The sequence below is a fragment of the Tachysurus vachellii genome, chromosome 5, assembly GCF_030014155.1.
Source record: "Tachysurus vachellii isolate PV-2020 chromosome 5, HZAU_Pvac_v1, whole genome shotgun sequence".
Lineage (NCBI taxonomy): Eukaryota > Metazoa > Chordata > Actinopteri > Siluriformes > Bagridae > Tachysurus > Tachysurus vachellii.
Window position 1 is genome coordinate 16,975,760 of NC_083464.1, and position 60,948 is coordinate 17,036,707.

Consider the following 60,948-nt stretch of genomic DNA (forward strand, 5'->3'; position numbering starts at 1 on the left):
ATTCCCAGAAACGTCTATAATCTCTTTCAGAGCTGCATCAGCTTTCTCTATATTTCTGCAGGCTATAATGACCCTCATACCTTTATACACAGACAGTAATGACTTTTAAAATCTATTTTTCACAACTTATTGGTTAAAACCTGTATATTTCAAATCGGTGATCAACCACAGGGTAAACTACACCTGCTGATAAGTTTGATAAGTTATTTATACAACTATTATACAACTAACCTTACCTCTTTTGGCCAAATCAATAGCAGTCTCTTTGCCAATCCCAGTATTAGCACCAGTAATCACTACAGTTTTGCCATCCAACTTTACAGCAGATGACCATGGTTTAAAATAGTTCCTAGTTGTGAAACAACATGGAATAACATGTACATGAAATAGATCATACGTGATAAAAATCTTTCATGGACATCTAAGATATATGCACTTTAGGAACCACTCCCTTCCTGTTTTAAGATTATTTATTGGGAAACAGGTTCCAACACTACAGCTGTTTACAGCACAGTTTATAACCATACCTTAAAGACTGCATTGATCGCGATGACGAGAACAGAGAGAAAAGTAAAACGAACAAACAGGAAAGTAACTACTTCAGACTTCACTGTAAACACGACGGATAATGAATGAACTGGACTTTAGGACGTAAACAGGAAACGATTCCGTCACTCTGATTGGTTACTAGGTTTCTCCGGAAATCACATCATATTGTGTATGTTTCACTCTCACGTGTTGATATTTCTCACGTTTATATTTTGTACCATAGAAATGTATGAGTTTGGGGCTTTTAACGATTAATGTAAATCGCCTGAAAATACCGGAAAAATATTTCGAAGTTGGAAAAGTTCTTATTAGCTTTCGGCTTCCAAAACGACTATTTTGGGCTTATAAACATCTCACTGCCATTTGTTTCTAACCCGGACACAGTTTACGACATTATGACCAGTGATTATTGTTCATTACTTAACTAAAGCTGCTTCATGCAGTTTTACTCATGTTAATGAACGGTCTCACATACAACTCAGCTCAGTCTTCACCAATCAGTTACTAAGACAGGAACCACACACCCGCAATGTGTCTTTTTTAATACATAAAAAAGGGAGAACTTTCAAATGATGTAGATTTATTTATTGTCAATTTTTTTTAATTCAGCAACTGTAAAACTGCTTATATATGCAGCCTGTCACAGCAGAGTGAAATACTTTTTCCCCTCATGTCCCAGTTTGTTAGGAACCTGATGCCAGAGTGCAGGATAAAGCCATGATACACAGCACCAGTGGAGCAGAGAAGGTTAATGCAATTGTCAAAGACCCAGCAGTGGCAACTTGAACCCAGACCTTCTGATCAGTAACCTAGTTAACTGTTAAGCCATGAGAGATAACTAAATAAAAAAAGGGAGGGGGGATAGGAGAGAATACATTTTAAGATTATTATTGTCATTGTGCAGCGCTTTTTGGACTCTGGCTATTTAAACACAAAAAAGGCTAAATTTTTCAGACAGCTTATGAGCATTGAATTTTGGTACTTCACCTGTTAGCTGTAAGAGACCAGCAGAGTATTCACTTTTCTTTTGTTCCCAGGAGGATACTGTTTAATTTTTTTAAAGCAGAATAACATTATTCTCCATTCACCTTAGCTATTCAACTGCCAAGAAGAGGCGTCTATTTCAGCACGAGTTATATGAGTTTACCAGCCCTTGCCAGCTGAAAGGAGAGAATGAAGTTATTTTGTATACGTAACTGAATAATAAATTATAACGCATAGCATTTGATCTTGCTTATAAACATCTATGTAAATATATACACAAGAAGACAGATTTGTTCACTGGACAAATATAAAAGTCCAAAATAAAAAGCAGTGTCCAGTGTTGCCAGAGAAATATACAATACAAACAATATATGGACTGTTGATAAACTCTACTGTATAGAGAATGCATGTATATTAATTTTACAATTCTGCATGGTTAATACAATTATATATTTTAATAAAATCTGTAAACAAATTTTCTTTGCCTGCATTTATACAGTCTCTATTTGTTAATTCCACTAAAATTTGATGTAGTGTAGTTGGAAGTAAATACAATGGAGTGCTATTTTTAAATAAAAAGGTCCATAACGTCAGATATGGGCAATTGGCATGACACTGCCTTGATATGTACCATACGCTTTCATCAAATTTTCCAAGTGAAGAAGCAGCAAGTGTATAATTTATACTACACTGACCTATAAAGCATGTATGAGGCAATCTGAGTGCCTTGAATCTTTGAAGTCAAGTGTAAATGTGTAATTAACATCTCTGTGTTGGAGATCACAATATTTATACAATATTAGACAGACAGACTGCTTTAGGTACATGAAGTACGTAAATTTTAGAAGAATTTCCACTAAGCAGTGAAAGAATAAACTGCATGAAAATATGGAAAATATGCTGGATACTTTATTTCTCTTCAAAGAAAATGAGACAATGTAGATGCTGGCACCGACATCTGGAACAAAAGGTTTGGACAGTCTCCCTTTTACATGTCAGTAAAAGCAGAACTTCTACTCACAATGCATCAAAGATGGAAATGACAAACACAAACAAGGAAAAGGAAAAGTTGGAATTGGCTCAGATTGGCATCAAACAGCTTTGAGAACTACACAAATGTGAGTGCTTTTTTTAACATGAGCACTTATCAGTTTGTATTACAACAAAAACATGAACACAAAAAAAAAAATCCCATTTGGTAAACTGGTAAAATACAACCTGGCTCAGACATACAATAAATTCTTCTAGGAATGCATGCCATTAAAAAAATCTAACCTGCAAATTTCAAAGAAACCTGATTAATTTTGTGCTTTTTAAAAATATATTCAGGCCACTTAATCCTGAACCTGGGGTCCCATTGAGTGTTCATAAAGCACTAAAGGCACTTAGGTTTATGCATAACTGTGTAAGCAAGTGCTCATATAAAGTTGCTGGGAACGATACAAAAATCACTTTCAACTATACTAGCACTTATTTATGGGGCAGGGCTGCTGAGGTAGGTTTTACACATGACCATACTGAACTGAAGTACCCTTTCATATTTGGTAACAAAGCAAAATGGTGATAGGCAAATGTAACATACTGGAGAAACGATTATTCCTAAAAATATCTTTCAGAGCAGTGCTAGTAACATTTGTATTGGGTGGTATTTAACAATTAGCAGTCTGATAGCTTTGCAGAGCCAGTGCAACAGAGGAAATGACAAAAAGGGTAAGAATGGTCAAATGAAGTAAAGGGGACTTCACCCTTGTGCCCATGTTCAACAGAAGATGTGCAAAATGCCAGAAATCATCCATCTATTCTCCAGCCAAGAATCTGTCAAAAAACAACATTTAAGCTGGATTAGTCAAGGTTTAATTCAATCAATATTTTTGCACTGATGTTTATTAATTAATTATTATTAAAAAAAATACAAATAAGAAAAATCTATTTATTATATTAGGTGTTTTAGCTCCAGTCAGATGATCCTGTGGAGTTACCAATTAAGATGCGCTGAGTGCAGCATCCTTCTCTTCCTCTTCCTCATGGTTGATTGAGTGGAACTCTGCCACATACAGGCTCTTGTCAATGCTCCCGGGAATGGGCTTAATGTCTGTCACTAGCTGGTCCTCAATGGCCTTCAGATTGAAACGATCATCTGAAGTAATCAGATTAATGGCCAGACCCAGGTGCCCAAAGCGACCTAGTAAAATATAAAGAACATTCTAAATGAATTAAATTTTTATTTCACTTTTAAAGTAACACACACATTATATGGTGTAATGGTGTGGCAAATGTTTTCTTTCCACACCTTGATGCCAATCACCGCTTGAATGCCACAGCCTATTAGCTGACCAGATCTTGGGTATTTACCTGATCTTCCAATGCGGTGTAGGTAGGTCTCTGCATTTTTGGGAAAGTCAAAGTTGATGACCACATTGACAGCCTGAATGTCAATTCCTCTTGTAAAAAGATCTGTAAAAAGTGATTACAATGCTAAATAAAGTATACGATTAAATCAAGCACCACTGTGGATAAGATTAGTCTAAAGAGCAAAACACAGACCTGTGCAAACCAGGTTTCTACAGAGGCCGTTTCTGAAGTCATGGAACACGCGATTTCTGTATTCCTGCAACGTTGCAATGCATGCACTTAATTAATAAAAACTTTAATTGACATACAAACTAAAATATGCTTCTGATAAAGAGAGACGAATGGCAATTTCTGGAGTAATAGCTAAAAAGGTCATTCTAATGATCATGTAATTAAAAATAATAATAAAATAAAAGTTAAAAAAAATCACCTGCATCATTTTTGCATGGATGTAAAAACAAGAGTAGCCCAATTGTGTGATCTTCTTAGCCAAAAGTTCCACCCTCTGGGTTGAGTTACAAAAGATTATAGACTGGTTGATCTGGAGCTAAATAAGAAAGCATACAAATAGATCTTATGAGATATGACAAATGAACAGTAACAACTTATTCTAAACTTCCACTGTGTTTTCATATATGAAGATTCTGTTTCCAAATAAAGTCAAATTCGCACTTGGTGTAACTGAATGCTTATGTGCGCACTACAAACATGTATTAATTATGGATGTTCACATTATAAGCAAGTGTTTTATAGTTGTGTGTTTTAGTGACAATAATGAAGGAAGAAATCTGAATGAGAGTAAAAGAAAATGTAACTAAACTCACTTTAGACAATCCTACTCAGGATAAAGTGCAAACAAACTCAACAATAAATTAAAACTTTTAAAATTCTCACAATTCTGTTGGTATATTTATAGCACTGATATTGTTGATTGCTGCACTACTGATGATTTCAGATGAATACTGTTATTTATTCATCATGCAAGATTATTTCCCCGTTTTTACATATTATTTAATCTTTAACCTAATCTTTATTTTTTTTATATATTACATTTTAGCAAATGAAAATTTGTCTGAAAACCAAAACTTTATTGTATATCTGTATGAATGAATGCATCATTATACATTACTATGCTTAAATCAATATCATGATACGCAAGACACAAAAATGCTAATATTGCGTTTTAAACTTTTAAACTAAAATTAATAAAAAATAAAAAGCACTGTTTACTTACCCTGGAGAAAAGTGTGTTGAGGCAGTGCACTTTCTGTCTCTCTGTTACATAAGCATAGTACTGAGTAATGCCCTTGAGTGTCAACTCATCCATCAGGTTAATCTCATAGGGCTTTTTTAGGTGTTTTGACTGTACCAAACAAGAGAACAAAAATATTAAGTTAAAAACAGATTTAGAAGAAACATGCATGGCTCAGATATACTCAATATAGACACAAATTCAATACTGATTAAAATAATATCATCATTTGCATGACAGGAGAACAAAAAAATAACTTGCATTAAGCACTCAGCTGGAAACTTAAATATATGGAAAAATTAAACACTATAAATTTGATTCTTAAATACATCAAATTCTTCAAAAACCCATGTATTTGACCCGCTGGTTGCTTCACTCACCATGAATTTTTGTACAGTAGTGGGGAAGGTGGCAGAATAAAGTAGAATCTGACGATTCTTGTCCGTAAATCCAATAATTTCTTCAATGAGGGTGACAAAGTCTTGAGAGAGCAATTTGTCTGCCTAAGGTATGAGGCATAATGACAAAAAGAGATGCATAACACAGCATTCATTTGGTGTATATAATAGATATAGACCTTGGTAAACCCATTACATAAGAGCCCTCTACATTTTCTGCTCTGTGTTTGTCAATAAGGCTGTCTGACATCACCATTCTTATAACTTATGACTTTATGTAGAGGTAAACAGACCTACCTCATCCATCACCATCATTTGGACTTTGCCAGCTTTGGCCACACCTTTCTTCATAAGATCCAGCAGCCTGCCTGGTGTGGCGATCACCACATGTACTAAAGAACGGCAGAAAAATAAAGGAAGGAAAAAGGAAAGGGGGAGAAAAGGAAAAAAAAATCAAAACTAAAGTCAATTGACAAATTTGGATTGTGTAGAAAATCGAATTTCAAGTTCATCAGCCTAGATACAGTATATTAAGAAAATGCAATTTCACTTTTCTGAATCTTATTGGGAGCCTTCTCAAACTGCTGGTTTATGTATGCAGGCTTACCCATCTCATCCAGGCGCATGATATCATCCTTTAGATTAGTTCCACCAGTAGTGGCCATGACCTTCACTCCCCCCATGTGCCTACTCATGTTGATACAGATTTGGCTCACCTGCAGAGCCAGTTCACGAGTTGGCACCATTACTATGGCTAGGGAGCAAGAGAGCATGAGAAAGCATTATTCTATATCTGGTGCATAATAACCCAATAGCAAACTGCTTTACTAGTGACATGCTGGGAAGCTCTTTCTAATCTACAGACAACTGTCAAAGGAAGAGGACACACAATAAACTAATGTATTTATTCTATTATTGTGTCATCTCTACCAACAGACAAAAGACAGTGAATCTAATTAAAGATAGCATGAAACTCTTTGTGTTGTTACTTCAAGCCATTGTACCTTGAATATGATCCTTTTTTAGGTCAATCCTCTCCAGGAGAGGGATGAGGTAGGCTCCGCTCTTCCCTGTGCCATTTTTGGCCCTTGCAAGAATGTCCCTTCCTGACAGGGCAATGGGAATGCTCTCCTCCTTTAAAATAAAAGCAAAATAACAAGAAAAAAATATATATATTTTTTATTAATTTAATACACATTATTTACACAAATGTTAATTGAAAAACAAACACAAATAAGATTTGCTGCTTAATTCAGAGAGATTCACAATACCTGAATAGGAGATGGCTTCTCCCAACCCATTTCAAAAATGCCCATTAACAATTCACGTTTAAGGCAATAGTCTTCAAACTCATTCCCTTTGGTTGCAGTCACATCCTAAAAAAGGTTTAGGTGGTCATTCATCTAAGAACATTTTGGAAAGTTTTCATGGATAATAAAAGTGAGAAAAAAAAACATCTCAAGAATTTGTGCCCAAGTAGATGAGGTGACATTGAAATGGCTGAAATTGTTTTCTGTAAAAATGAACAAATAATTTAAATTTCAGAAGCACTGAATCATCGTCATCTCCCCCATTTGCTCACAAATGACATATACCTTCCCTAGAGACCAGTCACTCACATTTCTACATTCTGTATGGTGTGTATGCATATGACAGAAAAAGCACAAACATGCTAGATGAGTTGTGTTTACAGTGGTATGATGGTCCTCAATGCTAGAATTAGAACAATTAACTCAATTTGATTCCTACCATCTTCTGAACCTCACATTTATGGTCGGTAGTTGAATGGTTTATAAAAGGTGGATTAATTTATGATGACAGGGCTGCTATGAAGAAGGACTACACAGACATGGAAAATACTAATAAGACAGTGCAAATAAAACTTAAAATAAGGTTGACTAACTCTCCTCCTGGCATAACACAGGATCTTCACATGAAACCATACTGAGAGGAAAAAAAGCCATGTGGCAGACTTATTAAACTTGGTGACAATTTGAGAGTGCAAACATGATACACGACATAGTTTAAAAGAGGGCAAAAGAAAATTACTGTTTTTGTTCGACACAAAAGAATGCATGTATGCAATGTTCTAGCTTACTGAGGTTTTCACTCTCGTATCTTTTTCTGGGAGCTGCAGGGACTTCTTCCAGTCATCTCCAAATCTGAACAAAAGATTAAATACAGCAATAATATATATTAAATACATATATTAAAGCCAATGAAATAAACCTAGACTCAAGTGTATACAAAATCTACCAGGTTTACCTGATACCACCACTGGTGTGTGGTATGCTGCTTCCTTTCTGGGAGGCACTGAGCACTGTTGCTGTCTGTGACCCTGTCTGCCCATTTTGTTTGGTGACTCCCATGACTGAGGTGGGAATCTGGGTCCTTGCAGTGGCCATTGCTATAGAAATAACTTCTCACAGTCGTTGGTTTCTTGCAGATTTCCTTTCTGAGGGTTTATGCTAATCCCCTGTTCTTTCACTGCTTCTGTCAATCCCAGTGCCCTACTGTGTAAACAGTTGTCTTGGACTACTCTCACTTGTACGTGCAGACCTCTTGAAAAGAAGAGGTGTTGACGTATGAAAATAGTTTTTAAGAAAACTCTCCCAAAAGAGGAGAAAAATGTATTTATAAGAATAAATATTACCTGCTGTCACTATTAAAATACACGATTTGGGAGCATGTATTTTTGAAGCATTTAAATCTAGCCTACAAAATTTTGGATGCAAATGCACAAATATGCTGTTTTTCTTTTCTTTTTCACTTTTGTTATCCCTGAAGATTTTATGAAATATTTACTTCGGAACTTCAACAACTTCCAGTCTTTTGTCTTACTCTAAGGTACAATTCTATTGTTTTAGGATTCAAGTGCCGAAGAGCATATGAAATTCAAAAATGTAAATTTCTGGCTATCTACAAAGCTTTTTGGTGTTTCTTTATGGGAAGTATTATCAGTATGTCCCTAGTGAACCCAATTGGCACTATATTTAATTTGGAAAGTTAATACAGAATTACGTCAATTCTGCATTTACTAGCTGCTTTTCTCTCTCTGGCTTGTCGAACACCTCACTGAAGAAGAAACAGGATTCTGCAGGGTGTCACCTTTAAAATAAAAAAATAAATTGTTAGACAATGTTGAAACTAAATTAGTTAAGCCTACTAGCATGGTCACATTCAGATAAAATAAATTAGGACATTTTTAATTTCTCACAAATATCTTATTTTTTAGTGGTCTGATAACGTGTGGGATTTGTCCTTGGTTTTCTTAATCGTTCTGTCTTCAGGTGTGAACATTTGAGAGAAGAATTGCTAGAACTATTTCATTAAAAGAGGTGTACAATGTCTGGTTGAAATGAAGGTGGGAATGATGGAGTTGAAAGCAGGTATATGGCATGCATGAGTGAGACAGAGAGGGTATGATACATTATTTTACAAGATAGCGGTAATGGTCAATACAAAAGACAGTATTTCAGAAATCAAATACTAGGTTGAGAGAGAACAGAAAAAATGGCAAATGTGTTCTGCTGGCTGACATTTGTCAAGGTTTTGCCATAAAGACCAATCTCTGAGAATTCCAGAACTAGTTCCTTTTCTCTGTTAATTACTAATGTTGTAAATCTGTTAGCAGGTTCAGGAGTTCTACTGAAGAGCCCTCGTCTGTATGTGATTCAGCAGAGATTATTAATCAATGTCCAACTGCTAGAGGACAACAAGGATATATACTGCTGTGTTTTCCCCTTTATAAACACAGGCTGAAGTGGGCGTTTTTGTTTTTAATCTATAAAAGCAGTGTGAATGTTGGACATGTCTTGAGACAGTATAGTTAACACACTTGCAGGATAAAACACCTTCCTAGCCTGGATCAGATGTGTGGGTCCACGTCAGTGTTTTAATAGCTAATAAAATGTTAGAACGACAAAAATATGAGATGTGTATAGTGGAAAACTCATTAGAAAATGAATATAATTTAATTGTGTTTCTTAACCGATGCAGAAAAATGTTATCATTCCAGTTGACAGTACAGTGCTGTTCACTACAGTTACACATGCAGCCTTTGCGGTCAGACAGAGCTGCGTAACTAGTTTATGTTAACAACAAACGTTTTATTGACAACAAAGGAGCTCGTCACTCAAACTTCGGTATAAATGTTTAAAACGTTACACATTCTGGATAAGCTAATTGTTAGCAACAGCGAGCTAATTAGTCAATAAGTAGGTAACCCAAAAGTAATATACAACTATTATTAGTTAGTTGGCTAACAATGCTAATTAGCCTCAAGCTTCATGGCGGTACAAAAGTAGCTAGCTAACTTAGCTGAGCAGTTAAATAAACATAATGTAGACGATTATTTGTCGTGGAATACTGGGCAAGTTAGGCTTTACACACAAATAGTTAATAATGAAACAGTACATGTTCACTCTGAACACTAAAAAACCGTTAAAATCAAGTTACTTAGCTAGCGAGCTAGCTAACTAATCTAACTAGCTAGCTAGCTAGCTAGCTCGGAGGAACCATACTGTAAATTAGTGCGTTGAGGATTTCTATAAAATTTCAACCGAGTTTAAGTATGTTACCTTTTTAATATGAACGATTTAAATCCTCGCTTATCTTTTACACATAAATATCCGCTTCTGTGTTGCTCCTCGTTGACTCTCCTTGTTGCTGTAGCTCTCATTAACACTGTCCCTTTGTCTCTTCAGACTTTAGTCAACATGGCCGCGCGTGCACAAGTTCTCACACAAATGACGCAGCGTCTGAAATGGCCAATCACAGAACGTCATTTGAATCTAAAGGCGGAGCCTCAACAATGCCATGCTGCAGGTGTGTATACACTGCTCACTGTGGAAAATCAGCAAACAAACATTAGCTGGACTCCACTAATTCTCTGTGTGCATATTTACATTTACATTTACATTTACAGCATTTGGCAGACGCCTTTATCCAGAGCGATAAGTGCTTAAATCTCTAACATTGAATACATTAATGCTGGTGGTGGATCCAATCGAGCAGTGCTGGTAGATTGGAGGGTGCAGGGTGCAGTGCGAGGAGTGATGAGGGCTTTGAGGTAAGAGGGAGCTGGTCCATTTTTGGCTTTGTAGGCCAGCATCAGTGTTTTGAATCTAATGCGTGCAGCTACCGGAAGCCAGTGGAGGGATCGCAGCAGCGGTGTGGTATGCGAGAACTTTGGCAGATTGAAAACAAGCAGTGCAGCTGTATTTTGGATCATTTGCAGAGGGCGGATTGCGTTCATAGGTAGACCTGCCAGAAGTGCGTTGCAGTAACCCAGTCTAGAAATGACAAGAGACTGAACAAGTACCTGAGCAGCCTGTGAGGACAAAAATGGCAGAATCCTTCTAATGTTGTAGAGAAGAAACCGACATGAGCGAGTCACATTAGCAACATGAGAGGAAAAGGACAGTTGATTGTCCATGGGTGACCTTGGGATGAATCACTTGGGATGAACAGCAGTTCAGTTTTGCCAGGATTGAGCTTTAACTGATGAGCAGTCATCCATGATGAAATGTCTGCCAGACATGCTGAGATCCGATCAGAAGCTGTGGTATCTGAGGGTGGGAAAGAGAAGATAAGTTGTGTATCATCAGCATAGCAGTGGTAAGAGAACCCATGTGAGGAAATAACTTCACCAAGAGAGTGAGTATACAGGGAGAAAAGAAGAGGACCAAGTACTGAGCCCTGTGGGACACCAGTGGAGAGTCTGCGTGGAGCAGATGTCACTCCACTCCATGTTACCTGATATGAGCGTCCTTCCAGGTAGCAAGCGAACCATTCCCAAGCTGATTCGCAAATCCCAAGACTCCTGAGGGTGGATAAGAGAGTCTTGTGGTTGACCGTATCAAATGCTGCTGAAAGGTCAAGAAGGATAAGGACGGATGACAGTTTGGCTGATCTAGCAGCATGTAGTTTCTCAGAGACATCCAAAAGGGCTGTCTCTGTGGAATGAGCTGCTTTAAAGCCAGACTGGTTGGGATCATGGAGGTTGTTCTGTGAGAGATAGACAGACAGTTGATTATAGACAATGCGTTCAAGAATTTTTGAAAGAAACGAGAGGAGTGATACCAGTCTGTAGTTACTGATGTCTGATGGATCCAGAGCAGGTTTCTTTAGGATGGGAATAACCCTTGCTCTCTTGAAAGTAGTTGGTACCTGACCAGATGCTATGGATCTATTGATGATAGTGGAAATGAAGGGCAGAAAGTCTTGCGAGATGGTCTGGAGCATAGTGGAAGGGAGTGGATCCAATGGGCAGGTGGTAGGATTGCAGGACTGGATGAGTTGTAAAATCTCTTCTGCTTCTACAGTTGAGAAATGTGACAATGAAGGTGTAGGGGAATCCATACTCTGAGATGTAAGTGCAGTCGGGGCTGAAGTGAAGGTCCGGCAGATTTCTTCAATATTCTCCTGTTAGAAAGAAGCAAAGTCTTCTGCAGTCAGGGAGGATGAAGGAGTAGGAGCCGGGGGGTTGAGCAGAGAAGAGATGATGTTGTGGAATTTCTGAGGGTCATGTGAGGAAGCTTCAAGCTTTTCCTTGTAGAAGGAAGTCTTGGCAGAAGTCGCATCTGAGGAGAACTTGGCAAGGAATGTTCGGTAAGAATCAAGATCTGCATCAAGTTGTGATTTCTTCCACTTTCTCTCTGACGATCTTAGCTCTCTTCGATTGTTGTGCAGCACATCTGAAAGCCAAGGAGCAGAACAAGAAGTTTACTGGACAGAGGACAGAGAAAGTCCATAGTTGAGGAAAAAGATGAGAGGAAATTATCTGTGGCCAAGGGTAGTGAGGAAAAAGACTACGGATCAGGAAGAGAAGAAAGAGTGCCAGAAGCTACAGAAGAAGGGGAGACAGAGTGAAGGTTGTGGCGGGTAAGAGCGAGGGGGTGAGAGGTAGTTTTAGGTAGGGTAGGTAGAGTGATGGTGAAGGATACCAGGTGATGATCAGAGATGTGTACTGGGGTAGCAGTCACGTCTGTAGCTGGGGAAGGACGGGTGAAAACCAGGTCCAGGACATTGCCTCCTCTGTGTGTGGGGATGTAGCTGTTGAGTGTCAGGGTGAATGAGTCGAGAAGAGTCAGGAGGGAAGAAGATTGAAGCTTGTCAGAGGGGAGGTTGAAGTCACCAAGCACTGTCAGAGGGGAGCTATCGGAAGGGAAATCACTAAGCAGTGTGTCCATTTCTTCCAGGAAGTCTCCTAGGGGACCAGTAGGGCTGTAAACAACAATGATAATAAGGTTGATTGGAGAGGTAACTGAAATGGCATGGAATTCAAAAGAGGAGATGGTTAAATGAGACAAGAGGAGAGGTGTAAAGCACCATTTCTTTGACAACAATAAACCTGTACCACCACCCCTGCCTGTTTCTCATGGTGAGTGAGAGAAAGCATAGGCAGAGGATAAAGCAGTTGGTATAGCAGTGTTCTGTGGGGATATCCAGGTTTCTGTTAGTGCAAGAAAATCAAAGGAGTAATGGGAAGGTAAAGCAGAGATACAATCAGCTTTCTTTACAGCAGACTGGCAATTCCAGACCCACCTACCACGACTGTTTGAGACTTACACAACAGGGGTGGGTAGATGAGGTTACTGAGATTGTGACCTCTGCTCTGTACACGACAGCGTCTGCGACAGTAGGAATTGAGTACAGAGATGGGTTTGAGGCACATGTTTGCAGTCAACCAAGTGAGAATTAAGGTATGGTGTAATATATCAAAACAGTACTAGACACTTATGTTACAATGTGAGAGAGAGATACTTACAAACCGGAGAACCTTCAATTTAAAAGGGTAAGCCCAAAGACCAACACTAGAAATCAACAATGGTATAGAATAACAAAATTCAAATCACATTACTCTAGAACAAAGTGAGTTAAGCAGATAGTATACAAAAGTCAGGAACCTACTTTACCAGAAGACAATATATTCAAATGTAGAGAGTTAAAGCACACTGAAGCACTAAAGCACACGCATATTGATGTATATTTATTCATTTTTTTTGCATTATTTAACAGGAGAAATTTATGTTACATATAGATGTGCTAAATAACTTAGAGAATGTCACCTTTGGTGTCAGATTACCTGCTACTTTATAGAGCAAAAGTATAAGAACAAACAGTCCTAACCAAACTGCATTGTACCACAGCTTCTTTCAGTGATTGTCTCCTCTTCAGAAAGTGCCATGCATGCTCAGTTGGGGTTAGGTCTGGTGATTGACTTGGCTGGTTTAAAACCTTCCCCTTTTTTTCTCCTAATGAAGTCTTTGCCTTGTTGACAGTGTGTTTTGGATCACTGTCTAGCTACAATATTTTTGACTACTTGAAAAATAAGTCTGATCAAAAAAAGCCAATCATCATTATTGGACACACACACACACACACACACACACACACACACAGTGTGTGTGTGTGTATATATATATATATATATATATATATATATATATATATATATATATATATATATATATATATAGATAGATAGCCAATTTTATTATTGGAAAATGATTGTTATTAGTGAATAATTATATAACAGACAGACATAGGGATTTAAACCTATAAGAAAAAAAAATACTTTGTTTCCTTGTATGGTCACAATTAAAATCTTTAAATTACTTCTGTTACTTGTTTATCTGTTATAAAGAGCAAACATCTATGAAACCAAACTATAAAAGTTTTTTCAGTTTGCACTTTATATGCAAAAGTTTGCACTTAAATATATGCCTAGAGAAAATATGATGTGTACTTTTTAAGGTGGGTACTTCCTCTTCAGTAATGTGGGAAACTCCACATTCACCAGTGAACTCCACAGAACTATATATATATCTGATTCTTTAGGTATTTTTGCCAACCAGAGGTAACTAAGGAAAAAAAAATAGGTTAAGGAAAGTACAAATGAGGAACAGAAAACACAAAAACAATCCAGTCCCATTTATTGACATACTGTATAGTCATGTGAAAAATGTAAGACAATTTAAGTATTTTTTTAATAGTTAAACATGTGGGTATTTTACCTTCATTTGAACAATATTGGAAGATTCAAGTAATATACCTAAATAAATAAAATGAAAGAAAGTTCTTTTTTAAATTATCTGTAACAAAAAATCAAATATCTTGTGAGGAAAAAGTAAAGACACCCCTAAATTTATTTGTACTTAAAATGGATAAAATTACCTACGGATGTATTACATCAGGTGTAAATTATTATAACATTGTTAGAGAGAGTTTCGAAGGAGCCTTTTAAACCTCTGATGTTTAGTTTGGTTTGCTCTTAATTGTTGAAAGAATATTGATGATGCTTATGAGTCTGGTAATGGATATAAAAAGATCTCAAAAGAATTTGTAGTCAGCCATTCCACTGTCCAAAACATTTAAAACAACTTCCAACATGGCCAGGTCAGGCCATCCAAGCAAATTCACCCCAAGAGCAGACTGCAAGATGCTTAAAGAAGTCACCAAAAACCCCAAAATATCATCACGGGACCTACAAAAAGCTCTTGCTACAGTTGATGGCAACTTTAATTATCATGGGAGGTGTGCAAGGAGAAAATTTTGCTGTCCTAGAATAACATGAGGGAAAGACTGACGTTTGTGAACGAACACAAGAGACCAAGACTTCTGGAATAATGTGCTTTGTACAGATGTAAAATGTAATTATTTGGAGATCATAACAGAGAGCATGTTTGGTTTAAACCAAATACAGCATTTCAATAATAGAACCTCATAGCAACTGTAAAACATGGAGGTGGAAGTGTTATGGTTTGGGTATGATTTGCTGCAGCAGGATCTGACCAGCTCATCATCATAAAATCCACTATGAACTCTACATTGTATCCGAAATTGCTTGAGGAACATGTTAGACCAATTGTCGAAAAAAACCCTGCATAATTCTGGAATGGTCAAAGCCCAGATATAAATCCTACTCAGATCCTGTGGGGTAATTTGAAACAGATACTTCATAACTACAACATGAACATAGAGAATGGGAAACTTGTAAAGGAGGGACATTCTTCTTTTTTAATACAACAATTTTCATTAGAAATTGTAGCAACTTTAATGAAAAGTATGTGTTTGCATATTTACACATGAAGTTGAAGTTCCCTTTGTGCTTAAATGCAAATAATACAAAATCTTGAATATATTATATTTATTATAATATTTATAATAATAAACATTCTGAAGCATTTGATTTATTTTCAATAAAAAAATCCCAGTTTTTAATTTGGTCTCAGAATTTATGTATAAATATAAATGATGTATAACTAATGAAGGTTTCACTGCTTCATAATATGTTTTAAAAAATATATTTCTGAATGAAATTATATTTTATTATCTCAGATAGAATGATTGATAATACAAACATAATAAATCTTTTTAATGAAGACAGTCATTTATCTAATCATAAATTATAAGCTACATTTAAAAAATACATCTTGTAAGATGGGCCTGCCATATCCATCCACACTCTTTATTCAATTCTCTGTAGGAACATGTGCAAGAACAGACTAATGCTCAGTTTATGTCTTTTCTCCAGTGCTCGCACTCAAGTTTGATATGTCAGATTGATCACTGTTATGGCTGGAGGGCCGTGACTGAGTGCCAGTGGGCTGGGATGGTGAGCAATGAGAAACAGATGGCCCATTCCTGGCTGGAATGAAGATGTACTGTGTGTCTGAGGTATAGAGTCTTTGTACATTTGGATAGTAAGGAGAGTGACCTGACATTAAATGTATGTGAGGAACAGAGGACATGAGTGTATCATAATGGGGTGGTTGGAAAATTGGAAAGGGACGAATAGACACCACATAGTCCGTATTGTTAACTGCTACCATATTATGAAATGTCCTGGAGGTCATTTGTAGATCTTCTGCTTCGTGATTTTCAACTGGTGACAGGTTTCCAGACCTGCTTTCACCAGACTGACTGTGTGGTGAGTATGTGTGTGGAACTGTTGGAGAGAGAGATGCACTACGATGAGGGTTGGGAGCAGCCAGTGGAGAAAGGCTTAAGTTGTTTGGGGATGGGGTACCTGAAAAGATTAGAGATTTTTTATAACTAGCTGAATAAAATGTTCAAAAGATCAATTTTACAGAGTAAAAAGTGTTGTATTAAATCTGTCAGTTTAGCTACAACTCTCATAGAAAGGTGTAATCGTTGTTAAAGCCAGAAGCTTTTAAACTGTAAATCCATTTAATGACTGAATAGCAGCGGAAACACATCATGTCATTAAACATACATTTTTTTTTCATTTAAAATATTCCATATGAGTTCATAAAAAAGGACAGAAAGTGAAACTATATATTTTTTATTTAATTCTTTTTTCAGCAATGAATCAGCATTTAGGCAACTAATTTAACAGCTAGTGACATTTTAAATTAGGTTTCCTAATTTTAAAATGACTAACAAATAACAGCTAATTTTTAAAATGAAACTAACGTTTCAGTTTTAATAGTGGTCAATTTGGAGAGGAGTCATAAGTGACAAGCTATAATGAATCTCCAAGAACAGTTCAACAGCCTTGAGTCATGATTTCAAAAAATGTTTTCTAAGTGATTATATATAAACTACCTCAGATAAAGATACGGCAAAGAAGTAACATTCTCATCTCACTTAAAGTGCCTGTTTAATTGGAGCCGACTTTCACAAATCATGGCTTATTGTTTACCACCTGCCCCTTGTTCCTCTTGTTTGATAGACAGCAACACTACTGTTCCTAAAGACTATGAAAGTTTGGGGCTTTCCAATTTTAATTTGTTCCAGCTTTCAGAGGCAGTTGACGAAGCATAATGTCTGTTCAGAAACCCATGTGGTTAATACAGTGGATAGGGTTTCATATTTATGAGTTTTAAGTGTAGATATAATGTTGGTTCAAAAACTAAATTTATACAAAACTTTTTATTGGCTTTCATATCAATGAAGTGACAAAAGTAATAACTTTAAGCATTTTTAAGTGTCAACACGTTTCGATATGGTGCTAAATTTGCAGATTTATAACTTTAGATATAAGTTCTTCATTTTCACATCTTATGCTCCATGACACTATATCACATGTAACAGTGACACAAAATGTATTATAGCATGTAACATAAGCTTATTATCTGCATCTGGTAAATGTTCAAAAGATTATTTTGAATCTTTTTCAGAATTTGGAATAAAAATTTTTTTTTAAAAACTTCAATCCTGCTGCATAATCCTAGTCTGAAGCTAAACCTAAGCTGCACCCAGTCAGAAAAAAAAATCTTTTACTTGGTCATCTTTGTTTTGTATTTCTTTAGGAATAATATTTTCTTCCTTCTGAACTGAATAATATTTTATTCATTCTGAATAATGTACTCTTTTCCAATTACCTCCCGTTACATATATTGAAAGAATATCTTACCATTGAAGCTGTTCTGAGTTTTTAGATTGTGGCCTCGTGTAGGTTTTCCACGTAAAACATCAGATACCTGATCAGATGGAGAAATTATAACATAATCTTCACTGTTCACCTAATCATTTTATAATTATATAATTATTATTATGCAATAAGTTGTTTTATGTGGCATAAAATGGAATTCCCTAAACCATAATAAATAAAAATTCAGTAATGTGTAAATACTGGTATTCACCACTAACAGGCAGCATTAACATCCTAATGACCTGATGCAAAATGATCAGTTTAATGTTTCCAGTCATACAACACAAACAATATGTACAATAGTACATATAAAAACAGTGATAAATTATTTTAATTCTTATCATTAATATAATGACCCAATAGTAAACCTACAAGGTTCTCTATAATAATACCTTTATCAGCATTTCATCTTAATTCCCCCTCACTTTAGTACCTTCTTGTTCTTGGCCACCATAATAGCAGTGTCATTGTGGTAATTCTTTAGACTGCTGTCTGCTCCATTTTTCAGTAGGACTCTGACAGCCTCCACCTCTCCACGGCCACAGGCAATGTGAAGAGCTGTGTTTCCACTGTATGACTGTGAGTTCACATTACAGCCATTCTGAGAAAGGGAGCAAGACAGAAAAAGAACAGTCAGCATAGTCACACAGACTTTGTCATAACATGAGTAAATGTCAAACAAACGATATAATATAAGATGCAAGCTTTACTGATCTTGTAATTTTACAGGAAGAAGCAATAAACTGTCATTAAATAGACAGTATAAATAATAATAATAATAATATACATACCTATGTGTGTGTGTATATATATATATATATATATATATATATATATATATATATATATATATATATATATATATATATATATATACGTATATTATTATTATTATTATTATTATTATTTTTTTTTTTTTTTTATTATTATACTAATTGTGGAGTGGGGATTGTGTTTGTGTGAATGTGTGTTAAAACCTAGGCAGTAGCTGTTGAGGAAATACAACTGAAAACTCACAAAGCGAATGAAACAGAAACAGACACTTAAATATAACCACACCTCAACAAGGAAGTGGATCATCTCCATACAGCTCTTCTCCACTGCATGTATCAGTGGGCTGCGGCCACTCTTAATATCCTGTGTTATAAAGGAAAACAGAACTGACCACACTGATATCCACCTATCTGAATATTTTCTGCAGTAATGGTGACACAGAGTGATCCATGTATTTAGTTCACTGAGATAATGATACTTGTATAATAGGGCATCTAATCAAGTGAAGAACCCAAAAGCTCCTTAATACCAAAAATAAATAATGCACATAATATTTGCATGATGATGAGAAAAGTATGATTTTGGTGGAAGATGATGAGGTAGGAGAGATTTTACTTACTACACCATTAATGTCAGCTCCACTGTCCAGTAACATTTTTGCCATTTTCCTATTTCCATCCTGAACAGCTAGGTGGAGGGGTGTTAGGCCTAAAATTTAAATTTTTACATTGTAACATATTATATACAGCTTTCTAAAAACAAATATGATTTTCAAAACTTACTCAAGCCTGAACTTGCATGGCAGGGCAAAATACAATTACACAAATATATATACGGTTAATGTTCTTTTTATTTAATTTTTTTGAAATTTAGTCCTGCATTCATATTATCTTACAAACCTCTAATAATATTATGCGTCATTAATAACGTATTACAAAAGGATTAGTGCTAGGGATGTGGGGTTATACTAACAAGATGATAGTTTTAAAGAATCACACTATATAAAGTATGTTCTGTAGTCTGTGTTATGTACAGTCTGTAGCATGTAGACACATGACCATCATACCTAAATGTGAGTGTTCCCCAAAATGTTGCCCCAAAATTGGAAGCACACAATTGTCTAGAATATCTTTTAATCCCGAGCACTAAAGACATGGTTTGCTAAGGTTTCTAGGGAAGATCTCAAATGGCCTGCAGAGATTCCTGATCCCAATTGACCTGAACATCTTTGGGATGAACTGGAATACTGACTGCACCCCAGATCTCCCTGCCTGACATCAGTACCTGACCTCTTGCTCCTATGGCTAAATGAGCAAATCCCCACAGCCACGCTTCAAAATCTAGTGGACACTAGCACTCACCTTCAAAATTCCTGCTGTCCAGACAGGCAGAAGGGCAGTATGGTAATATGGATAGGTGGGAAAGTAATATACGGAGACAGGCATCCTCTTGGTGCTCACAGCAGAGATGCAATGCCGTCTGTCCATTACGGTCCAGTGCTCCAGGGTCTGCCCCACCCTGAAGAAGAGCCTGCACTACACTAGGCTGATGTGTAACGACTGCCAAGTGGAGAGGAGTCTGAGGACCAGAAAGATGGGAGACAGTGTCACAGACTATAATGAATCATTATATTACCATCCATGCTAACAAATATACACTACATTACTGCAACAGCAATGTAACACCAGAATACTAAGAACTGGTCATGTCGAATTATAAAGACTGTAAATATGAATCATATCCTGCTACATTCCCATCAGTGCAATCTCTCACTTAGAACCAGTTCAACAGGTTAAAGGTCAATGCCATAGAACATTGCCAGCAAGATAAGGCACAAACAAACTTAAATACAAATAAACATGCGCCCATACAAAAAATCGACTCACACATACCTTTGTTCAACCACACACACACACACACACACATACACACACACACACACACACACAGGGATATTACCCTGCTATTATCTTAGATCTTTTATGTTGACAGGTCGTTCTAAAAATTTCACTTCACCATTCCTCTCACATTTAGAATTATAATGTTGATATGGACATGGTTTCAGTGCCACTAAGAAAACCTGGCACTAGGCTGGTTCAATTCAAGCTAAAAAAAGGGGAAAGAACAGACAAGCAAAAGTACAGTCATACAATAGAAATTCCTCTGGTGGCACAATGCCTGTAGCTCTCCCTTCCTGTGGAAATGATCCAATATCTGAGATTCAGTTCTGAGTCATAAGACGTCACACAATCCAACACTTGCCTTGGTGTGTATGTATGCCTATTTTGCATAAGTATGTGTGCAGAAAGAATACAGCACAAGCATAAGTGGAATAATCATCATCTGGTGTTGCTAATCATGTGTAAATATAAATGATAAGCTTATCATTGTTTAAAGGCAAAACTAAAGTTGTTGAACCAGCCCAAAAAATGTAAACATTGTAGCTTTGAAGTGAATATAGCGAAAGAAAGAAAGAAAGTAAGAAAAAGGAAACAAACAAAGGGAGAAGGGAGAAGGGAAGGCAAGCCAGAAGCAAATGAGGGGAAGGGGAGGGAGTTTGGATGAATTGGATTAAAAAGGGAAAATCCCTTTCCTCTCCCCTGTAGTATATCTTTAGTATCACACTTCTATTTGAAAAGAGATTGCAAAAATGGATGAGTAGATTTGCAAGCTGGGAAAAAAATATTTACATAAGATAAATTCCTGTATGCAGTGTGGCAAAATGTTACCAGGCAATGTACAAGGAGTGTTACTGAAAGCAAAAGGCATAAAAGTACCAGCAACATTCAAAATATCCCAAATTATCCCTCACATTAATGTTCATAATGAAATCTATGTTGACTCATTTGTTCTTTGTTCTTTGGTCAGAATGTGCACATAAACATACATATATATATATATATATATATATATATATATATATATATATATATATATATATATATATATATATAGATATAGATATAGATATAGATATAGATATAGATATATATATATATGTATAGTAAAAGATGTGAAATTGGCCTGTTAATGCTTTTCAAATAGCAATACTACTACTACTACTAATAATAATAATAATGATGAAAAAATTCAGTAAAGAGAGAGAGAGAGAGAGAGAGAGAGAGAGAGAGAGAGAGAGAGCGAGAGAGAGAGCGAGCAAGCGTGAGGGGAAGTCCCTAATTCTACCCTGTGAACTACATGAAGGTATGTTGAGAAACAGCCAGAATGTGAAAGGCATCATGTGACTTCTCGGAATAAGTATACTTAAGTTCATGCACACACACTCACTCGCACATTCAGCAGCTGCTTTAACTAAGCACACACTTACAACACATGCTTGCTCAGAATGCTCACATTCTCCTGCAGCTTGGGTTGAAAGCTTTGGAACAAAATCAAAATGCAAGGGAATGAGAAAGATGTATAGTTAGCAAATGCACCATTTATTTGCATGGCAAAACATAGTAATAATTGGTTTATATACATAAATATAGCCTTAAAAAAGGCTGTTCAATGTCAGCTTTACAGCTATCTGCCAAAACATTTTCTTTTCACCACACAGAGTTCATTTATGCATGCATGCATGAATTCATGCTCTTAAATGGAATTTACAGTTTTCAGTTTGGGGAACTGATGTGAATGAAGACAGGATATCACACAAGACATACTGACAGTCCACAGACACGACTCAGACGCAGCTTCTGGTAACTGGCTTGCAGTGAGTATGCTTAGTGAAACCTCAACATGAAGTCTGGTGATTTCTGAGGTTTAGGTAAACATGAAGTGGCTAGCTCAAATGATGAGAATGGTGGAAATGCTGCTTTAATGAGGGAGAGAGACACAGCGAGGGAATGAGAGAGAGAGAGAGAGAGAGAGAGAGAGAGAGAGAGAGAGAGAGAGAGAGAGAGGAAGAGAAGAGAAAAGAAGAGAAGAGAAGAAAAGAGAACGTGAAAGCTTGGGGACACTCCAATGAGTGTGAGCTGTAATCACAGAGCAATGTGGGAAGTTGGAAAAGCAGTTCCCAGACAGAGGAAGACTAGTGTACAATATACATGGTGCTCATTTAAAAACAGAAGTAAGGTGGCACTGAGTCAGGGACTAATAACTTACCAGAAAATTATTTGCTTCCTCTTGTTTTCTACTACAGTCCCAAGGTGCAGCATTATCTGTAGGTGTTACTATGTTGTTTATTGTTTGTATGTGTGTCAAAGTGCATGTTTCCTACCTGTCTTAGGTTATTATATAAATCCAGGTCTCTGCGTGCCTGACATAAAATGCGGATGAGCCAGAGAACTACTGCCTCTTTCTCCTGTGCCACAGCAATGTGTAGAGCCCTGCAATAACACACACACACACACATGCGTATGAAATAGTAATTATATTAATATGGATATTAATTATATGCCTACATATAAATCTAACCCTAACCTTCACCATAAGTATAATAAATTGCCCTTTTGTTAAATGAAAGGTGCCAAAGGGTCAAAAATTCTGTTATTTTTATCCTGGTGCGGATGTGTGGTCCACAGCAATATAAACAATTAAAAAAGCCACAGAAGCTGAAACACCCAGCCAAAAACATTACCTTTAATATTGGATTTTGTGAGTTTAGCAACTGCGAGAATCATGGACTGATTACTACAGTGATCCATCACCTGAATCTGTGACTCGTGGCTTGTGAAAAACATAAACCAACATAAACCACATATGCAACCAACTTCAGTAAATGCAGGGAAATCCTTATCTCCTGTCATCTCACAAAAACCTCCACCTCTCTATGTGCAAAGCAGCAGAGGTTCTTGTGTGAAAATGATGGAAGGATGCACACTTTTTGGTCTGTGTGCTTTTTCTAAAGAGGCTTCCAGTAACAGCTACTTTGGTTTGAGGTCATTTCCTGACATCTGGGACAATGGCACTGTTCTGTGTAATTTGAATAATAATTGTTACAGTTAATTTACAAGAGCTTTCAGTGACAGGCATCTTTCCCTATGACCATTTGAATAACACAGAACACCTGAAAAGAAAGTTAACACCTGCCTTTGTGATTTTAGTCTTACTGTCTTAAAAAAAGGAATATTTTTATGCAGAATGTTGCGTTATGGAATTAATCTAAATACATTTTCTAAAATATTTTTTTGTGTCACCGTATTTTACATGCCCATAAAATAGTACTTGAGATTTTAAAATTCCCCTACAGGGTTCTTAGAGAAAGCATCAAATCAGGGCACATTGGATAAAATCTGGCTATTAATATTTCATTTTATATTTGTACAAGGTTACAGAAGCAAATAAGCACATATCCAAAGAAAGATAAGAAGAGCTATCATGCATTCCTGAAAATGGTGAGTTCAGTGCCATGATTGCTTCATGTTGGCCATTCCACACCAAATACTCAACATGGAAGGATAGCCGAATCTCACAATAAAGGGAATATCACAACGCTTCCAGCAATGACACAAGCACACACATTTCTCCTCTTTTCTTAATTGATAAAAATCTGCTATGTGTTATTAATATTATACAAACCGTTGACCAGACAGTGGTCATACTACAATGTGACAGTCAGCCTGTGTGATCCAATCACTTCAGAGGCTGTACACATATCCATATCTTCTAGGATCTTGAAGTATATTTTTTCTTCCATTTAATATGCCAAAACAGCAACTATAAAATCCAAAATCTATAGCAGGGATCAAACTGAAAGAGGAAGCTGGACTGAATGACTGTTTTAGCAAGCCATGACTCAGACATACAGATGTAGCCTGTTGCAAACTGCTATGTCACACATTCTCTGTTCCCTGGTTCTCAATCTAAAAAGCAGAAGAGGCTGAAAAAGGCGTTGGCTTTTTCTCGACTTATTGTCTTTCCCATAAGTGACCTCACCATGCTTGACACATCACTAGAGCATGTTGTTCATTTCCATCACAGGTCTACTTATGTTAGAGATAAGAACCAATTTATTTTTATTGTATTCTTTAAGACATGTATTTATTGCTAAAGATGCAGAATGAATCATTTGTTTATCTCTCACAATATAGGTATTTAAAAAATAGACATACCAGAAGCTTGAGATACAGTGCCCTCCACAATTATTGGCACCCCTGTTTAATATGTGGTCGTGGACTTCTAAAAATTCTTCTTTTTTTTAAACAACATAGAACCCAAATGCAAAAAAAGAGAAAAATCCAACCTTTCATTTAAGTACATTACTTCGGTGGTAAAAAAAAAAATCACACATTTAGAAAAAAAAAAACTTGAAATCATGTGTCCCACAATTATTGGCACCCCTGATGTTAATACTTTGTACAAACCACTTTTGCCATCAAGACAGCACTTAATCTCCTCCTATAACATTTCACAAGATTGGAGAACACAGAGAGAGGGATCTTTGACCATTCTTCTCTGCACAATCTTTCTAGATCATCCAGGGTCCTCTCTTATGCACTCTCCTCTTTAGCTCGCCCCACATTTTTTCGATTGGGTTGAGGTCTGGGGACTGAGATGGCCATGGGAGGACCTTGAGTTTGTGACTGCTGAACCATTTTTGTGTAGATTTTGCCACATGTTTTGGATCATTATCCTGCTGAAAGTCCCAATGACGACCCATCTTCAGCTTTCTGGCAGAGGCCATCAGGTTTTTATTTAAAATGTCCTGGTAGTTCAAAGCGTTCATAATGCCATGCACCCTAACAAGGTTCCCAGGGCCTTTGGAAGAGAAACAGGCCCACAGCATCACAGATCCTCCACCATACTTCACGGTGGGCATGAGGTGCTTTTCGACATACTCATCTTTTGTTTTACGCCAGACCCACTTGGAGTGTTTGTTGTCAAAAAGCTCAATCTTAGTCTCATCTGACCAAAGCACACGATCCCAGTTGAAGTCCCAGTACCGCTTAGCAAACTCCAGACGTTTATATTTGTGAGTGTTAGTGAGAAAAGTCTTTTTCCTTGCATGCCTCCCAAACAGCTTGTTGGCATGTACTGTAGAGAGGTTTGATGGTTTGATGGTTGTTATGGAGACTTTGTGACCCCAAGATGCCACTCTTTGATGCAATTCTGTGACAGTGAGCTAGGAAATTTTTTTACTTCTCTTACCATCCTCCTCACTGTGCGTTGTGGCAAGATAAACTTGGGACCTCTTCCAGCCTTGTTTGTCACTGTTCCAGTTGTTTTAAACTTCTTAATGATTCCTCTGACTGTAGATACGGGCAAGTTAAGGCGAGTGGCTATTTTCTTGTAGCCATTGCCTGACTTATGAAGATCGACACACATCTGCCTTACTTGAATGGTGTGTTCTCTTGTCTTTGCCATGTTGACAAATGGGTAAGAGAATTAGGCCTCTGTGTCACATCATATTTATACCCCAAGGAAACAGGAAGTCATGAATTACTAATTAAAAGTTCCTAGATACCCTGACCAACTTTAGCAACTACAGAAAAATATATTTTAAAAAAATCAATAAAAATTTTCAGAGGAATTGTTGGGGTGCCAATAATTGTGGAACAGGTGATTTTATACTATATATACTATATTTTTTTACTATAAAAAGTCATGGACTTTTTAAAATTATTATTAACTTGTGTTAAAGGTTATATTTTTCACAATATTTCTGTTAGAGATTATGCTTCTGCAAAAAAAAAAAAAGAATTTATTTGACCACTTTTAACACATCTTAAACAGGGGTGTTAATAATTGTGGAGGGCACTGTATATTGAGGTATCATATTAAGCTGCTATTGGCATTTGACGATGTCTAGTGATGATTTAAGTATGAGGTCGATTCAAGTGAAAACATTTTGTTTTTTTCATTGTTTATTGCAGTAGATACAACCTGCTACATGTAGAGAGTAACATGTTTCTACATAATCTCCATTTCATTCAATCCAAGTGTTCCAGCATTTAACACGCATCCACGGTCCTCTAGGGGTGTGTCTCTATCAGCTAACTAGTTCAACAAACAGGGCTCAGATCAGTTCTGTTTCAATTCCAGTAGACTGAACAAAACTGCCAACACAAATCTTCATTGTGCACATTGTTTGTGTTTGTTGTTCATTGTTTACATACTCCAAATGTAAGTATATAATCTTGTATATTCCAGTCCACATAAAGTACTCTAAATAATATAGAATTATTCTAAAACCTTAGGTTAAGTATCATTAAAAAACATTGGAACTGCATAAACATATGTATTATTTTACAGTAATGTCTAAATAATATAATATAGTTGATATAGCAACACATACCATAACATACCATGTATATAGACCTAAAATAGTATTAAACTTTGACCATTGGTTCTGGGTATTAACTTATCCACCCATTGTTCATGCATTTTTAAATATGTTCTGAAGAGTTAAGGTAGTAGTTACTGCAACCTGTTGTTCTATAGTTTGGCCAAGTTTGGTGATGCTTAACAGAACTGTTTTGCTTTTACTCTTCATTGCTGATCCACCCATTCTCACAATCTCATGCTCTCTCTGACTCTGTTCTCTACAGATGAAACTAGGTTCCTGGAAGTGAGTGAGAGTTAGTTAGACCGCAGCCCAGATAAGCCTTGTGCTGCGTATGTGCGGCATCCTGTACAGGCCAGGGACGCACAAACCTCACATCCCTTGTGGCATGGTCCGCTGTTTTGGTAAACAAAGGCAGAAGGGAAGCTGAATATGGCACAAAACGTCTGAGACAAGCACTGTGTGGAACTGTTTACCAGAAACCAGCCAGACAGCTGACAAGGGTTTCAGAAACAGTGCAGAGGACTGGGAAGACCACAACATCCAAAGAAGAGTCTTGGTTTATTTGTTGTTTGTTTGTTTGTTTGTTTGTTTGTTTGTTTGTTTGTTTGTTTTGCAGCATCCAGCCATAATGGCTAGGCAACAGGCATAATTAATCAAAATTGCAAACATTAGACTTTCATTAGACATCTCTATCATAAGTTATTTGGTATCAGTATCAACTTGAAGCCAGGTAAGTTTTCAGTTACAGTAATGCAAAGGTCAGTCCCTGCATGCAGAGAAGAGCAAACAAAAAGCTTCTCTTTAAACATACACCTAAAGTGAGGTATGTCTGGCTTCAAACTGACTCTAAAATTCCCTTTTATTGAGCCAGAACTTACCTGACCCATGCACATCTAACATATATCAGCAACTTCAAACATTAATGCTCACCCCATGAATGTTGCAACTTGCTGCATGTAAATGAAGTTGCTTCTTTTGGCTTACTTAAATGCATGCTGTGGTATTTGTACCTAGTGTAGCCATAGTGCAGAAAAAAAAAGAACATCCTATACATCCTAATGTATAAGAGGTATTGTGTGAAAACAACAAAAGAAATGGATGACAAGATACCTAACTACTCTGTGTTTTGCCTTATACTGTGGTCCTTAGAACTGGATGTTTCCTCTGTTTTAATACCCTGCATGTTTATTGCATGTATATGTTGTGTATAGTTATAGCACAATATTAGGACATAATGGCTTGTGTGCATGTAACCATATCAGCCACATCATTCCATATCAGATTGTATAGCCACGGTAATGATAGCGTAGCTGCTAAAAGGTGCTGAATACAGAAAAACTAACTGCACAACAATAGTGTAGTCATTGTTGGATTGGTTTCAACTTCTTCCTTCAAAACCTTAGGTTTTCTTTTCTTTTCTTTTCATGGATTTTAGTTAGAGCTGAAACATTAGATTAAAAAAAATCTGAAATTATTTTCTGCTTCCTGTTTGCCATTTATGCTTGCAAGATGTGTGGGTGGCATTTCTGCTTTAAATGCTTTAGTGTGATTATATTTTCTTCAATTTACTTATTAACTAATTATAATTCTATATATATATATTATATAAAATATATATTCAGCACAGGGCTGAGTATACCCCTTATCCTTACTGATGTCTAACATACCTGATGAGCTGACGTGTTGATGCACATGTGTTTTGATCAGGTACATCATTAAGCATGCCCTGTTTTGTTGAAATATCCTATTCCAAAATACAACGGCAATGAGCCGTTTTAATCTCTAAATCATGTCATCAAGATGAGTTCACCTGAACATCTCCTCTCTCCTCTTCATAGAATCACTAACCCATAACATTTTTTCTAGAATACGGAAGAATCTTGGGTTCATACAACATCCCATACACTTAACACGTACTTAGGCATGTGTGGTGGAGCAGAGGTGGCTACATAAAAGACAATAGAGGAAGCAATGTAATGAGACAAGATAATTCTAATATCATTACATAGGAAATGACTTGTATCCATAAGCTCTTCTGCTATTAAGGCTTTGGTGGAAAAGGTAAATAAAAAAACACTTTTTATCACATTCTGGATACATCTGAAAAATATTTTATTATTATTATTATTATTGTTGTTGTTGTTGTTGTTGTTGTTGTTGTTGTTGTTGTTGTTGTTATTATTATTATTATTATTATTATTATTATTATTATTATTATTATTAGTAGTAGTAGTAGTAGTAGTAGTAGTAGTAGTAGTAGTAGTAGTGTTATAATTGCTTGAGAGAGTCTGTTAGAATAGAATAGCATAGAAGATTCATAAAGGGACAAAGAAACTGTAAAAAGAAGAAAGAGAGAGAGTTAGATAGATAGAGAGAGATTAAGTGAGATATGGGGCAGAAACAAGTGAAAGCGGAAGTGGGGAGCGGATGTTTGGGTTTTTGAGCCCATTCATTTAAAAAGGATTAAAAAAAAGAGAAGCGAGAGAAAGAGAGAGAGAGAGAGAGAGAGAGAGAGAGAGAGAGAGAGAGAGAGAGAGAGAGAAAAGACACCTGAGTAAACCGCAGACTCGCGCTTACATTGGCTTTCCCGAAAATGAGGGTCTATAAAGCGCTGAGAAAAAAACAAGGTGAGAGGATGAAACACCCATTGACGTAAGAAGCTTAGAACGTAAGAAGAGCAGCAGATTACAGAGAAGGGTTGTGTGTGTGTGCGTGTGTGTGAGCATGTGTATGTAAGCATGTGTGTGTCTCTACTTCATGCTGATCTGTGTGCTCAACTGCTACTGATGTAACAAGATGATACAAGCCAGGAAATTGTGTTATACCAGAAACCACAATTTACCAGCTTAATTCATTAGCATTTGATGGTACTGTACGCTTAAGAGTGAAAAGAGCAAAAACAGATCAAAATAAATGTTGTGCAACAAAAACAATACAACTTACAATGAACTGGAAATCTAAGCAGTCAACAACTTTCTATAGGCAAAACTCTGCCGTTCTCACTCAGCTCTCCTTTCGAGGCTGTACACTCATTCGATCTGATTTGCTTACTTATATGAAAAGTTTTTGACACATGTTGACTAAACTTTTGTGACAATTAAGCAGGTGTCATTTTTGGAAAGCCAAGTTTCACTCACATGAGCTGAGAGTGACATTTTCATAGCTGGCACCTTGTGGGTGGTTGTTTAGGTCTTACAGTAAGGGTGTGTTTATCCATGCATGACCGAGCATTTGATGTATTCTTCTGTAGCATGGCCTTCCTCAGCTGTTTATGCACACATTTACAGCCTTTTTCAGATGCCATTGTATAGAGTTAGTTTTAGTAGTGCTTTGTAGGCACTTTTAAAAGAACTTTCTCATGCTAGATACACATGGTCACCTTTTCCTTTAAACCTCACACAGTCTATTCTGCATTTCATGCAAAGAAAGAGACCAAGTAAAATACAGGACATTGTTTATCTACAGTAATACAGCACCACTGAGTCTAATGTAAATGCCTCTAAACTTTTAACCTTATCCACTTATTTTCCCCAACTGCATCAATGCCAAAGAGAGTGTATTTGATAAATCACAGGAGAAAGGAGTAACTCAGTATCCTCCCTACAGTAATTAAAGCGACTTAAGAATGTGGTGGGCAGAGATACACTGATACCCTTTCAAAACCACAACAATTCTAAAAAAGATCATTCTAAATGTCTAACTGTTACATTTTAAAAGAAACTGCAGATAATATAATCACTTTAAAACTATAGGTTCAGTGACACAAACCTACAAGAGGTTAACATGAAACTAAATTCTTGACTAATGACTAAACCTGTAGAGCTGAAATCAATTATTTTCATTGAATTGTATGAAATATGATTGATTTCAAGTAAAATTAGGCAATAATTTTCTATAATGGCTTTATATCTTCTCAAATGAAAGTAATAACACTGATGACTTATTTCATAGGTGTTCCACTACATCCTACAAAAATCCTAACAATACCTGTGCCAGGAGTCTAAGAAGCAAACCAGTCAAGGGTGTCTGTGAGCTTATTTAAGTGGAAGAGGGCAGATAGTGCTTTCCTCTGTTTTTTTACACTGCCCTGTGATGCAGCATGAGCAGCACTTCAAAAAGATACTGCAGCTTGCATCACCTGTTCCAGAGGATGTATGTAAATACCCTTCCTGTCCTTAGTTGGTAATGATCATATGACAGATAAATGCTAGCTAGTGGCTGAAAAGTGACAGTTGAACAAATTGAAGAAAACATTTTTATTTTACAGTGGCAGCAAGGTAAATGCAGTCAGCCAATAAATCAAGCTGTACTGTATTCATAGATGGTTTACAGCCATGTGGCATGTTTTTGAGTCATTCAAAACATATTCTATTATATTTTATCCCTATACACTTACATACACACAGACACATACACACTCACCCACACACACATATATAGTACTAAAGAATAAAACACTTACGTGTCCCCATCTTCATCCTGGTGTGTTGCCAAGTCTACCTCATGCTGCAGGTGATCAATATCCTCAGGTGGGTGAAGCGGAGAAAATATACTTGTAAACAGGTGAGATGGATACGCATAGTCTATAATGATGAATAAGCAAAAGAGCCTTTACAATATAGGTTACATAATATGGCTTCATGTACTTTAAATTTCTATAGAGAAACTTTTTATTAGCTTCATAAACAACATTCATAATAACAACTCCTGTTCAATCATTGCAATGGGACAGAGTATATATGATATAACAAGTATGCTCTGGATAGCAGTCTGAACCTAGTGAATGTTTAGCAGGTTACAACATTGTAGACTAATCTGAATCGCTGACAGGGCTGTTTCTCCAGAAACAGCTGGAATCTCACGCACAATCAGCTGCTGACCCACTGACATGTTCTGAAAACCTCCTCCTGGTTTACAGAAAAGTTTCACAATGACAGCATATACTTATTGGACTGACCATGACTGCGCAACATTCGTTTTGCGAAACTCTCTCTCTCTCTCTCTCTCTCTCTCTCTCTCTCTCTCTCTCTCTCAACACATACCTACATTATAACCAATTCAAATTACCAACTACAAAGTACATCACAGTGCTAAGAAATAATATCATGACATGCATGTACGTTGTACTATTGTATATATATGTGTGTTGTCCATCATAATGTATACTGCATGCATAGGCTATAAGACCTTTCCTGCATCCCGAACATCATTTGCGTCCAGATCTCAAACAGACATCGTCATGTCTGCCTTTCAAAAAAAAAGGCTATTTTCACGATTCTATCAACAAATGCACCAAATAAATAAAGATACTACAAAAAAGTTGACTTACATGATTGAGGTGTGGACGCAAGCTGTATGTCATTCTGTGCGCCTCCGGGACGCGGACTCGGAAAACACTGCTTCGTCTCCGCGTTCAGTCCATTGCGGACGCTACTGCAATTGGGAACTTTGACAAGACTAGGACTTGAGTCTGTCTTTAAAATCTTTGCCGGTGGCTCTCCAACAGTGCTTTCTGTCTTGTCCACAGGTGTGTGGTCCGGACGGACAGGACGTTTTCTTATCGGAAGTTTTGAGGTAGAGGTCTCCGAAGACTTGCCATCACTGTCAGTCAACCTCTCACTCTTCACCTTGGATAGTACAACAGCTTGATCATGATTATTATCCTTGCATTCTTTGCTGCCCAGTTTTATCGCAGGGGAAAGGGAAGGAGATCCTTTGGAACTGCACTCCACCTCCTCGATCTTTGCTGACCGATCTACTACATCTTGCGTTTCGGTTTGTCTTGTAGTCCGATCTGCGATGTCTCTTGTTGTGGTCCTTAGGTCGAGCGGAGCTGACGTTTCAGTGTGAACACCGCTCATGGTCATGGTCATGTATCGTAAATGAAGACGAGCCCTGCCTTAAAGACGATCTTTATTTTTTTTATTCAGCCCGGTGACATCTTAAATCTTAGTAAATGTGCATAAAGCGTAATGCATTAAAAACGCCGATCAAAACAATTCGCTCTGTATAGTCTGATTCTAATAGGTTAAAGACGGGCACTAATGACAACAGACAAGCACACAACAGGTTGTTAAAAAAAAAGATAAACAAACATAATATTACAAAAACGAGCGACTCGTGTAACTATTGTTGCTAAAACATTGCTTCATTCTCATTAAATACACTCTGTAATTGGATTACTATAGAATGGCAACTGTGCGTAATAACGCGCACCACTATTCAGCTATCCTCAAGGGTTGAATACACTGCACTCTGTCGCGGATTGAATTAATCTGATGATCTCTCTCTCTCTCTCTCTCTCTCTCTCTCACACACACACACACACACGCACAGACACACGCGCGCAGAATCGGGCTTTTCCCTTTCAAAGCGAAACCACTTGTTTTATTAGCCGTACACTAGGACTCATACTTATCTCTTCTAGACATGTCAAGGCACAAAAAGACAGTATGGTCATATACATGGTAGTGTAGACTAATTGTCCTTAATCCGAGAACTTTTAGTCTATTCTACTGAGTCGTAAAATTAGTTTATTGCCGTTAAAACAATAAGTTTGTTTTGTGTATTTTAACTGCTATCAGCGTTGTTTATGTAAAGTCTATTCCCACTAAGTTTGAAAAGAAACGCATGACTGAATACAGGACTGTTCTCGATATAGCATGGATTCACCATTTGCACTATTGCCGCAGAAGGAAGTGGGCAGCCCATGGGGATCTCCCTCTTCCGTCTCTTATCGGGAAACCTGCTCTAAACATCTTCCTGTATGGACCTCAGCTGGTCATAGTGTTGTCTTTTATTTGGGTTAAAAATGACAATTCGGTTTTTGCAGAATGCCATGTTCTCATTAATGTTTAAGATGACGAACGACGCTAATTCACCCTGTAGGTGAACACATCTGTAGGTGAACACACCTGTAGGTGAACAAATCTTTAGGTGAACACACCTGACAGTGTTTCTGTCTTTCTAAGAAAGCTGTTTTTGTCGCATTCAAGTTTTTGTAAAGAAATGTAACCAGAAGAGTGATCATTCACTATAAAAATCTTTTGTCCATGCCAACGGACCAACCTTTGGTTTGTCGACCCATCAATTTCCCTTTTGTCTTCACGAAAAGTAAAGTGAGATTGCATCTGGGACTTTCCTGAACCCTATGGGCGAGTAGACTGTCAAACAGAAAGGCTTAATGAGCCCTAAAGTCCCTAAAACACCACAGAGGTGTAGCTTGGCAGTTTGTGACCTGTAATATCATCCCTGTGTCATGAAAGCATACCACTGAGAAACCAACACTCATGGGAATCCAGGCTGCAAACAGAACTGAAAAGCTTCTCAGACACTGGCAAGAATAATTTCAGAGAAGTAGGTAGTTTCCTAAGGACAGGAGAAGTAAAAATGCAGGCAAGGGCCAACAAAATCCTAATTCAATACATGTTTTTTTTACTCATCTTCTTTTAAATTTCAGATTAAAATTCTGTATTAGACAGCAGATAATACATAATACACATACAATACTCATAAATATGTCAAATAAAAAGATGATTGTAACGTTGCTCCAGGTAATTAAAGGTTTTGTGTACCAAACATTCAATGAAAACAAAACATCTGTAATCTACTGCATATTCAATTAAGAAAGCATGGTTCTATTTTACACACATTTGCTGTCTCTGTGATAGCTGCTAGTGCAAAATACAATTCAAGCTAAGCTGTTGATGCAAATTGGTTAGTCTTCATTCATTCATTCATTCATCTTCTACCGCTTATCCGAACTACCTCGGGTCACGGGGAGCCTGTGCCTATCTCAGGCGTCATCGGGCATCAAGGCAGGATTCACCCTGGACGGAGTGCCAACCCATCACAGGGCGCACACACACACTCATACAATCACACACTAGGGACAATTTTCCAGAGAGATGCCAATCTACCTACCATGCATGTCTTTGGACCGGGGGAGGAAACCGGAGTACCCGGAGGAAACCACGGGGAGAACATGCAAACTCCACACACACAAGGTGGAGGCGAACCCCGACCCTGGAGGTGTGAGGCGAACGTGCTAAACACTAAGCCACCGTGCCCCCCGGTTAGTCTTTATACTATATTTAAAAAACTTGATACAGGGAAAATGGACGGTAGAAAATACAAAACAATGCATATATAATAATATATAATATAATATTGGCTTCATGTATATAAACAGATATACCAGGTAGTCAGCAACAACACTGTGCACTATAATGACTTTGATTATCTGATGTCTCTTTCTGTAAGCAATTAATAAGGGATGCATGATTTTTATAAATATAAATATTAAAAAAAACAACAACAACACACACATACACACTAAAACTTATGCACTTATGTACGTTGCTCTGGATAAGGGCGTCTGCCAAATGCTGTAAATGTAATCAATGTCCCAATGGTTTATGCATCAGACAGTGGCATGGGGCCCCCTAGTGGTATGAAAAGAATTGAAACTGTTGATACTAAATTAGGTAACTAATCTACCAATAGAGAAAAACCAAAACAAACTGAAAATACCAGAAGCAGAGAAACATATCCAAAACACATGAAAGAAAATGCAAACCAAAGAAATGCTGAAGTAAATGAATTACATTTAGTCAGTTTGCTTGGTTCCTCTTGTTCATGTAACTGCAACAGAAATGGTGACATGTCCAGCTAGTGAATAAAACTACTTGTTGTTGCTATTTAAATATAAATCACTGTTCTAGTGGCTGAATCATCAATCACTTGATGTCTTTCAGAACTGTAGCAACTCAGAGGATCACGTGACACTGTGACACTGTCCTTGTGATGAATCAGACAAATAATAATAATAGTAAAAAAAAATGAAAATCATTTCTTCCTTTTTTTTTTTCTATTTATCTTATTCATCACAGGTTCAATGCAAGTGAAGAATGTTAAAAAACTTTGTAAAACGTGAACATGAACAGAGGTAACAAACACTAGACATAGCAAAACAACAAACATAGGTTACAAGACAAAACCAAACAAAACCAAACAAAAAACTGAGAAACCGAAACTTAAGGCGACTAAGGAGCAAACACTACAGATAAGTGTGATCATGCAGAGGAAATGGAAAACACAACAAAAAAACAGAAGAAGTTCAAAAAAGGTGTATTAGTGTTGCCCTCTGGTGGTCTGGTGGGGAACTGGGTAGCCTAGCAATCATTTTAAGAATGATTTTAATCTGTGTTCTAGTGACACAACAATCCAAACATAATCATAGCATACATATGTTGAACTTCATTACCATGGCCTATAGGCAGTAGGCACCTAGCCCTGCGATTACCTGCCATGCTATGAGAATGGTCTCTGTCTGGTGGACATTAATTAAATGAAATGCCACTCCAAGAAGTTTGTGCTGCAGAGATGTGGGTATTAATGTGCACTTCCTCTAGGTTCAGCAAGGTCAACAGTACCATTTGCCAGTTGTTTAAGCAGAGCAATCAATACATCTCCAGTTAATCCTATAACATGTCAGAGCCAGATGATAATGTGGCTTACATTTTGAGCTGCAATTGAATCGTACACATGCATCTGTGGCTCTAGGAACCCCAGAATGAACATTGACCTGACAAGGACTTATCAGGAGAGACCCAAGGGAAAGTTAACCATGACAGCAGTGTATAAATACTGATTCATTTGCCATATTGTGTGCTCTTGGTATCTGTGTACATATGTATAAGAAGAGATCCATGTGGTTCTCACTGCTCTTGATGGATCTCCAAGGCTCAGAAAACTACAGCTACATATCTAAATTGCTTTTAAATTATTATACTTATTTTTTTTTTATTATTATTATTCCAGCATTATTTTTTTAAACTGTAAAAAAACCATACTTTGGGGAGCATCATGGCTCAGGAGGTTAGCATTGTCACCTCACAACTCAATTTTATACTGAACCTGATATGCTGTCTATGCAGAGTTTTGTGTCCTCCAAAATCTCTGATTTCCTTCCCAAAAACACATCAGTAGGTGGTATGGTTAAATTACCCCTAGGTGTGAATGAGTGAGTGTGCATGGTGCCCTACAATGGACTGGTATGCCAGCTAGGCTGCCAGTCTCCATTAAATAAGTGCGGTGCCATGATTTAAAATGAATATTGAATTGACATGCTGCACTTATTTTAAATGTACATGTGAAGAGAATGGAGACAAACAATATTAATATTTTGGTTGTCAACCACATGTTAAATGACACAAACCTTTTGTTTAACCAAATGTGTATCTTATGAAGTACTTACATCCAAATAATCAAATCTATCAATAAATCATTTATTAGCATATAGATGTGTAAGATTTTAAGAAAAGCAAAAAATTCAAATATCAAAATGTATTAAAAATGTGTTATTTATTTAAGTCCTGTTGCTGATTGTTGTGAAGATATAAAAGACAGCCTTTTCACATAATGAGTAATGTAGCATGTTAAATTCAGTCACCTAAAATCTGGCATAAAGAACTTTTACAAGGTTTAATGCAATAAACATCTGCCTGCTTCTTAAACTATGTTGTCCGTCTTTATTAATGGTGCTTGCAAAGCAACATTATTACTATTGTGCTGGACAAAATTGGATGCGTAACTTGTCCTGCAGCCTTTGTCCTAGACCCATGAATGACTTGTCAAATCGACCGGCTCATTGAGGAGAGGTGTGACTTTTATAAGCGATCCGAGTACCGGTACCTCCGGTACCGGGTCTCAAAGTGGCCTTTTTTCCCATAGACTCCCATTATAAATTTTGGAGGTTTACAACTCGGCAAGCTTTCGAACTAACCACACCAAACTCAGCCAGCTCCTTTAGGGTGATACTCTGAACAAACCTTTAAATTGGTGTACCGACTGGCCTTCCGGTTGTGCTGCAGCCCCGCCCCAAATATATGCAAAATCAAAAAACTTTTTACATGGACATGTGACATATCAAAACACTCACAACAATGAGGAAAACTTCCTCAAGAGTATTCAGATGACGTCACATACTCGTCTCGACTAGCCTCTGGGATTTGCCACGTGCAAGCACCATTCACATTTTCTTCAGGAAATGTACGTTCTAGTTTTGTACCTACTATACATGCTGTACAAATTAAACAGTGTCCTCTAGGGGGGGATAACAACTAACTGATTATACTCCTTTTTTTGTTTTGTCAGACTGGGTCAAAGAGAACATGATGAGACCTATCACCACTGTGTTTTTGGCAAACTTCACCAACTTGTTAGAGCTGTGCTCTTAGAGGGAATACAGCAGGGGACTGAGGATGCAGCCCTGGGGGGCTTCAGTGCTGAGGGTGAGAATAGAAGCGGTGTGGTTTGCCATTTTGATTACTTGAAGGCATCCTGTCAGAAAGTCCAAGATCTAATGACAAGAATTCAGCCCCAGATTCTGGAGCTTCTTGAGGAGTTCACCATCAGCACGTAGGTTCCTTTTGTTTGAATTTCCAAAGTTTCTGTCACTCAACACATTTCAGTCGAAAATACTAAACTAAACGTAACTAAATTTTAATTAATTACTGATTTAAAAATATTTATTCCAGTTTGACTATATATCAAAGAGCTATAATCACATATAGTAAAGAAATACTTTATTACTTTTTGTCAGCTATAACAAATGTTCAGTTGTTTGTGGTTAACAAGAATCTTTAGAGGGTTTAGAGGCCAAACAAACACACACTCTCTCTCTCTCTCTCTCTCTCTCTCTCTCTCTCTCTCTCTCTCTCTCTCTCTCTCTCTCTCTCTCTCTCTCTCTCTCTCTAACTTATGAGTGTACACTCCCTGTAGACTCTGCCCACTTGAGGCTTTAAGTAAACCAACCTGTTTGTCAGGCTGCTTTCTACCCGGAAATTGATCAAAGTGTGTGGGGAAAGGCAGTCAGTGAGTGAGTGAGAGAGAGTGTGTGCGCAGTACAAGCCTGTGTGTGGTGTGTGTGAGAGAGAGATAGTGAGAAACAGGGAGTGAGAGGTCTACATGTGAATGAGCTCCTGTGCATACATACAAGGAACCTTTTTTTCCAGCCTATTTGAAGACAGAATCAGTACAGGGAAAATGAAACCAACTCATGGATGCCAAATATAAAGAGCACAACTGTGAGTAAAACATGAGAGTAACAGTAAATTGTGTGAAGGACAATATAGACAGCAACTGACACACTGAATATTTCTACGTAGAAATGCACATTGTCTTCATTGTAGTTAAAAGAAGAAGGATGCTTGACTTGACATAGATATATAAGATGCTTCATTTGGAGCAAACTATTTTGAGAACTTTCAAAGATATTTAGCGTTTCTTGTTTGCTTGTCAGCTTTCCTCCAAGAATGACATTTGCATGGACTTGCCAGGTTATAACCCGCATGGAGTTATATTATGCAACATTATCAAAAGTTCTGCAAAAAAATCAGTGAGGCAAGTCAATAATTCTCTTATTGTGCATTTTGTAAAATTTGTATTGTTACTATTTTTGTATTGTACTATTTTTTGTATTGTTACTATTATTGATAAAATATGAACATAAAAAAGTTACATAAAAGGGAAGTGGCTAAAAGTTAGGGCAAGAGACTTGTGGTGGGCTGCATGATATCTGCATTTCATTTGTTATATAATAGGCACTAAATGACAGACAGCAGTGTTGAAGTTGCTGTGTAACGGAAGTAATTGATATCTTGAAGCATAGACATCATTGTAGCTCTAGACTCATTCTGAATCCTGACCAGATGGGGGCTGGCTTTTGCTCCATGTGCATCTTCATTTGTAAATCTACTCTCCCAACCACCGCATAGAGAAAGACAACACTTCACATTTCTTTTGGCGATGGCTGGAAGTCTGATGGGATTTGTCCGAAGCTTCGAGACTGATTCATCTAGCTCTGAGTCCCAGCAGCTAACAAGTGCAGACCATAAACTCATGGACAAGGTTCAAAAAAGACTACAAAAACTGCATAGGCTTTGCACTGATCCACGACTATGTCTAAAGAATAGCCCACCTTACCTCCCTGAGCTGGTAAGAGAGACTGTAAATATCATGATGGATATATGGACTCCTTATAGATGCTCAGACTCAGCCATGCCACGAGGGGATGAGGGGGAGTACCTGAGGATCCATGTCCAACACTTACTGGATAAGACAGACAGGGCCATCCTGCTGTTCAAGGAGGGAAAAGAGAAGATGTTTGAGGAAAAGTCAAACTACAGGTGGGGTATTTCATTTGCAAAGACATGTTTTACTTAAAAAAATATTTTTTACCTTCAGATACAGAAAAATAAATTCAAGAGGAAATTGATGAAATATAATTAATCACAAATGCTGATTAATGAATAACCACAGTTCTTTTAAAGACTTAGACAAGATTTTTATAGATAGATATGTAAGCTACAAGCTATTACACATTTGAAAGTTATATGAATCCTGTGGAAGTCGGACGTACAAATTATTATTTCCCCACAGTGGCTGAAATGGTCTAGTTTTTGTTTATTTGCTATTTTAGTTCCAATTCCTAGTTCCAGTCTGCTTACATGAAGATAACTTGCATATTTTTGTCTTCAGCACTAAGAGACGGCCAAGTGGCTGAACTGTTCTGAATACTAATGGTCTTTGTGAATGAGTACTGCAAGTCAAAGCCCTTTATTATGCTAACAGGGAAACCTCCATTTGCAGTTTAAAACATGAATGTAAATCAAAAAATTTCAAATATTCTATGAACAGTGTAAAAAACAATAACACAAACTGCAAACTCAGTACAGCACATGTTGACATATACGCAATGTCCAATTACCATCCTAGCGGGAAAAGATCAGATAAGCACATGTATGAAATAAACTAAATATGTCATTAATGTTACACAATAAACCACATGCAAAAATGCATAACAATGATTAAACAGGAATGTTATTACATAAAATAGAATAATATGAATATAATAATGAGATAGAAATAAAATCTAAAGAATTAAACTGAAAAAGAACGAGTGTTATTAGTAACGGTGTAATTTCTTTGATTTCATTCTGAAAACAATACATTCATCCACCGTCTGTGTGTTTGTAAGTTCTCGGAAAAGACGTTCATATTTGCTGTAGACGTCTATCATGCTGTCTGTATTAAATTAACTGAAATTTCCCAGACATACAGTAATTATAGGAAGAGAAAATCTGTAATTGACGAGCAGCATTTATGTTATGCTGCATAGCCAGGCTAGCAAGGCGAAAAAACAAATCCACACTTAGAAACTCTAGCTTTCCTTTTCACTGGGCTGGTATTATCAAAGGTACATCTTTTATATCTTTCACATGGAAACATGAATAACTTATATAAATATAATTTAATGTACATAAATGGTAACATGCACCTGGCTAGGTAAAAGCTACATGATAATGGTCCAATAGGTGTATGCTTGAGGATACCTTAAAGGAAAGAATCGTATGGTTTAGTGCTTTTTTCTGAGATGATCTGGTGTTTAGGAGTAAAGCATTAGCTCTACGGACAAGCTCTACGGAGAACCATATCTGTCAATGTCTTTGAGATGATACCATTCAGCGTATGTCTTTTTTGGCCTTTGTAACCTGGGAACAACAAAACACATAAGGTACATAATTAAGGATAGCTGTTGTACGTTTGAAGGTCAATTTATATTGTTTGTACTTTGGGAACCAGAAATGTGGCTGTACAATAGCTTTGTTTTTTCATAGTGTAGAATGGCTGCCATGTTAAAGTGACACCACATGTTTCTTTACATTAACGCTGTAGCTGCATTCCACAGAAACGAAATTCATGGCCATTTTTGCGTAATACAACTTACCAAAAATCTATCTCCCACTGTTCTCTTCAATGTTCATTATGTATATTCAGTAACAATATAATTACTGAGCAATTAGGTAAAATAATCAGTCAGCTTGTTTTTAGGCTAGCAGTATTTTAACTGATAATGCATTTATTAGTGTTATTATTTTAATGGCAATTTTGGTGCTTGAATCATAGACAACAAAATCTGCCCGAAAAATATATTTTGGCTTTTATTAACTGGCACAGGGCTTTCTGACATGCCAGATTTTTGGCATTTGTAAATACTAAACCAATACTGCCACAGAAATGTGAGCTGTGTTACTTCAGTCTTGAAATATGCCTTGTGACACGAACTGTATCTGTGTTGGAACATCTATCTAACTTTATATAAAGTAAGTAGTTATTAGTATCTATCTATCTACATTATCAAGCAGAGCGCTGAAGGCTCTTCTATTGTGACACCAAAGCTGAGAAAGCTGGTGCCATTAAGTCCATGAACGTTAAGTAAACAAATATAATATTTAACACACAAAATGAAGCTGTTTAAACTGTTTATATACACTGTTTATAAACTAATATGTAAATTAGTGAAGTAAATAAGAATTAGTATTGAGTATTGTGTAAAAGAAAAAAAAGGCAAAAAAAAAACATTGTCAAAGAAGCCCTTGTTTTTAAGAAATATATTTATTAGCCGTCTATTAGTTTGTAGTAGTACTCGATACTTTGCAGAATCATACATAAATTCATCTTATAATTATTACAAATCTTTTAAATATATACAAAATGCACATAAAATCTAAGACTATAGTGTTTTTAAGGACAATCGCTTTACTGTTTAACTAAACAATTTACATTATCTACATTTCAGCTTGTGTGAATAGATGGAGTGGAAAGCAAAGATTAAAAAAAGGCAAACTGATAACAATGACTAATGGAAAATTAAGCCTTTGAAAAAGTAGCCCAGAGAAAGAGGTAAACATGTGCTCATCCTGTCAGAGTGGAAAAAAATCTTCGAGCCTCAGCACTGTTGCTTAACCGTCTGACATGTTTCAGATCTCACCATTTTATGACAAAGGATATCTTGAGAAAAATCACCTGAAGCTTATACTGACCCATGAATTACAATGAAATGGCCATTTAATCTAAGCAACCTTAAACAAGAAGCATTTAGATCACACTTTAATGGCTCCTGTTAAATGAGTGGAAAAGATAAAAAGGTTATGGAAATTTAGTATTATTTGTATTATTTAATTTTGGTGTCAAAAGGACAGCAGTCAAATTAAATGTATATCTAGTGCTCTTTTGCTGAAGCTGTAGTTTTAATGAAGGCACACACAGACCTAATATCTGATAACAATCGAACTGCACTGCACTTGAGTTTTCAGCAAGATAGATCAGTTTGTACCACAAGCGATGCTATGTAATGTTGCCTTGACAATAGGCAATGTATGGTCAGTTGCCTATGGAAAATTCCGTCTGTGAACTAAAAAGACTTAGGACAGGAAATGTCAAACTGTGACTTCCTGTTTGTAGTTGCTTGCATGCAGACATTTATATAGTATGTGTTTCTGACTACAAGATGCCTGTTCGAACTGTAATTAAATGTGAGTATGCAGTGGAATATCTTTTAATCATGTTGCCGAGCATTTATAGTCATAAATACATGTATAACAATTTTTGATAGTAGAGAAATCAAACAATTGCTTTAATGAATTTGCTTAAACTAATGCTATTATGTTATGTGCTGCTCTTCCAGGAGAAACTTGACAAAGCTGTCCTTGCTGTTTAGTCATATGCTGTGGGAACTACGGGCTATATTTCCAGGTGGCCAGTTTCAGGGTGATACCTACAACCTGACCAAGACAGAGGCAAAAGATTTCTGGAGGAAGATATTTGGACAGAAGTGGGTGAATGTAGCAATACCTCCTGTAAAGATTTCATATATTTTAAGGTTGCTTTCTAAAGTATGGTTATTTAATAATTCTGGGTAAAAATTATTTTCTTATTTGTGTATCTTGTTCATATATCCAGAATATTTCACTCTAATTCTGTTCCACATTTAGGTGCATAGTCAAGTGGAATATTTTTAAGCAGCATTTGAAAAATGTTCACAATTTTGAAGAGGGAATGGAGGCCATGGCACTGAAATCAACAATTGACCTCACTTGTAATGATCACATTTCTATCTTTGAGTTTGACATCTTCACCAGACTGTTTCAGGTAAGATTATATCATTTCTAAAAGCCTAGTTACAACCAAAACTAAACAGGGACAAAGTCACTTTTCATTTCAGTTTCATTGAGCGATGCCCCACCAACTCTACATTTATAACCAAATCAATTTATGGAAGGGGGGCACGGTGGCTTAGTGGTTAGCACGTTCGCCTCACACCTCCAGGGTCGGGGTTCGATTCCCGCCTCCACCTTGTGTGTGTGGAGTTTGCATGTTCTCCCCGTGCCTCTGGGGTTTCCTCCGGGTACTCCGGTTTCCTCCCCCGGTCCAAAGACATGCATGGTAGGTTGATTGGCATCTCTGGAAAATTGTCCCTAGTGTGTGATTGTGTGAGTGAATGAGAGTGTGTGTGTGCCCTGCGATGGGTTGGCACTCCGTCCAGGGTGTATCCTGCCTTGATGCCCGATGACGCCTGAGATAGGCACAGGCTCCCCGTGACCCGAGGTAGTTCGGATAAGCGGTAGAAAATGAATGAATGAATGAATTTATGGAATAACTTTTAATCAATTAAAACTTTATGGTTGGAAACGGGTTGTCACTTTGATAATCAGTTTTATCCAAATCAGTCTTTGTCTCATCAACTGAGATCGCTTTTCACATTTAAACACTTCATAGTCATATCTGTTATCGTCAAAACTGTTTGTGCCGAAATATTGGTGAGGAAATAATCGCTGCTTCAATCAGTCTGTTTTGTTCAGTTGGCTAAATACATTGGTGTTAATGTTTAATTATAGCAATTTAAAAAAGAAAATATATTTTTTTGTATAATGCTCTTCTTTGTTTTGATGATGATGTGTCTGTATGTTCACAGTTTGAATTATTAGGATTATGTTTGTTTTCAATGTAACGTAATCAAATCTTGAGAAAAAAATGCACTTACTTAGCAAGGCTTTAGACATCGGTAGCAGAATGACTTCCTTAAACAGTCAAAAAAAAAAGAATTTCTATAGCTAAGGCAATGTTGGAACGAAGTCTAAATAAAAAAAAATTATCACACTGATTTGAATAAGTTATATTTATGTTTTCTTAAAGTAGACATGTCATGGTATATTACTGAGGAAAAAAAATCAGTTTGAACAAACCTACTAGTGGATAAGATTTTTCTGACCATTACACAAACATCAACACGTTACGCTGCACTATTAAAATTACACATATATATTTAATGAAAGAATTGTGTTCACATTTTGCAGGATGTTTTATTATCACATTCATTTTAGTTTTGTCTACATTTTCTTCTCTGCATACTCTTTCGTTGAAACATTTGTGAGCAAGATTAAAATCATGTTACATGCTGTGTTTTGTCTCAGCCTTGGTCAACACTGCTGAGGAACTGGAATCATTTAGCAGTGACTCATCCAGGTTACATGGCCTTTCTTACGTATGACCAAGTACAAGCCAGACTGGAACACCACAAACATCGTCCTGGCAGGTTGGTGGTCCAGCACAATGAATCCTTTTGTATTGATCTGGATTTCTGCACAAATGCCTCAAAAATGTTATCTAATCTACATCTTTTTAAAAAGAAGCTTATCTTATTTAACAACCGGCCTATTTTTAGCCTTATCTTATCTTTACGGAAATCTCATTGTATATGGAATATGAAACCAGATATTTTTCTCTAACTATGAAGCTTTGATGGTCTGTACTCAGGCTTGGCCCTTTATATTTTTTGTGCTTTCAGCTACATCTTTCGTCAAAGCTGCACCAGAATGGGTCAATGGGCAATCGGTTATGTGACCCCAGTTTGCAGCATTGTACAGACTATTCCAGAGAATATACCTCTTTACCAGGCTCTAATCCAAGGCTTCAGACAGGGATGGTGGGTGAATATTACAGAATTTCCAAACGCAGAAATTTAAAGATTAGAATGATGATTGAATGTTTGTGTTTACAGCTACTTGTTTCCAGATGGACGTGATGTGAACCCTGATCTCACTACCCTGTGTATGCCATCTCAGAAGGGTCGTATTAAAGTTACAGAGGTAACAATTACTTGTTCTACTTGTGGGGAATTATGGATTATATAGGACGGTTATATTGCATGGGGCAATACTTTAATTTAAATTTAAACTTCAAATATGTCAGTATTTACATTTGAACAGATGAGTTGTTAGATTATGAGTAAAATTACATCAATCTACTTCCTCCTTATGATATGTAGATTTTGTGGTGATAAAAATAATGTCAATTCCTCTTTTTGTTGGGTAATTTCTCAGCAGTTGAGTTCAGCAATATTTCATTTGCCTATTAATCATGTAAATCTTCTCCACAAGATTCAGGTTTTGTTTAGAGACTGCTGTTTTATTTAAAGTTTGATTTTGTCAGCCATACCAAACCCACAACACCCAACCCCCTCATTCCCCTTCCCAACCACCATCACCACCCACGCTTGTTTTTTCAATTCCACATATGTGTTTGAAAAGAAATGACCCATATCTGTCTAGAACAAGACAGGCTCCAATTCTTTTGTGTTTCAAAATGATGTAAGAGCAATGATATAAGACTATTGTTGATGAATGATAAGTCAGAAGTGCATACATCCTAAAAGTGACATAAACAATTCCTTGTTTACATCATTTGAAACACAGTGTTAAAAAATCTACCAATGTTAACTTTTGTAATTGACAATACCACATTATCCAGCAGAACTAAGAGCCATTCATATGTCATTATATGTTCATCATTGCTACATGTTTAAGTATTTGATTATAGTCATAATGAATACATGGATATGAACTCAATCAAAGCATCAGGAAGATTATGACATTTATATATATATATATATATATATATATATATATATATATATATATATATATATATATATATATATATATATATAATATTTAATTTCTAATAATCTCTCTCTCTCTCTCTCTCTCTCTCTCTCTCTCTCTCTATCTGTGATACTTTTTTTTTCTTCGTCTGTCTGAGCAGGAACAATATGAGTTATATTGTGAAATGGGAAGCACATTTCAGCTATGTAAGATTTGCACAGAGAGAGAAAAAGACACTCGCATTCAGCCCTGTGGACATCTGCTTTGCCGGCCCTGTCTCACCGGCTGGCAGGTATTCAATTATCTAACCACTTATGTATGATAATAATATAGGGCATTATTTTAATTAGAAAAATGCAATAATAAATTTAAAAAGTGCATTCAGAAAATGCAGCTGTGTGTGTGTATGTGTACAGTATGTGTGTTTTCACACCCTTTGTCACACCAAACAATGTAGCATTTTCATGTTCAAGTTATGTCCACAAAGCAGTTGACCAAGAGCTTGTCATATTGCACAGCAGTACACCACATTCTGTGTAAAATTTTACACATGTTTCTAATGAACTCAGTAATAATGTACTAATTCGCTTTCCTATACAGATATTGTGCAATGCAATGTTACGTTGTATGATGTGAAAAGTAAGTTGCTTGTATTTGTGTTACATTTTCACTCCACACAGAAGTCAGATGCACATACCTGCCCTTACTGCCGCTGTGACATTAAAGGGACAGAGTCCATCCTCATCGAGCCATATCGGTCCACAAGAGACACCACACTCCAAAAAAGGCATGATGATGAAGAAGAAGAAGAAGAAGAAGAAGAAGATGATGATGATGATGAAGACCATGAAGATGTAGAACTAGTCATGAAAAAACTGGCTGCCATGAAACGGGTGAGAGGTGCAGCCATGCATGCATAAACTGAAATATTCTGTATTCAGACTTTAAGTTCTTGAAGTTCTGAGCCATTGTATAAAAACCTCTTTGCATGCATTATATGAATTAAGGCCTGGTAAAATTTTGACCATTTACCTCTTGTATTGCATTAATCCACCACACAAAATATGCAAAATAGCTCATGATACTTGGTAACCAACTTCCTGTATACTTGATTTCCATTTTCCAGTTAGTGGCAAAGGTTAAGTCATTTTACTTCCCAAAAAGATGCTTTTTTTTAGACCAAACCAGATATTATAATATATTATAATATATATGCAGTATTGTCAAATGTGTCTAGATGAAATATCTACATTCATACATTTACATGTGTGAAACATCTTGTTAAAATGTACTACACTGTTATTTCTTTAAACAAGCCTTGATTGTCATAACACTAGTGTTTTATGTAAGAATTCAACGATTTGTGTTAAAATTTGTGTAAAAGTTTTTATTTACACTTCCCACCTGTCAAAACAGGCATCACAAGAAGAGTACCAGGTTCCCAGTTCCAGTTTAGCACCTCCTCCACTTCCACCAAAACAGAACACTGTGTCCTCACCATGCCCGTCTCCCAAACCACACATCCGTCCTGCTATAAGAGACAGGCTGGTTAAAAGTCACAGTAACTCAGTGAGTGTCTTTTTGCAATCAGTTAAATCTTGCTTTTGTATGAGTTGTCACATACTTGTATATGAATATCATATTGATATGATTACAGTGGTAGTATTACGTGTAATAATTTTATAAGAAGAATCAACAAATATCAATTCAATTGCAAAATAAAATTACAGATCTGCATTGCATTATCTATAAAATAATGCCTGTTAATACATGCAGCATATCTATCTATCTATCTATCTATCTATCTATCTATCTATCTATCTATCTATCTATCTATCTATCTATCTATCTATCTATCCATACATACATACATACATACATACATACATACATACATACATACATACATACATACATACATACATAAAAAGTTTTATAATTAAAAAAAAGAAAAAGAAATAAAAAGTCATATCTGTGTATTTACTGATTAGGCTGCCTGTAACAATGTGCTACATTCAGAAAACCATCAAACTGAAGAAGCCTCAGACAGGTACAAAAAGCATGAATCTTTGTTATTATTATTATTATTATTATTATTAGTAGTAGTAGTAGTAGTAGTAGTAGTAGTAGTAGTAGTAACATTTTTGTCTTGCTTAAATTTGAGACAAGTAACATCTCATTTCCTGATTTTCTATAGTTTTCACCTTATAATTGTATTTGTAATTTCAAGGATAATTCTATGTGTAAATAAATATTTTTAAGTATGAAAATATTACATCAGTTTTGTTCTCTTTCTCTGAAGGCAGCTGCAATGTGATGCTGAGCGGAGCTATACATCACTCTCCCAGTCAAGAAGAAAAGGTATCTACCTCTTTATATTTACAGTTGAGAACAAAGGTTTGCACCCCTCACCCTTACCTCACAGTTTTTAAGTGAACATGACTGAGTTGATCCAAATCAGCAAAGGATTCCTTCAGGTCTTTATATTGAATATGAATTAATATAACTGAATATTCATGGACAGATTATTTAGGGCAGACTATATGATAAATGCTTATTAATAATAATGATAATGATAGTAAAGTAAGAAACTAAATATTCTATAATCAAATGTCATAACCTGCTTGTTATTTCCAAATATTTCTAATGGACTCAGTTTACACCTGTCAACTCATTAATAGCAGACACTAATTCAAACTTTTCGAGACACCTCAAATCATTGTGTGTAACAGTTCACACTTACACTGACATCTTGTGGCTAATATATAAAAAAATACTAATTTGTTTTGTAAAAAATGTATGACCTTATAATCCTCTCATTCTTTCCCTTTCAGGTGAAGCCCCATGGTCATGGCCAGCACATTCAGGACAAAAGAAAAAAGAGAAATGAAGGGAAGAGGTAGATGACAGGTGATTTGGAAACATAGTTGCTAGCAGGAAGACAAAGTCAAAGAAACTCTCATAGACAGCTCACATCTTTGACGTTCCTGGAAAATTTCACCATGGAAACAAATATAACAACAAACTGAATTCTGTTTTCTACACTGTAAAAACATGTTCATGCAATTTACCGTAAAATAAGGTTAAATAAAAACAGTAAAAAAAAAAAAAGGAAAGTGAGAGAACACTGTAGTTAGCAATATAAATAAATTTTGTTATTTTAATTGTAACAATATGTAAACTGTAACAGCTTTTTCGCTATAAAATACTGTCTACCTTCAAAAGAAGCGGTAAAATACCATCATGTAGTTAACAAATTTGTACCCTTAATTTTACATGCCCAGGCTGTTACATATACAGACTGCATTATAAGTGGACTTTACATAAATAAATACTATTTAGATTTGTGTGGAAATTTCCATTTTGGAAATCCAAATAGAGTTCATATAGAAATGAATGTGTTTTGTACAAGACAAGCATAGAAAACAAACACCTACACCGTCTCTAAGATACAAAAATATCTGTAATTCTGAAATAAAAATGTAAAAACATTTTTTTAAAACTTCAAAAGGTAAAATTTATTTTAAAATTGGCCAATCTACACCATGTATTTTTGTTATATCTGAACTGATAGTAAACACTTACTGTACAGTATATACATGTATTAAAGTCAGTTAGGAATTTGAAATGTTTTAAAAGAAGGAAGTGGACGTCACTGTGGCAGCAGGGGTATTTTTATTTATGTCATCCAATTCTATCTGGCCATTTTGTGTTATGATGTGTGAGTGGGAACAAAAATAAAGAGAGCGCAGTAGAGAACTCTCAAAATAGTACAGAATGACACGTGTGAAAAACGGTCTGAGGTGGAAAGTGAAATAAAGAGTGTGAAAAAAAGCAGATGTAATACAGAAAGAAACTCTAAGGGTTTGCTGCAATGACATCTTTGATCCAGTAGAGGAACTCGCACACTTTGACGTAGACACCGGGGTAGCCAGGCAGGCCACAGCCTTGACCCCAAGACACCAGGCCATGCACCTCTCCATAGCACACCAGAGGACTGCCCGCATCTCTCTGACAAAACATCCAAGATCACATTCAATTTCACTCTCATTCAATTGCTGTACATGTGAAAAAATTGTTGCAGTACGTTGCTAACATGACAGATCCGTGAAGTCAATTGTTTACGCTCTTCATCTTTTAAAGTCTGAAATCAGCTTTTTGCAGGTGAATTTTTAAGCATTCTGATGAAAGGCTGTAATTACGTACAGAGCAGGCATCCTGGCCACCCTCCTTACGACCAGCACACAGCATTCTAGGAGTCAGCATACCAGGATAAGACTTCTCACACTCCTTCTCACCCACAATTGGGACATCAGCACATTGAAGACGGAATGGCATGAATACTGTTTGAAGACAAAAAGAAGTTATCCCTTAATGTAAGAGACAATATTGGTAATTGATTAAAACATATTTTTTAAGCAATACAAATATGCAGTATAACTTTAATACAGTATATCAAGATCAGTGGCACACTCTTTTGATTTTAATATTAATTCTAGCTGAGTTTAAAATTATGTATAAACATGGATGATCATACAGGAATCAGCATATAGAGACCCCCAGCCAGAGACAGTACAGGGCATTCCCTCATATGGACAGCCAGCTGGCAGAGAAATTGGCCGCACCGCATCAGTCACTTTCACTGGGTGGAACAGCTTAATTAGCATAATGTCATAGTCCAGGGTTCTGTAGTCATAGCTAGAGACAGGATAAGAAACAGTTTAGACTTGTAATAGACATGTACTGTAGCTGTTACATTCCTATAATTTCCTTGCGATAGAAAACATATGTAGTGTAACGCAGTCATATCAGATTTGTCCAAGAATTGCTGTGAAAAAAAGGTACTTGCTTGGGATGCCAGATAATATTTTCTATCTTCAGAAGCTGCTCAGTTCCCTCAAAAACACGCACATCATGATCTCCCAAAATAAGCTGCATGCTGTAGGGACTTAAAAAAAGAATCAAGACAAAGATGCATGTCAAATTAATATCCTGGAGCCTGCAAGTATACACAAATTACTTTAACAAATAAAAATGACTAAAAAAATAACAAGCATCTGATAAATAACTTAGGAATAATGCATATATACAGTAGAACCATTTAACCAGTATTTGCCAGCTATTAAAAGGTTTTTTAAAAGGATTTTTATTAAAATTAAAAGGATTAAAAGGCTATTAAAAGGATTCTATCAATGATCTCAAAACAACTGCAAGTGATAGAGTTGACAGTGCTATGAGAAGACAACAGAGAAGACAACAGAGCTTCTATATAGCTTTATATAGGACAGATAACTCATGTTTGTAGGCTGCTTTGATACAAGCTGGCATCTGCTTAACCTCATCTGGATCACCTGAGCAATGGTGTCTAATGTTGGAAGAATCACCTGATTGATAATGCATCCTAGTGCAACCTATGATGTATTTTTCTCATCTTAAACATATTTTATAGATGTGAATTCCTTACCATTGCTAGTGTGCAATTATTCATAAATAACTCACTGTACTGTGCTTTTCAAGGACAACAATGCCCCTATTTATGACGCAAAGTAAATTCATTTAACTTTTGCTGGATGTCCTAGAGCCCAAATTATGAAGAACTAAACTCAGTTTCACACAGTTCAAGATTATGTAAAAAAATAATGAGATGTTGCTTTGAAGAGAACGGAAATATAGAGTTACATGCTACATGACTAAGAATGGTTCAGAGGTGATTCGGTGGTAAAGAAAAGAATACTTTACATTTGTGTTGTACTTACTTGTACCAGCATTGGGCAGTAGAGAGCACCCACTGGTCATTGATGAGCACGCCTCCACAGAAGTGGTAGCCATAGTGCAGAGACACCATCCATGGCTGTGAATGTGCAACACACTCAGAACCGCCGACAATTCTTTCTTCACCATTGGGTGCTGCCACTGTGTTGACATAAAGCACACACATGTACATGAACGCTATAAAGTTCCAAGCACATTTCTAACCATGGATGTTGTTGAATCTTTGGTATTGTTTATATGATGGGTTTTTACACCTCATTATTCTATCATGAGTTCTCTTTCTGACTTTCTACTGAACTCTACAGACACTATTCCTAATGATTAAAACAGAAGTGCATCAGTTAATGTTGTTTAAATAATAATGAAATTTATTTCAAAGAAAGAATTTAGCCGTTTCATGTCACATAATGTCATGTCACATATCTAACATTCTAAATGTCTCATAATAACACTACTTAAGTAATAAAATGTTAGTTTCTTTACCAGCAGCTCCTACTAGCATCAGCAAAATAATCAAGCTCATGTTGATTGCTTCAGCAGCAAGAGTGTCACGTAACTTCATATATATACCAACTTTAGTCTAGTTACACACACACCTGGCTCAAAGCCACTGATATTGTTCAATGGTTAACTTCTCTGAAGGTTTGACATGACAATGGTTTTTATCATGTCAAGTATTTTATAAATAGCTGTACATAATTAAAATAGAAATTAATCTTAATGGTTAAATAATCTTATTTGATTCATAGCTTCAGCCCATACAAGACCGCAAGAACATTTGTGTTAACGTTAAGGATCTTAAGTTTATTTCACTGATGCCTACTACATATTAGAAACTGTTTTATATTTACTGGCAGGTACTGTGTGAAAACAACCACATGCTGTAATGACCATGACACTTCAATGTAGCAATAAATGATTGGATCAAAAAGCAAACATTTCAAACACCTTGGGATCATTTCTTCGATAAATAAGGATAAAGTTGTGAGCATGAGAAAGTGAACGGGCATGTTTATCTAAGCTGCTATACTCCATGGCTCCATTTCTTCTAAGCAAATAAATCCAAATCTATTTATATAATATAAATGTTAAGCTCACATAAGTGTTAGAGAATACAGTATCTTGATCACTTTAGCAGTGTGTGAAAATTCAATGTGTACATAAGTGAGAGAGAGAGAGAGAGAGAGAGAGAATCTGTGTTCTCTTACACATGTGCTTCAGTGAGATAAACACACTGCTATAAATGCAGCACAACTGACCATATTGTGTCCAGACAGGTAAACACCGTGGCAAGCATGATGATCTTATTGTTAGCTCTTCTGGGTGCTGCAGGTAAGGAAGAAAATAATCTAGTTTCCTATATAAATTTTTAGCACATGCAGGGATTTTTGTCAGCTATTTTTGCTTTCATGAATTAAAAGGTAAAACCAATTTCCTGCTTTACTCGGGCCTAATATATTATATATTTATTACACCATCCGTTACCTATTAGTACAAGGGGTAAAAGACTTTACTTCATTATTTTCTGCATGTGTGTGTTCCAGTGGCAGCACCGCTGGATGATAAGATAGTTGGTGGTTATGAGTGTTCGGCTCACTCTCAGCCCTGGCAGGCCACTTTGAATATTGGATATCATTTCTGTGGTGGTTCCCTCATCAATGACCAGTGGGTCATCTCTGCTGCTCACTGCTGGATTAAGTTAGTATTAAAGATCCATTCCATTCACACACACTTTTTATCTGTACCCATTTGCTGCTAGAACATTCTACTTTCTTCAGATTTGTACTTGTCTACTGTTCTAGACACATGTATGTGCTTTATTTCTGTCACCTCAGTCCCTATAGCCAGATAGTTATCCTGGGTGAGCACCACATCTGGAAGTATGAAGGCACAGAGCAGTACATGGCTGTGGATGCCATCTATTGGCACCAGAGCTATGACTATCAGACACTGGACTATGACATCATGCTGTTGAAATTAGCCCACCCTGTAACGGTAAATGAGTTTGTGAAGCCAGTTGCTCTGCCCACATCATGTCCCACTCCAGGGGAGATGTGTACGGTATCTGGTTGGGGCAACATCTACACAGACTCAGGTCAGTCCAAGTGAATCAATAGAAAGGCATGTAACTACTGTTACTTTTCACTGATTTTATTTTAACATCCATCTGAAATGGACCAAATACATAATATAATAGCAACGATTTCCAGATACCCTACCAAATGTTGTCTCTTTAACTTGAATTATGCTCACTCTTGCACACTCATAGACAGAAGCTTCAGTAAAGCATATAACAGCAGATATTATGTTAATTGCTAAGAAATTATGATATATGTTTGTTAATGTTTTGCCTTGTAAAATTTCTAAGGCACTCTAACAATTTTACATGTCCCTGTTTTTAAGTATTCAACCCATTCAACCTCCAGTGTGTAGAGGTTCCCATTCTCTCTCAAGAAGCCTGTGAGAACTCGTATCCAGGAAAGATCACAAACAACATGGTGTGTGCTGGCTATCTGGAGGGAGGCAAAGATTCCTGTCAGGTGCAGTTCTTATATATTCTATAACTTACACATACTATAAAGTAGAATATAAAATAATGTCATATTTTATATATATATATATACATATGTGTGTGTGTGTGTGTGTTTACCTATAGATTCATGTACATACTGTATATATAACCACACTGTTACACATTATTAATGCAGAATTTTCAACATGGGAGATATCTGTGTAGCTCTGTGTTCCCTCTTTCTAAAATTCTTTTAAAAAAACACTCTAGATAAGAAAAGTTCTTATGTAGAAAAAAAAAATAGTTCTACATAAACAAATCATATAACCTTTAATCGGTATTACTCCTCTCGCTTCCATTTTTTGTATACCTACAATTTTTACAAACTAATACACTAGTCACATTGTTCTCTGTATCAAATTTATTACTTTACTATATGTACTCCCTTACCTTTCCCTTCAGACACAAACGATTAACAAAAATTCACTCCAATAACAAGTATTCACAAATAACCAGATATGTTATAAACAAAGATTCAACTAAAAACATTTAATTAACAGTTACATTAACCTCCTTGTCAGTAATGAATGATCGTTCTTGCAATCCTCTGTTCGAATTAATGTTTCAGCCAGGCTGCAACCTTTTCTGTGTGCTGTAGGGACCATATGAAGTCTTCCCTCTCTATCTGAGATGAAATGAAAAATACCTAATGGCTTCCATGCCTCATCCTTTGTTCCCCCTTTTACCCTTAAAATATGAACACTACAGCTGATAAATATGTAATAAATAAATAGATAACACAAACCCTTAAATAAACACTTCACAGTGGTGAAGAGAATATGCATTTTGTCATTTTTAACATATATCACTGTACAGTACCATATAAAAAAATGATAAAATAAACAAAATCCCAGGTATCCCATTTGGTTACATTTGCTGTGTGTGTATTATAACCCTTTTAACCCTTCAGTAAATTCATTACACACATGCCCTTTTAGATCATTTGTAAATGGATTCCTTCTATCAGTAACAATCCAGCAAAGAAGAAAATTTGCTTTCATGTCTTTCACTCACACTGACTGTACTGTACATTTTTTTTTTCAGGGTGACTCTGGAGGTCCTCTGGTGTGTAATCGTGTGCTGCAGGGCATTGTATCCTGGGGTTATGGCTGTGCTCAACCAGATAATCCTGGTGTTTACACTAAAGTGTGTGCTCTGATGCCATGGATCAATGACATACTTAACAACTATTAGTCCTCCAGACAACCACACCAGACCCCTCCATTACACAAAACTCCTGTACTAGACAAATAGTAGAAAACTGAATAAGAACAAATAAAAATGCATATAGAAGTATGGATTAATAAATTTACTTCTCATAAAGTATAAGATATTACAATACATTTTTAATTAATGTGTATGTCCATAAAGGTATTTTTAAGAACAAACATTATATGTGACTTTTTTTCCATATTGAATACATGAGTGTTAAGCATGCACACTGTGCTGATGGGGTTTTGTTTATATTTCACATACAAATCTTATATTCTTTATGGCCACTGCCAATTAATTGTCAAGTGAATAATGTTCAATTATGCACTATATTGCAATCAGAAAAATTTGTCTCAAGTTGCTATACATAATGTAAAAAACACACATAATAAAGAAAAGTAAATATTAAATAAAAAGTTACATTCTAAAATCATTCATTCAGCTTCAGTAAGCACTTATCTTTGAAACTTTGTGCCCACAGTGAGAGATTTCACCTATAACGAGTTGAAAGTCCGTGCACATAACTTTACACTGACTCACACATACAGGTAAATACTCCAACATGCAATTTCTATGCAATATATCTTAAAAATTGTTCTGTACACCACAGAAACATAGATCTTCTATTATAATTTCTCTTTGCTTACCTTAGCATATGTTAGCAAATTTTATTGAATTGTTTATTTGTTTTGAATCAAGATCTTGGTGGCCATTAAACCTGCCAAAATAATGCCACCTATGGGCTGTAGTATTACAGTTTATCTGGACAGAGATTTTCCCAGTTATGATCCAAAATCTAGTATAAAGACTTTCCAGAAGAGTAGAGCTCAATATACCAGCGTATAGGGGATTAAATCTTTAATGGGATGTTCATAAAGAACGGGTGCCTACAACAATTTTTGTGTATCTTGGCATTCTTTTGACATTCCAGTGAACAATAGAGAAAGCCTAAAGCATGATTTACTGGAGGTTACTGACATGACGAAACTCGGTGCAAGCCTACAAGGGGAGGAGCAGAAGGGTGTTTTCTTTTTCAGTTTCATTGTTAGTTTGCAATGTTAGAAAGTGTGTCAATAGGCTTACAATGCTCTGGCAAATGCTTATAGACTGATATTTAAAAGGTAACAATTGCTGAATAAAGTAATGGTGGTAATAGTATATAATATAGCCCTTTTCTCAGTTCTGTATAGATCGCTGTCTACTTTCACTTTGATTGTTCTTGACCTTCTAAACCGGCAAAATGGAAAAGGTTGGGTGAGTATATAACACTTGTGCCTTCTTCATCCGGTTACAAGTGCATTGTGTTTGTATGTAGGCTCTCTTTTGCTACTTTCTACTTTGTGATATTAGCAAAATGAGGAGAAATCTGGGATTAATTATTGGTTCAAACTACTACTTCTATTTCTTCTTCAGTAAAATCCACAACTAATTTTAACTTTATTAAACATCACCTATTGTACCTATGACTGATTTTTAAGCGAAGGTTTGTCACACCAAATACTGACTTGGTTTAGTTTATTACTGTTTACTGCTCTACTCTAACAAATGAAGAAACAGCTCATTTAGTTCATTTAGTTATTTTAATGGCATCTTTGTTTTATAGCAGTCCACTGAATATGCCAAAAGTCAGCAAAAAAGTTTAAGACATTTTTGCACAGTACTGTACATTGTTGATGTATTACCCATGGTAAGATGGTTAGATTTTTTTTTTGGCTGGTGGACTATTTACAATTGCAACAATACTACTACTACTACTACTACTACTACTACTACTACTAATAATAATAATAATAATAATAATTAATATAAAGCAAACCAACACTGTTGCATCTGATGTCAGACTAGTGCCCCTCATGCTACCATGTTAGTGTCACTGCTGTACTCAGAACTTTCCTCCCACATAATATCTAGTCAGCAATGGTTCAGTGTTTCTCTTTCCGCAGATGCCTGGAAGAAGGGCTGAAAAATAGTGCAGAGAAAACAAATGTATTAAGATCAGTAATTATATACATACAATGTGTAACTTGTATGATATCTCATAAATGGACCAGTTATGTGCATTTAATAAGCTGGCAATCAAGTGTTTATAAACCAATAAATGTATTATATAAGTCAACAATTATCAGTTATGGGAACAACAATCATTCATGATAATTAATGAAATGTCCTCATTTTGCTCCCCAAAAAGATTTAGTGTGCCACAAAAGATCCCAGAGGAATACGTCAACAAAGTCACAGAGGCAATCCAGTCTACAAGCCCAGAGAAAATCCCTCAACAGTTTATGACTTTTCTGAAAATGTATGATCAGTTTAAGGTGGATGTTGCTGTGACAGGAGATTCTGGCTCAGGAAAATCTACACTCATAAATGCTCTCCTTGGAGTGAATCATGATGCTAAAGGTGCTGCACCAACAGGAGTTGTAGAGACCACAATGGAACCTAAAGTGTATCAATATCCAAACTGCTCCCTAGTGAGACTGTGGGACCTTCCCGGGATGGGCACACCCTCTTTTACATCAAAGAGTTATATAGAGACAATGAACTTTAATCTCTATGACATGTTTTTTGTAGTGATATCTGAACGATTTCGAGAAAACAACATGCTTGTGATTGATGAAATACATAAACAAAAAAAGCCTTTTTATGTTATTAGAACAAAAGTAGACAATGACTTGCATGCAGAGAGTAGGAAAAATAACTTCACCGAAACTGGTGCTTTAACTGTCATGAGAGATGAATGTTTAAAATATGTAGAACAGAAAAACTTGCACCCACATATCTTCTTAGTGTCAGCCCATTATACACAGAAGTATGACATGCAGAAGCTTAAGGACACTTTTAAGAAAGAGGCTCCAGAAATCAAAAGAGAAGTTTTTCCCTTTTTCCTGGCCAGTTTGTTCAGTGGAGACTGGTGGAAACAAAGGTAGGTATATTATAACTGTGTCTTTTGTCATTGTATTAAAGAAATAATAATACACAAATAAGATCAAGACAACAGTTTAGTGTTTCTCTTCCTTTATTTATCCCCCCCACCACCACCACCACCACCACCACCACCACATCAGGACTATCATGCGCCAGGCTTTGCAGAATGGGAAAATCAACGAAAAGGATGTACCAGACCTAAAATCCTTATGCAAAACCTTTGGCGTTGCAAGTGGGACTGGAAAGCTTAAGACTACATTGGAGGCTCTAGAAAACTTTCAGCTTGATGTGGCTGTTTTAGGGGAGTCACGATCTGGGGTAACTACTCTTCTGAATGGTCTAATAAGACAGCAGAATGCCACTTTCTGTTCAGCACATGCCAAAACCCCAGCAACAAGTACTCATTACCCAAATGTCAGATTCTGGGATATGTCTGGAATAGAGAACATATTGGAAAACTCCTTAGAGGAGATGACAGAAATTTTGGATACTTTTGATTTCTATTTGCTCATTGTGTCTGAGTGGAAGAGGGCACGCCACTTAGACCTTGCGAGAGTTATCCAAAAGCTACAGAAGAAGTACCATTTCGTCCAAACAAAGATTGACTGCCATTTGCAGGCCCAAGAAGATTTGTGTTGTCCAGAGACTGAAATACTGGATGGGCTTCGAGCACAGTGTGCTGAGGAGCTTCAAAGGGCAAAACTTGACAATTCACAACTATTTCTCATAAACAGTTTAGACAGAAAGGACTTTGACTTTGTTAGTCTGGAGAGTGTATTGGGCAGTGATCTGGACACTATAAGAATAAGTGCTTTTGCATATTATGTTGATATAATTGTGAAAAACAAAAAGCAAGCACAAAGCTCTTGTCAGATATTATAGCTGTTTGATTGTTTCTGAGATGTTGTTTTCAGTGACAGTAGAGTGAAAAAACTATACAGTATGTGAGAAATGGCAACTTTTACACGGGCACTATATTCAACCAGTCTTGATCTTAGACAAGAAATGTACTGAAATATACAGTACCTGTACTTTAGTGAAATAAAATGCAACAGACTGTCTCTACAATTACAATACAATCATTAGTTTTATTATCTATTTCTTCATGTACTGGTCAGATTATTATTTTTTTTATTACATCTACTGTAACTCATCCAGTTGCCTTCTTACAAAACAGGACTGTGTCACTACAAACTACTGCATGGATTTGAGGTGGCAATTCCAGGAAAAGAAACAGAAATTATTAAAAGATCATAAAAATTAGGGATATATACCGTAGAGATGATGGCAATATTAGCTGCTTTGCGATAGGTGGAAAAGGTAGTACAGGAAAAGGTTTTGATGTGCTCTGACTCATCATCAGTTTTAGCAAGTTTAAGGTTATTTCATTCAAAAACTTGCATAGTCAACACCTGACATTCATATGTAATCACTGTCTGATGTTCCTGTACCCCACCTGTAATTTACATATAACTGTAAAGGGGGAATAAAATGGCTTATTTAACTGTGCCTGTGTCCCACCTTTAGTTAGCATAATGGCCTGTCTGTAAACCAATCAACTGATCAATACACAGGATGGCCCTTCTATCCTGTCCATTGTAAGTTCTCCAGTAGAAGGTTGTAACTGTATCTTTCTAAGGCCATTTGTTACCAGGTATAAAGTCTGGTCACACAGACAGTACCTTTGGGTTAAGTTCCGTCACACAAACATCTTCAATAAACACTTTTAAATTTGTCC

At 36.4% G+C, this 60,948-nt stretch overlaps 7 protein-coding genes across 10 annotated transcripts in view; 3 read left to right on the top strand and 4 right to left on the bottom strand.

Moving 5' to 3' along the window:
• rdh12l (retinol dehydrogenase 12, like) overlaps window positions 1-680 on the bottom strand; it is a 3,407-nt gene extending 2,727 nt beyond the window's left edge. Inside the window, exons 1-3 of one of the 2 annotated variants that reach the window (XM_060870046.1) lie at window positions 528-680; window positions 237-349; window positions 1-80 (exon numbers count right to left, since the gene is read on the bottom strand). The exon at window positions 1-80 is cut by the window's left edge and continues 76 nt beyond it. In XM_060870046.1, coding sequence (XP_060726029.1) covers window positions 1-80; window positions 237-349; window positions 528-541 — 207 coding nt within the window. In that variant the 5' untranslated portion in view covers window positions 542-680. Of the gene's footprint in view, window positions 81-231; window positions 350-527 lie in introns of those variants that run through there. The other variant, XM_060870047.1, reaches the window with a different exon arrangement.
• Window positions 681-2,420: 1,740 nt separating this feature from the next.
• Window positions 2,421-10,282, bottom strand: ddx61 (DEAD (Asp-Glu-Ala-Asp) box helicase 61). Its single transcript, XM_060870045.1, has 14 exons — window positions 10,116-10,282; window positions 7,801-8,643; window positions 7,634-7,697; window positions 6,807-6,911; window positions 6,540-6,669; window positions 6,143-6,289; window positions 5,833-5,927; window positions 5,518-5,640; window positions 5,120-5,248; window positions 4,316-4,432; window positions 4,078-4,141; window positions 3,886-3,987; window positions 3,513-3,715; window positions 2,421-3,348 (listed from the first exon to the last, which is right to left on the bottom strand). The coding sequence occupies exons 2-13, from the start codon at window positions 7,938-7,940 to the stop codon at window positions 3,516-3,518; spliced, it is 1,416 nt and encodes a 471-aa protein (XP_060726028.1). The 5' UTR covers window positions 7,941-8,643; window positions 10,116-10,282; the 3' UTR covers window positions 2,421-3,348; window positions 3,513-3,515.
• Window positions 10,283-15,735: 5,453 nt separating this feature from the next.
• bcl3 (BCL3 transcription coactivator) lies at window positions 15,736-33,232 on the bottom strand. Its single transcript, XM_060870048.1, has 9 exons — window positions 32,272-33,232; window positions 31,405-31,525; window positions 22,935-23,043; window positions 20,074-20,290; window positions 19,332-19,420; window positions 18,998-19,075; window positions 18,372-18,539; window positions 17,921-17,987; window positions 15,736-16,570 (listed from the first exon to the last, which is right to left on the bottom strand). Exons 1-9 carry the CDS (start codon window positions 32,813-32,815, stop codon window positions 16,059-16,061), a joined length of 1,905 nt encoding a protein of 634 aa, XP_060726031.1. The 5' UTR covers window positions 32,816-33,232; the 3' UTR covers window positions 15,736-16,058.
• A 4,885-nt stretch (window positions 33,233-38,117) lies between these two features.
• On the top strand, window positions 38,118-50,512 carry cblc (Cbl proto-oncogene C, E3 ubiquitin protein ligase). 2 transcript variants are annotated; one of them, XM_060870049.1, is made up of 13 exons: window positions 38,118-38,363; window positions 39,656-40,132; window positions 43,474-43,620; window positions 43,781-43,937; window positions 45,260-45,381; window positions 45,634-45,771; window positions 45,847-45,934; window positions 46,890-47,021; window positions 47,410-47,622; window positions 48,146-48,298; window positions 48,721-48,779; window positions 49,032-49,090; window positions 49,564-50,512. In XM_060870049.1, exons 1-13 carry the CDS (start codon window positions 38,308-38,310, stop codon window positions 49,617-49,619), a joined length of 1,857 nt encoding a protein of 618 aa, XP_060726032.1. In that variant the 5' UTR covers window positions 38,118-38,307; the 3' UTR covers window positions 49,620-50,512. The 2 variants fall into 2 exon arrangements, with proteins under 2 accessions (XP_060726032.1, XP_060726033.1); XM_060870050.1 differs by lacking the exon at window positions 38,118-38,363 and adding an exon at window positions 38,713-39,031 and having other exon boundaries at window positions 39,247-40,132.
• On the bottom strand, window positions 50,388-53,134 carry LOC132845789 (trypsin-like). The gene is made up of 6 exons (XM_060870054.1): window positions 52,985-53,134; window positions 52,486-52,642; window positions 51,579-51,677; window positions 51,267-51,427; window positions 50,936-51,072; window positions 50,388-50,740 (listed from the first exon to the last, which is right to left on the bottom strand). Exons 1-6 carry the CDS (start codon window positions 53,061-53,063, stop codon window positions 50,588-50,590), a joined length of 786 nt encoding a protein of 261 aa, XP_060726037.1. The 5' UTR covers window positions 53,064-53,134; the 3' UTR covers window positions 50,388-50,587.
• A 545-nt stretch (window positions 53,135-53,679) lies between these two features.
• LOC132845790 (serine protease 1-like) lies at window positions 53,680-56,461 on the top strand. Its single transcript, XM_060870055.1, has 5 exons — window positions 53,680-53,833; window positions 54,046-54,199; window positions 54,337-54,596; window positions 54,905-55,041; window positions 56,118-56,461. The coding sequence occupies exons 1-5, from the start codon at window positions 53,797-53,799 to the stop codon at window positions 56,265-56,267; spliced, it is 738 nt and encodes a 245-aa protein (XP_060726038.1). The 5' UTR covers window positions 53,680-53,796; the 3' UTR covers window positions 56,268-56,461.
• A 152-nt stretch (window positions 56,462-56,613) lies between these two features.
• On the top strand, window positions 56,614-60,719 carry irgq1 (immunity-related GTPase family, q1). 2 transcript variants are annotated; one of them, XM_060870053.1, is made up of 3 exons: window positions 56,614-57,539; window positions 58,474-59,208; window positions 59,351-60,719. In XM_060870053.1, the coding sequence occupies exons 1-3, from the start codon at window positions 57,526-57,528 to the stop codon at window positions 60,090-60,092; spliced, it is 1,491 nt and encodes a 496-aa protein (XP_060726036.1). In that variant the 5' UTR covers window positions 56,614-57,525; the 3' UTR covers window positions 60,093-60,719. The 2 variants fall into 2 exon arrangements, with proteins under 2 accessions (XP_060726036.1, XP_060726035.1); XM_060870052.1 differs by lacking the exon at window positions 56,614-57,539 and having other exon boundaries at window positions 57,552-59,208.
• Window positions 60,720-60,948: the final 229 nt, after the last annotated feature.

Coding starts and splice junctions, on each gene's coding strand:
- ddx61 (XM_060870045.1), bottom strand. CDS start 7,940: ATGGCCACTGCAAGGACCCAGATTCCCACCTCAGTCATGGGAGTCACC. Junction 6,290..6,539: donor AAAAAAGGATCATATTCAAG/GTACAATGGCTT, acceptor CTTGCTCCCTAG/CCATAGTAATGGTGCCAACT. Junction 5,641..5,832: donor AAATGATGGTGATGGATGAG/GTAGGTCTGTTT, acceptor CTCATACCTTAG/GCAGACAAATTGCTCTCTCA.
- bcl3 (XM_060870048.1), bottom strand. CDS start 32,815: ATGACCATGACCATGAGCGGTGTTCACACTGAAACGTCAGCTCCGCTC. Junction 31,526..32,271: donor TGCGTCCACACCTCAATCAT/GTAAGTCAACTT, acceptor TCATCATTATAG/ACTATGCGTATCCATCTCAC. Junction 19,421..20,073: donor GGACAGCAGGAATTTTGAAG/GTGAGTGCTAGT, acceptor TTTAAATTTTAG/GCCTAACACCCCTCCACCTA.
- cblc (XM_060870049.1), top strand. CDS start 38,308: ATGACAAGAATTCAGCCCCAGATTCTGGAGCTTCTTGAGGAGTTCACC. Junction 38,364..39,655: donor GAGGAGTTCACCATCAGCAC/GTAGGTTCCTTT, acceptor AATCCTGACCAG/ATGGGGGCTGGCTTTTGCTC. Junction 43,938..45,259: donor TCTTCACCAGACTGTTTCAG/GTAAGATTATAT, acceptor GTTTTGTCTCAG/CCTTGGTCAACACTGCTGAG.
- LOC132845789 (XM_060870054.1), bottom strand. CDS start 53,063: ATGAAGTTACGTGACACTCTTGCTGCTGAAGCAATCAACATGAGCTTG. Junction 52,643..52,984: donor GATGCTAGTAGGAGCTGCTG/GTAAAGAAACTA, acceptor ATGTCAACACAG/TGGCAGCACCCAATGGTGAA. Junction 51,073..51,266: donor GTCTCTATATGCTGATTCCT/GTATGATCATCC, acceptor GTCTTCAAACAG/TATTCATGCCATTCCGTCTT.
- LOC132845790 (XM_060870055.1), top strand. CDS start 53,797: ATGATGATCTTATTGTTAGCTCTTCTGGGTGCTGCAG. Junction 54,200..54,336: donor GCTGCTCACTGCTGGATTAA/GTTAGTATTAAA, acceptor CTGTCACCTCAG/TCCCTATAGCCAGATAGTTA. Junction 55,042..56,117: donor GAGGCAAAGATTCCTGTCAG/GTGCAGTTCTTA, acceptor TTTTTTTTTCAG/GGTGACTCTGGAGGTCCTCT.
- irgq1 (XM_060870052.1), top strand. CDS start 58,433: ATGATAATTAATGAAATGTCCTCATTTTGCTCCCCAAAAAGATTTAGT. Junction 59,209..59,350: donor GGAGACTGGTGGAAACAAAG/GTAGGTATATTA, acceptor CCACCACATCAG/GACTATCATGCGCCAGGCTT.